Source organism: Glycine max, chromosome 6, assembly GCF_000004515.6.
Source record: "Glycine max cultivar Williams 82 chromosome 6, Glycine_max_v4.0, whole genome shotgun sequence".
In the NCBI taxonomy this organism is placed as follows: domain Eukaryota; kingdom Viridiplantae; phylum Streptophyta; class Magnoliopsida; order Fabales; family Fabaceae; genus Glycine; species Glycine max.
Genome location: NC_038242.2, coordinates 42,606,742 through 42,678,830, shown reverse-complemented (window position 1 = coordinate 42,678,830; position 72,089 = coordinate 42,606,742). Strand labels below are relative to the sequence as shown.

General features: G+C 33.5%; 5 protein-coding genes and 1 pseudogene across 7 annotated transcripts in view; 3 read left to right on the top strand and 3 right to left on the bottom strand.

Annotated features, from left to right (window-relative positions):
* LOC100801558 (putative disease resistance protein RGA4) overlaps positions 1-3,059 on the bottom strand; it is a 4,003-nt pseudogene extending 944 nt beyond the window's left edge. Inside the window, exon 1 of the transcript XR_001388786.3 lies at positions 1-3,059. This exon is cut by the window's left edge and continues 944 nt beyond it. The product of XR_001388786.3 is annotated as a putative disease resistance protein RGA4 (transcript).
* Positions 3,060-25,698: 22,639 nt separating this feature from the next.
* LOC121175010 (protein MAIN-LIKE 1-like) lies at positions 25,699-27,252 on the bottom strand. Its single transcript, XM_041016164.1, has 3 exons — positions 26,866-27,252; positions 26,171-26,752; positions 25,699-25,989 (listed from the first exon to the last, which is right to left on the bottom strand). Exons 1-3 carry the CDS (start codon positions 27,250-27,252, stop codon positions 25,699-25,701), a joined length of 1,260 nt encoding a protein of 419 aa, XP_040872098.1.
* A 2,300-nt stretch (positions 27,253-29,552) lies between these two features.
* On the top strand, positions 29,553-34,645 carry PAA1 (proteasome subunit alpha type-6). Its single transcript, NM_001251322.2, has 9 exons — positions 29,553-29,846; positions 30,454-30,548; positions 30,631-30,712; positions 31,141-31,237; positions 32,296-32,354; positions 32,529-32,611; positions 33,131-33,226; positions 33,717-33,776; positions 34,323-34,645. Exons 1-9 carry the CDS (start codon positions 29,771-29,773, stop codon positions 34,413-34,415), a joined length of 741 nt encoding a protein of 246 aa, NP_001238251.2. The 5' UTR covers positions 29,553-29,770; the 3' UTR covers positions 34,416-34,645.
* A 991-nt stretch (positions 34,646-35,636) lies between these two features.
* LOC100815609 (cytochrome c-type biogenesis ccda-like chloroplastic protein) lies at positions 35,637-40,411 on the top strand. Its single transcript, XM_003527232.5, has 13 exons — positions 35,637-35,707; positions 35,869-35,953; positions 36,517-36,633; positions 37,054-37,088; positions 37,549-37,679; positions 37,783-37,868; positions 37,946-37,977; positions 38,473-38,634; positions 39,198-39,270; positions 39,356-39,456; positions 39,817-39,909; positions 40,012-40,058; positions 40,222-40,411. Exons 2-13 carry the CDS (start codon positions 35,869-35,871, stop codon positions 40,292-40,294), a joined length of 1,035 nt encoding a protein of 344 aa, XP_003527280.1. The 5' UTR covers positions 35,637-35,707; the 3' UTR covers positions 40,295-40,411.
* A 725-nt stretch (positions 40,412-41,136) lies between these two features.
* On the bottom strand, positions 41,137-47,593 carry LOC100815076 (ADP-ribosylation factor GTPase-activating protein AGD5). Its single transcript, XM_003527231.5, has 11 exons — positions 47,256-47,593; positions 46,098-46,156; positions 45,827-45,917; positions 44,985-45,039; positions 44,783-44,873; positions 44,464-44,641; positions 43,094-43,307; positions 42,732-42,922; positions 42,168-42,476; positions 42,019-42,077; positions 41,137-41,519 (listed from the first exon to the last, which is right to left on the bottom strand). The coding sequence occupies exons 1-11, from the start codon at positions 47,304-47,306 to the stop codon at positions 41,363-41,365; spliced, it is 1,455 nt and encodes a 484-aa protein (XP_003527279.1). The 5' UTR covers positions 47,307-47,593; the 3' UTR covers positions 41,137-41,362.
* A 128-nt stretch (positions 47,594-47,721) lies between these two features.
* LOC102667311 (protein MAIN-LIKE 2-like) lies at positions 47,722-49,141 on the top strand. Of its 2 annotated transcripts, XR_001388938.2 has the most exons (3): positions 47,722-48,125; positions 48,210-48,800; positions 48,881-49,141. XR_001388938.2 is itself a non-coding variant. In XM_041016093.1 (2 exons), the coding sequence occupies exons 1-2, from the start codon at positions 48,093-48,095 to the stop codon at positions 48,513-48,515; spliced, it is 339 nt and encodes a 112-aa protein (XP_040872027.1). In that variant the 5' UTR covers positions 47,722-48,092; the 3' UTR covers positions 48,516-49,141. The 2 variants fall into 2 exon arrangements, 1 of the variants encoding a protein (XP_040872027.1); XM_041016093.1 differs by having other exon boundaries at positions 48,210-49,141.
* The last annotated feature ends 22,948 nt before the right edge of the window (positions 49,142-72,089 follow it).

Genomic DNA, 72,089 nt, shown 5'->3' with positions numbered 1-72,089 from the left:
TGATGCTTCCATGATGTATCCGCAGATGGTGAGCTTTTTCAAAGTAGTTGGATGAAAATCAAATTGCAGCTTTCCACACTCCTTTAAATTTAATTCACGAATTTCTGTAGCGATGGGAGAAGAAGCCACAAGTTGTTCACAGTGTTCAATATCTAGTCTCTTTAAATGAAGAAGTTACTCTGGCAGGTGCCCTTTCAGCTTGGGACATCTCTTAATAGAAAGACGTTGAAGACGAGGAAAAGCACCTGTAACGGCTTGACATTCCCATTTTTCCCATTCTTTCATGGCGGAGAACTTCAACGTTTCCAAAGATGTAAATGAAGAAGAGTTATTCCCATAAAAATCAGCATCAATACTCACTATCCCATCAAGCCTTTTAATCACCAGATCCTTCAGAAATGGCAAAAGTCCAAAGCGAGGCAAACACAGGCAATATTTACAGTCGGTCAACCTTAAAGACACCACATTTGATAATGAATTATCAGATAGCCAAGATGGAAATTTTGTACCACCATAGTGTCCAATTGACAACTTCTCCAAGTGTTTGGAAGGTTGTAGATTCTGAATTACAATTTCATCCCTTTCTTTAATTGAATCATCGGGGTTCTGGTCCCTAACCCATTTTAAGTCTATCTCCACAAGGTGTATTTTGTTTTTCAAATCCACTGCCAATGCATCCGAGGGATTCTCAATGTTCTGTAGCTCCCCAATTGATATCCTTCCATGAAGATTGAGTTCTCCTAGCTGATGAATACCAAACTCCCTACTTTTGCCAACATCAAATGAACTCATCAATACATGAAGATTCTTCAGTTTTCCCAACTGCTCGGGCACCTTTCTCACTTCAGTTTTTATTAATTCAAGGCGACGCAAATTGGTGAGTTTATGGAAATTTGTGGGAAATTCCTTCATATGTGAACAACCATTCAGCTTCAGTATTTGCAAGTTGTAGAGTGAACATGTTGATTCAGGTAGTTTTTTTATGTTTGTATTGGATAGGTCTAACGAATGTAGATGTTTTAGATTTCCTACTGAGTCAGGCACCTCTTTAAGTTCAGAACAACCAAGCAGAGATAAAACCCGTAAGAACTTAAATTTGGAGAACAATTGATGTATTGACATCTTGCAATACCAACTATAGTAAAGAAAATCCATACTCTTACTTGTTGGCATAAATGTACGAAACCTTTCAACATCATGTAAACTCCCAAGCTCCTCATCATAACAATAGATGTCGTTGGTTTCAAATGAAAAATGACGAGCTGTTTTTGGAATACTTTTTGCTTGATCATCTTCCAACCTGAAATAGATGTCCCCACCAACATACTTTGCCAAATCATTGAGAAGGTCATGCATGACAAAATAAGTCTTGTTTCTGATCCTAGAACTTGTTAAGAAAAATATTGGTGATAGATCATTGATGCTTGATTGTTGAAAGAAGGATCTTGATAATAGATCATTGAAGTACTGTTCACCAACTTCTTCTGGACTCTTACTCTGTTGATGACATTGTAGAAAATTTTCAGCCATCCACAACTGAATTAAACACTCCTTGTCAAACTCATAATCTTTGGGAAATAAGGCACAGTAAGCAAAACATCTCTTGAGATGGGAAGGGAGGTGGTGATAGCTCAGTGCTAAAGCAGGGACAATTTCACTGTCCTCTTCTGAAAATTCCCATATCTTGCTTTTTAATATGCTTTCCCATTCTAAAATAGATGTTTTTCTGTGCAATAGACTTCCAATTGTTTTCAAGGCTAGAGGCAGTCCCTTGCATTTTTCAACTATCTTCATGCCAATCTCCTTAAAGTCTGGATTTGATTGAGCATTATCATCTTGGAATGCATGTTTATTAAACAACCGCCAACAGTGATCTTTTTCTAATTGCTCTAGGTGATGTTCTTTTGACTGCATTGTAGAAGCAACTTTCTTACTGCGTGTTGTGACAAGGATCCTACTTCCTTGAGCCCCACAATCAAGAGGTCTCTGAACAGTTTCCCATTTATGTCGGTTTTCATTCCATACGTCATCCAAAACAAGAAGGAATTTGTTTCCTGTCAATTTTTCTTTCAGTCTTCCATGAACCATTTCTAGCTCTCTACTATCATCAACTGATTTAGTAATTGTGTCAAGAATTGTTCTTGTTACCTTGAAAACATCAAATTCATTTGAAACACAAACCCAAGCTTTGATATCGAATTTACCCTCTATCCTTGGGTCATTATATACATGTTGGGCAAGCGTGGTCTTACCCACACCGCCCATGCCTACAATAGAAAGTACTGAGAGCTGGTTACAGTCTTCAGTGTCAGATCTTAGCCAGTTAAGGATCATTTCTTTGTCATCATCTCTGCCATAAATAACACTTTCACTCAGCAAAGATGTAGATGGCAATTTTTGTGACACTTCACTACCCGATCCAGATCCATAATCAACACCACTAGCATTTTTCAAGCCTAGATCACCCTTTTGGCTTGAGAGAAATTCTAGGCTGTCAAGGACTTGTTCAATCCGTGATTTAATTTCCTTGTTAAAGGAACTGGCATGAGAAGTTTTGAAGAAATTTGGTACCTTGCAAGAACAGCCTGTAGAGGTTTGAGATTCAGATTCAGCTTCCACTTGGCATTTGGAGATTTCATATTGTATCTCATCCAAGACATCCTCGGCATCAAGCACAACATTTTTTACCTTAAGAAGCCAGTTTCTGACATGTGGATCTCTGAACTGCTTTTGTTCTGCATCATCAGCCAGAGCCTGGATGGAGTGCAGCTTGATTTCCATCTTGCTCAGCAGCTTCTCATCGAGTTTTCTTCCATGAAAGAAGTCCAGAACTTGAGGAGAAGTAAGCTTCTCAAACGCAACCTGAAGGAAAGCCGAAAGAAGAGCACCACCAACCAATTCTGCAGCCATAGGAGAAAGAAGAGTGGAGTGGATGAATGGAAATGAGTGATTTGAAGTGCGGCTTAACGCCAACTCAGTGCAGTGCAATGAAGGGTCAATATTCTGATGAAATGAGTAGCAATAACCTATTTTATGAATGATGGCTTTTCTTTATGGATGGAGAACATTTTTTTTTTAATGGTCAGTCTTGCCGACAAATGTTAATGATAGCAATAACCAATAACTTTTGAGTCTTGCCGACAACACACCATGATAAAAAAAAAAATTCTTACTTCTTAAATATCTGTCCTGTGGATTTTCAAAGAATAAATGAATAAATAAACCATTTGTTAATCTAAATGACTTAATTATCAATTTGATTTTTAAATTATTTTAAATGGTTTAATTAAGTTCTCAAATTTTTAAAAAATTTATTTTGATCATTCTTGAAAATGAATTAATTCGATCTTAAATTTTCAAGTACTTAGATGATTATATTAAACCAATTAAAATAATTTGAAAATTAAGTTGATTTATTTATAAAATTTGAGAATTAAATTCAATCTTTTAAAAATTTAAGAATTAAATTAAATCTTCTAAAAAAATTTGAGAATCAAATTAAACAATTTAAATTAACGTGATGATGAAATTGATAATTAAGCTTATGTAAATTGATATCTTTCTCACTGTTCAAACTGCTTGGATATCCTTTTATCTTCATTATTACCTGGCCTTATTTTTTTTTAATGCATTGCTATTAATCGCTTAACATTCTAATATGAGCATCTAATCTAACTAGTTTTTGGCATGGCTTATGCCTTCATCCATTATGGTAGCTATAGTAATTTCACTTTGTCGTGTTAGAATATCCACGTGTTAGAATATCCACAATAGAGATCTCATTTCTTGGATTTTAACAATTTTTTTTTGTGGATCCTACATGCTACATTTGCTCTTAAGATCTCTATAACTTTTTTTACTGCAACAATGATCTCACTGAGAATCTTAAATTGAGTCTCACATATATCCACATGTTTACAATTTTATATTTACATATTTTTCTTTTAAAATAATAATTCATTTGTATTTTTACTTTGAAATAATAAATATACCAAAAATATATATTTTTGAAGCATAACTTTTTTCCAAAAAATTATAAAAATAAAAATGAAAAAATAAATTACAATAATTTAATGTTGACAATAAATTTAAAATTAAGAAAAACATATAACTAAATTTAAAATTAAGAAAAATACATAACAATAACAATTTAAAATAAATTTTCATTTTCATATTTTTTCATGTCCGGAACAAGCCCAAATGTGTTCCACCAAATTTTCTTTTGATGCATATGTGTTTTCCTTTTCAGATATCTTTCAAAATTAGAATGATGTCCATTAGATACTAGAATGACAAACATGTCATTGTCTAGATGATCATAAGAATACTCAAAGTTACCATCATCATATGTGTGTCATTCATCCTCAACAATTATATTATGTAATATGATGCATGCTTACAATATTTCCATCTTCCAAGCACATGATGCGCCACATGTAATTGTGAATCAAGATTGGAGCACCCTAAAAGTCTGATCAACATCATTTCAAGCTGATTCTTGTTGTTGGGCGATAATTGCCTCTTATCTCCTAGCAGCATTGGGATAGTCTTCACAAGCATAGCTCACTCAGGATATATTTCATCTACTACATAGTAACTCATATTATGTTGGGTTCCATTAATCATATTGCATTACTAGGGCCTCTCCTTGCAAAATGTCATTAAACAAATGAGATTGGTTTAAGACACTAATGTCATTATTTGCACCTGGAACACCAAAAAATGCATGTCAAATCCATAAAGTCATGTGATGTAGTTGCTTCAAGCATAATTGTAGGCTTACCATGATCACCTCAAGTAAATTGACCTTTCCAAGCTACAAGACAATTTTTTCATTCTCAGTGCATACAATCAACTAAACCTAACATATCTAGAAAGCCATGTGCCTCCCCCATTTGTAGTAGGTATTGAGTGTTGTTGTTATTAGGTCTTCTCAAGTACTCAATCCCAAAATTTTGGTTCACACCTCTTACAAATGTCTCTAAGCATTCTCGTGCAGTAGTTTCACCAATTTGAACATAGTAATCTACATTGTTAGCAGGCGATTTGTATGCCAATACACAAATAGTGATAGTGCATTTCTGCAATGGTGAAAGACTCATTATATCAGCTACATCAAATCTTGTTTGGAAGTACTCATCATGATTTCCCAACGCATCTACAATCCAAAGGAACAAATGCCTTCACATTGGAAACCTTCACCAAAATTGAATGTCTATGTATATTGGATTTTTAGCTAATTAACTAGTCAATGAATAGTCATTGATGTCTTTCTTCATGACATCTATCGATCACTTTTTTTTACGTGTTTGTCTACTAGAATTTACATACTAGAATTTCCATATTCACATTGTTTTCGCCTCTCAATCATTTTCCTTATCCTCTTTTTCACTATTGTTCTTGCAAGGCAATGAATTCAACATCCTCGAAAGAAGTTTCCTACAACTTTTGCTTCACTCTTCCTTTTTGCTGTCTTTTTTCCAATGGGGCGGATTGATGGTGTTAAGTAGGGGTGAAAATAGGTCAAGCCAAACTAGGCTTTGGCAGGCCTAAGCCTGGCCCACATCACTATTACTAAGCCTGACTTGTTATCTGTTAAAAATAATTTATTAAGGCCTGAGCTTAGCCTGCATAAAGGTCTGGCCTAGCTTGAAAGCCTATATACAAGGCCTGATATAATTAAATACATAAAAGGCATAAAAGCCTATATATAAGGCATGATCAAACTAGAACAAATAAGTAAAAGTAAAAAAATCAGCATAATACAATGAATAAAAAGTGACTGAGTCACGTAATAGACCAAAAGTCCAAGATAGACCCACTATTGAAAGAAGAAAACCGAGAAAGTAGGAATGAAAGTGATGGATTGATTCTAAATTTACATACCATGTGACTCTTGTGGACCACGTGTATTCCAGCAGAAATGTCCTTGATGGACCATGTGAATTTTGTGGCTTGTATTATAGGTAAGTGAGGTAACTGATAAGTGAAAGTAGGAATGTATTTAGTTTAGACATGCCCACTATTTAGGCTTAGTGTGGTGTTTTTAAAGCATACGGCCGGGCCTTTTTAATTAAAAAGGATTTTTTAAAAACTCAAATTTGGCTCTTTTAATAAACAGGCCAGGCCAAGTCAGGCCTTAACCAGGCCAGGTCGTGGGCCCATGACAGGCTGTCTGGCCTATTTCCACCCCCAGTGTTGAGTCATGTTCATAACTTGTTGGCGTCTCAAGGTTGGAAGATGATGAGTACCCCCCCCCCCCTCTCTCAAAGAAGAAATCTTTGATCTTTTTGAGGAACTTTCATTAAGTGGTTCTTTCCATCGAGGTTGATCTTTCAATATACCTAATTCATGCTCATAATTGAATGTTTCCTTGGTGTCTTGCTCATAAATAGCATATACTTCAGTGAAGACAGACATCCTCATCTGAGCTTTCACTTTTCCTCCTTTGAACTACATATGCGTAACACCCAATAAACTTGCCAACGACATTATGAATCTAGTCCCCAAACCTTTTAGTTGTGTGAGTTCTCGAATCACATCTAATTGTTGTTCTTCACGGTTGTTATTGTAATATGAGGAAACTCTTAACCAAAAACATTTTCTCTTTGGTCCACACCTTCAATTGGATTGTTTGAGATGTTGAGCCATGATCTAATTAGAAGATTATCCTCTTTCATAGACCACTTGATTCGTTGTTTTTTCTTAATGTTACCCCCTCCTTCCTTGAGTGTGATATTTTCTAGACCAATTTGGATAAAAACAATTATGGAAATTGAGTAGAGATGGACTTAATGGGTGATTAGGGATTTTCATTAATGGGTTCATTACCACTAGTACCCATTGTAAGCCTAAAAAAATGGACGATTTTGAGACCTTTGAATCATATTGGATTGATAATAAGGCATATAATTCCTAAAATCATTGTTTGACTTGGATCCATCTCATAGGCAATATGAAATAGAAATAAAATAACAATAAATAAAACAAATAGCAAAATAGTAAAACAAAATTTGTAGAGTTTGTTGGTAACTAAGATCAAGAAAGCAATTAAATAGAAGAAATATTGTGCAAGTAACGAAACATGATAACCAAAATTATACCATATATTACAATGGTAAAAAAAAAATCCCAGCTTTTGAGAGTAGCAAACATTCAATTTTACCAACTTATGAGCATGAGTCATTTCACTTATTCTTTTGATTCATTTTTTTTCTTTTTAAAAAAAAAACTTCAATGTATCCAAATATTCTCTATTTCTCTCTCTCTCTCTCAAATTACCATTCATAACTCTTTACCTCTCACTCTTTCAAAGGGGAATATCAATCAAAGCTATATTTTGAAGGGGTAAGGCTAATCGATCAAAGCCTAGAAAGGTGTGCCTCTTTCTCTTCTCCATATGTCTCCTCCTTCAACTTCGACTGTGTAGCCTCCTCCTTTTCATCAACTGCACCCACATTGGCACCTACTGTGACTTCCTCTCTAACAACCAAACGTACCTCTTACAACAACCCTATGTCATCATGGATCATGAAGAAGAAGAAGAAGTGAAGAGGGAAAGGGAACAAATCGTTGTGAGAGTGATTGGTTACATTTTTTTTATTCTTTGGCTTGTTTGCTTCTTTGGTTGCTTTCAATCATTCAATTTGAGTCTTTGATTTTGTTTAATTTCATCTTTGTTCTTCAATTTATTTGTTCATTGTTGTTGAATTGGAATTTTTTTCATATCATTGTTATTGTTTTTCTCCCTCTTTTACTTGTTATTGGTAGTACACAAAAAAATTTATTGTGACGATCGCGTTCATAGGGATGATACATTCATCTATGTTGGTGATCCCTCCATAGCTTTGTGTTAGTCGTTATTTACGACTAACTTTTGTATTGAATAGTTACATGAAATTAGCTTCTTTCCCCCAATTTATGGTTCTTTTTGTAGGAATTGTACATATTTTCATGTTTAGTTTGATTTTATATAGTAGATACTCCCATTTTGTGAATTAATGTTGAAACCATTTCAATTTCAGGCTAATAGAAGAGAAGGTTCAAGCAGCTGGTGTCTCGCTAAGTGAGGCATATGCGCCTAGCGAGTGACATCTCGCTTAGCATGTTGGAAAACCCTAGAAGATGATCAGTTAGAGATGTGCTCACCCAGAGCGTCGCAAGCTCGCCCAGCGAGTTATTTATCTCTTCTCGCGCTCAACACACCCAGCTCGCTAAGCCAAAATTCACTTACTCTCGCTTAGCGAGCCAATCTCACTAAGCGAGCCTTCAGAATCTGAAATGTCAAGGAGCTTTTAAAACACTGAAGTTGGTGGAAACTAAGAGAGGAGTTGAAAAACAGAGCCAAGGGAGAAGCTAGAGCGACAAAAATGAAGCCACCAAGAGAGTCTAGGTTAAAGGAGTGAGATTAGGGTTGTAGAGGTTGAAGGAGACATCCTCAACCATTCTTAGCCATTTTCTTCCCTCAAAATCTGTCCTTTGTATTGAAAGCTCATTACTTGTAATGGAAGGCTAAACCTTTTGGTTGGGGAGTTCTGCTGAACCTTTGATGTAATATTCTTTCACTATCTATTTAATGTTGTTTTTATGTGTTCATTGCTTCTATCCATGCTTATTTTTACATGTTTTTGCCTTGATCACCCATTTGTATGTATAGTTGGGATTTTTAGCATTGGAAAATGCTTTAAAGCCTTAGAACTTGATAGAGCAAGGTAGAAAACTGTATGTCTAGGAATGGAGTGTAGTGATTTAGTTTTTATTATGTTGTAATCTTAATGCAACTTTTTTAGGCTGAGTTTGTTGAGGGATCAAGGACGAGGTTTAAAGAGAGTTAGGCTCATTCACTCGAGGGATCTTGGTTTGGGTAATTTCTCAGCATAAGAACACTAAGATAACATTAAATAGAGAAAAATATATAGCAACATCAAGGTAGATTCGGTAGAACAAAACAACGCTTTTTACTTGACTATTTTTACTTCTCAAACTGTAGATATTTAGTTTATAGTTAACTAGATTTTCACTCAAAAATTCAACTTGATATTTACTTTACTTTCAGTTTATACAAATGTTTGTTCACTGAATATACATTGTCTGAGTGAAACAAATTCCATGTGGATATGATACTCGGTTCTTACAATTTTTATATTACTTGTGCGACTCGGTGCACTTGCCGAATAGCATCACAGAGAGAGCGAAACACTTTGCAATGGACGAACATCAAGGCATGGAATCATCCTTGTTAAGATCCTATGAAGAACTATCATTGTGAATGCTCTTATAATACAACAACTCTCAATTTTCACATCTTGTATCTTATTATATAAAGAAATATATAATGCCAGACAAATCCCCCCCCCCCAACTAAGCTTATTTTTGTTGTAATTTTAAAATGATACAAACTACTCCATATGTTTTTATATATAAGACTCAATTGATAAGTCATCAAGATTAAGGAAAATGACTAATTTAGTTGATAATAATAAATTTGTCACAAATTTATTATTTTTTCCAAAATTGTTCTTGTCCTTAATAATTTTCTTTCTTCTAATGATTTGTCAATACATTCTCTTTTTTCTTTTAATGAGAAGTATTTCTAGTATAAAAATAATTTATGCAAGAAACATTATAAATTTAGTCTTATAAAAAGGAACAAGCACTATTTCAAGAAAACCTAATTAATGACACTTTAAAATATGATAGAAAATTCATTTGAAATTGGTTAAAGGGGTGTAATTAATGACACTAATTTGTGCAACTTGCACAAGATAGAAAAACTCAAATATGAAATAGATAATGAGATTATAATTTATAATTTATTTGTTTATTATAATTTTAAATGAAATAAAAAAGTTATTGTAAGTAATCTTTAAACTTTGTGAATATTAAATATTATGTTACGTAAAAAATGATAATTTTGTAATGATTAAATTTAAGTGCACCATTTAATATTTTTTATATTTATTTGCTTCCAAATTTGGATAAAATATGTTTTTCGTCCCTCTAAAATTACTCAAGTTCGTTTTGTATCTTTGCAAAAATAGTTGTCTGTTTTTTGTCTTTCTAAAGTTAAAATGTGTGACTTTTTTGCCTGAGCTAGGTTTAGATAAATTTGAACCTATCCAAACCATTTTTTTAATTTAAAATTTGAAATTTAATTTTTGCAAGTTAAAACCCCACCTAAAAAAAATTGCCACAAATTTTTTATCCCTCTTACCTCACTATTTTTTAAATTCTTATAAACAACTAAAACTTCCCAACTCCAACTTATTCTCCCATTTCCCACACCCAAAATCTAGAAAAGGCTAATCCAAACAAAACCATCCACCCTCCACTAAAATTCAAAAACCTCAATTTCTTCTCAACATTTATGGACCTCTCAAAGAATAACCTAATTTTGTTCTTTAATTTGTTTTCACAACCCTTTCTCAACTTTCTTTTTTTATGAGCGATTTTCTTTTTTCTTTTGTTACATCAGGTGGTGCTTGCAAGCGAGAACAAAAACATGTACAACCCTATTCAACAATGGCTTGAGTTGCGATGTGTGCTTCCAGATAAACTGCATTTGAAAATCGACAAAAATGAACTTAAATGCGACGAAGTGAGGGAAGAGGGGTACACAAATTTGTGGTAGTTTTTTTATTTTGTTGTATGGTTGGGGGGGGGGGGTAACCCCTAGAAATTATATTTTACAATATAATTTAAATTTAAAAAAAAATGTCACATAGACTCAAATAGATTCAGATTTGTTCAAACCTAGCTTTAGGCAAAAAGTCACATTTTAAATTTGGGAGAATGAAAAACTAACAATATATTTTGTAGGAACAAAAAACAAACTTAGGTAATTTTAGAGAGATGAAAAATATTTTTTAACCTCCAAATTTTGAAATGTATAGTAAAAATTTATTTTCATTTACATTTTCACGATAACTAACCACATTTTATGTTACAACTGAATCTTGAAGTAAGTGTAAGAGTAAGAAGACATTTTTATCATTCACACAAATAGACTATTAAATACATTTATATGACCATATCATGTCCTACGTTCTAAAGCAAATAAATTTTATTTCCAAAAAAATAAAAATAAAAACATTAATCATGAACACAAAATATCCAAATAAAGTAAATTTTTTCCATAATACTTTTAATATTAATCTTTGTTATTATAATAAATTCAAATATAAAGATATCAACTATTGTTAATGAACCAAAATTGTAACTTGTCTTCTTTCCTCAAATTTTTTTTGAAGAATTGATACCACTGTCCAACAAGATATCTCTCTTTATCCTTTCGATTTTTAGTGCTAATTTGATAGTCGTGTCTCTTTCTACCTTCATGATAAACATAAATTTCCTCTTGATCATCAGGAAGAAAATTTCAAGCACAAAAGAAGATTTGTAAACTTGAGTCACCAGATTTTGGTCTTCTTAAGAGTGTTCTGAAGCCATTTGACATCTATAATGATTTAACTTTGCTCTCTAAGTGTTTTCCATTACTTTCCAACATTAGGTTTTTAAATTATATAGTATATTGTCTGGTGAAAGAATAGAATGAAAACTTAACGAGCAGCTCAATTGGTTAGGAATCATGCATTTTACTCACAATTTTGTTTTTAAATTATATGCAAGGTAGTATTTTTAAAATTATATTGCATTTCTAATTGTTTGGTATATCCTTATTCTTTTTTTTATTAGTTTTGCTTCTCCATTTGCAATGCATTGATGAGGTTAACAACATTGATTGTGTATTTTTGTAAGTTGGAAGAGATGCATCTTGAGATGTTTAGCTTTGATTGTTTTTGTAGAAGGAAGTAAGCCAAATTTGCATTTTGTGGCCAAATATTTAATGTTTTATATAATTTTTTTTATTATAAATGGATATACTTCTAAATGTGTTTGGTTATTTTGCAATTTAGTAATTCAAAACTTGTTGTTAGTCCTACTAAAAGAGGCAATCTCTCTAGTAGCGATCATCTCATTAAATTGTTGTAGCAACAATAACAATGTGATGATATTGTCATTGGTATCCTTTTACATGCCAATGTTCTTTTTTACTCTAAAATCATAATAAACAATTGTGTTCTTTTCCCAATATGGGTTGTAGCAAAGTAGAAATATAGGCATTAATGAAATATTAATATAATAAGCATTATTACAGCTTTTAGCATCACATTGGTATTATTAATAGATAGATAGATAATTACATAAGTACATCCCTCATTATGAGTTAGAATTTGAAGGTTTACCAAGGAAAATTTTCATTCCTTCAAATAATTTCTTTAAACAAAATATATTTATTGTCAATAACTCAACATTAACAAAATGTTTCCATTGCATAATACTCAAAAAGAAATGCAATTAAGAAAAGATATCATGCATAGATTCTTGACCTAGGAAAGAAGAAAATAGAATACTTATTTATTTTTATCAATAATTATAATTTATTCTCATGTTTACTTGATTTAGTTATAACTTTAAAATTATTAAAGCATAAATTCTTTACAATTTTTAGCCCTTCTTTTAAAGAAACTTGGTAGCTAAGTTAACTTATCATAACACCTTTTCCTTCGTCACTTGAGCCCATTCAATCCTTTTAGGCCTTTGTCTTGAGCACTGGCTTCATTAACTCAATGCCAATTGTCTTGGTATCCTTAGTGCCATTGTTGCCAAGGCTGGTCACACCCCCTACCTCGTATACCTTGCTAGGTCAATGCTCTGCTTCAGATACCCCATCATGTCTAGGCCAATCAATTATTAAAAGCCAGACAACCATTTGATCAAATGTGTGAAAATTCAATCACTGATTAAAATGAAAGGTGAAAATAGACATTAAAAATTAATGAAAACACAACACGTCTCAACCATATTTTGGAAAATTTGGCAATTACATTTTCTCACTTTGTTTAAGCATGCTATTATCATTGGTCCTTATTATAAGCTCCAATTAACTGATTCATAATAGTTAAGAAATTTGGTTAATTTAGTTGAAAACATTAAATTTGTGCTAAATTAATATTTTTTTAAAAATTATTGATGTGAATAAAACTAACAAGTATTAATAAGTTATGTTTCTCTCAATATCACGCCATCCTAGAAGTGACTTTGATGAAGGATATTTTTGTAAAAAAAATAATTAATGCAAAAGACATTTTAGATTGGACATTGTAAAAAGGATTGAGTCACACTTTTAATTTAGAATATAATAAGGATTGAAGGTAATTGAATTGCATAAACCAATATAAATAACATAATAGGGTAAGCTTACCATAGGCAAACTTATTCAAAACAATTTAAAAACCTTAATAATAACATTTAAATAAGTTCTATCATCTTTAAATCATGACATTTAAGTGTAAATAAAATACTAACATCCATTTGACATAAAAAAGACATCTAATTTTCAATCATCATGAATCAAAATGAAGAATCAACATCAATCATCAAACATCATCTTAATGTGTCTATCAATCATCATCATCATATACATCAATCATAAATGCGACACCCTTTATCCCACAAATATATATACTAATAATAAAATAATTAGGGATGCATAATTAATTAAAAGTTTTAAAACACATTTAAATAAAAGCATTTCAAAATGATAAAAGTCTCAGATTCACTTTTCTAACATCATAATAGAATGTGTCCAAATAAATAATAAAATCATTCTCAACTCAAAACAAGGTCATCCAAGACTTCATGCAATTAATATAAAAACCTATACCCAATGTCACATTCTATCAGAGCATTGTATTCTAGAGTCCTCTAGCATGAGGTTCTCCATAGTCATTCACCTAACCATTTGCTTCCACGAACACAGAGTTCGATGTTATCATAGGATCCAAACACAAATAACACACGAGGAGTGAATTATCACATTCCTAACTAATAGAGAGAAACAAGACAACATGGATATACATATCATACAAATGAAATATAACTTACTTAAACATAATTCATGTCATTCCACCACCTGTCACATAGCACCACACCTCATTTATTTTCACATCATTCACGTACTCAAGGGTCAAACACAATATCACTCAACCAGTCAATCAATACATAAGTGTTATGCAACAAATATACTAAGACTCAATCCTATATGCAATGTGGTACCATGTCAGTGAAAAATCTAGTCGGGTACCTATGAGTACATGACAAGACAAACCACACACTAGTGAGTTAGGTCACTCTCATTAGGTAAAATCAAAGGGAGACTAGTCAGGGTCAATCTGTTTTGCAAGAACGCTTCAACCATAAGAGATCAACATAGGCTTCAAGGAACATTCAAACCGAGTGTATTTACCCCCAAGGCCTACACTCTGAAGAGTCCATTAGGGTCTCTCCCTCCTGATTGCAATCCAACCCAGAAAACATTTTAGCACGCAGACTCTATCTATGAACTATACAAAACACACGACTCCTCAATAGTTCTCAAAATAATTTTATTTCGTCGCGCTTATGATTAAACTCGTCGGATCCCCACAGTGGTTCCCATCACAATACTCGTCGCTTAAAAACTTGTCGCCCTTAAAAGGTCTTATAATTGTGTTATTGCACAGTTCATAGCTCACAACTCAATACATACAACATCTCAATACACATGTATCTTACCATTCATCATAGGTTCAATTTGTCACTTACAAACAATTTGAATCACCATTTCAGAATCTCAATATAACAATTTATATAATATACTTCTCACAATATGGGGAGTAAAACCCCTTAAACAATTGTACATAATCATATTAAAATCAACGAATCAAAATCATATGTCAAAAACACGAAAACACCAAGAGCACTCAAGTTTGTCAACCAATTCACATCAGAACATCAATTTGTTCGACAAACACAACAATATCGTATTTATAATCGTAAAGGAAAATTATAATTCAATAAACATCCCAAAATAAACTCAATTTAATCCTTTAAGGATCCCTACATATGTTCATTCTAACTCCAATTGCGATAAACTCATCCCTTAAATTTAAGCAGGCTCACGTGTGTATTCCGGTAGTGATAGCGGTATCTCTACTAGTTGTTTAAGATTCCTCAAGCTTTTTCTCTATTTGCTCTGTTAGGGTTTCCAAGCGTTAGAGAGGAGGGGAATAGATTATAGCCTCCATTTTATTGTCAAGGTGCAAGACTAATTTATCTTTGCATAACCATTATTTCACAAATCTCAATGATGAGACTATTCAAAAAAGGGTTATGAAGGTGGTGTCCACCTTACATGACAATCCAACGATTGTTAAGTTTAAGATCGTAGTTTTACTGGGATAGGTTTTGGGTGTCTATAAAAAAAGAGAAAGCTCAGTGCAAGAGATCTTTATTCCGCCACAGACATTATCTCATAAATCCCAATGGTGGATGTATGAAAAAATAAGTTCCAAACCTCGTGTTCAAATTTCTAGACAATCCAACGACTAAAAAGTCCAGGATCGTCATTTTACTAAGGCAGGTTCGAGTTTATGCGGGAAAAAGAGAGGAATTTGGGAGGGGATGAGGGAAAACGAATTTGAGAGCAACAAAAAGTGAGGGATGCATCGTCAGTCTGAAAATTGACCTAACGTGCCTCTTTTTATAGCTAGGGTACATCCAGCCTATTATTTACTCTATTTTTTTATTATTTTATAAACAATATCTCTATTTTATTTCCTATCAAATGAATAAATAAAATATCTTTTTTATTTTCCTTCAAACCATTATTTTAATAAAATTATTTTCCTTATTTATTTAATTATAAAAACCTCATCATTTTCTAAAACTCTATTTATGTTTAGATAAAATTCCTTTTTAATTTAGTTTACAAAAAAATGGGGTGTTGCAATAAACACCAAAGACCCTCCATGGAGATTCAACATCATATAAGTGATCCCCATAGGCCCATCCCTTAAAATAGTTGCCTCTTTGACCATTCGGGGTGTCCCTTGGGTTGACCTTATGGAGCATTGTGATTTTGTCAAAATAGAAGAGTGTGAGTAGTGACTTATCTTGATTGGTTCTTAACCTTTAGAGGAGTTTGTCCACCCATATAATTTATTGGCCCATTCGGTATTAGCCCCACAAAATCATCCAACACTAGGCCAAGGGCATACCAAACACCCTCAACTTAACGTGCCTACTCATATACAACAACATTTAAACTTGGATTCATTGATGTTTAATATACAATACCTTTATACCCACCATCTCAAGGAATTAAGCTTCACTAATGACCAATATACATCATATGATACTTAGGGTCCCTTGAGGTTTGAGATACAACACCTTCATACCCACCATTTCACTCATGGTCAATCTCAAAAATTCAATTTCAATGATCAACAATCTACTACAACATCTCATCGCATATACACTAAAAGAGTCAATCAAGCCTTTTGAGAAAACAATTTACAACATTCTAACATGTCCTTTGAAGTTAGAAACATAAGAGTGGATACTCAAGAAGATATCCAACCAAGCAAGACCCCTAGGTCACTTTAGTGGACTAGAGTCTTGGCTTGGAACTCACCTTCCCAAAGTAGCCATTTTTTATAAACTCTTCCCAAAAGAACATAACTAATTCCCTTTGAATACATAGGGACAATTCAAACACCAAACTCACATTCAAATCATTATTCCATGAAAGATATGATATTCTTACCAACAAATGATATTCTTCATAGTAGATATAGGCATCTCAATCAACAATATGACAATCGCAAAATAAATTAGTCATTTCTCATAATTAAAGGTAAATATAAACTTGTAAACAAATGATGCATCAACCTCAACTTTCTTTCAAAGCCATACAACATCAATAATCATTTCCAAGCTCTCACACATTCATTAACTACACTCCAAAGCACCATTAAGTCATTCATTCACACACTTTAATAAAAACATAGCATTTTTCCCCAACATAAATGTATTTTTGCGCTTAGCTTGAAACTTCATGTTTAGCATAGAAATTTCTTCTTCTTAGGACATAAAAATCCACTAGAAAAATGATGCTTAACACATAAATATTTCATGGCTAGGGAGGAGGTCCAGAGACTTCTTTTTAGTAAAAAAAATGTTTGTGCTTATTCACAAAAAGTTTTTGTACTTAGCACAAAATTTTGACAACAATGAATTCTTGTGATTTTTTTGCATAACTTTCGGTTTTCACTTCCCCAAATTGACCTAAACATCTACTACACAAACAAGGATGTCTAAGATTAATTCCATACATATTTCTAATAAATTTTAAACACATAATTTGATAATTTCAACACAAAATCATCAAATCTCAAATACTTAAATCCCTAAATTTTCAAGAACATAAAAAGGGGCAAAATTGAAGAGCAATCCAAACATCATAACTCAATCAAACAAAATCATGCGTTCAACTTTCAAAATCCTTAATTTCACCCAATACACATTTTCATCCCTTGAATAAATTGATAGCAACAAAACATAGAAAGAAGCAAAGCTTCCTTTACCTATGGGTCTCCAAGCCTAGGTCTTGAGAAAATGAGAGAAAGGGCCTCAACTCAAGAAAATGACTTCCTTCAACACCAATATCTCCTCACTAAAACCCATGAAACAACACCCAAAATAACATAAGATAAAAAATTGCACTAATGCCCAATAAGGTCAACCCAAGAAAAGAATAAAGAAGGGAGAAATAGATCTCACCATTCAAATAATGGGACCCCAAGCTCAAGAAAAAGGAAGAGAACATATATTCTTGAAGAGGAACCCAACCTCATCCTTAAGAGAGAGTGGGGAAACTCCTTGTGGGTGGAGGAGAAAATGAGATTATGGGTTTAAGAGAATACAGGAAAAGAGCACTTGGGAAATAAGAGAAAATGAGAGTACCTCTAGTATAAGGTTACGCATAAAAGAGCGAAGGAAAGAGAGAATGAACCCTTCTCACTAAAGTGGATGGTAGATCCCAAGATAGCTTAACCCATCACTCACAAACAACACAAAACATTATCCACTTGGTTTATATTTTACAACAACATACAATAAATTTAATTACTCTTGTGATTTAATTAAAACACTTAGCCATATAATTGTCTCGTTTGGGATGGATTTTTGTTTTAAGTTTTTTAAAATCAAAACCAAATTTTAGTTTTTAATTTTTATTTTTGAGTTTTTACAGTTTTTAGTTTTAATTAAAATATTATTATTAATTTTAGTTTCAAGTTATTGACTTTGAGTCCCTTCATCCAGTACTTACTTTCACCATATTTCATTTTCCATTTGTACACAATCTCTAAAGCTGTCCATGATTCTAAAATCAAACACGAGAAGGATTACTCTCAAAATTGTGTGCGTGGGTGTGCATGTGTGGGTGTGTGTGTGGAGTGCTTGTATTATGATATTAAATATCGTTGAAATAATTGAATAAAAAAATTATGTCAATTTTAATTACTTTATTTAAAATTGGTTGGGTTAAATAATTATTTTATCAATAAACAGATTAGGTCATTGATATAAGATTGTTGTAATTATTTTATAATTATATTAAAAAGTGTGACAACTCCATATCCTAATTAAAAGATTAAAAGGTTATTACTATTGTAAATATAATTATTATATTAATAATATAGCATTGCATATCTAGTTTGGATAACATATTTGTTATATTTGAATTTGTGATAATTTAGAATGATTTAAATCTTAATATATCTTGAAAGAAAATAAAATATTAGATTATGTTAATAATTAGATAAATCTAGACAATAGAATAGAAAAAGATAAAGAAAGATTTGGTTAGCCAAATCTATTGAGAAAATATATCATATGACTCAATCTTAAGTCATATACTCTTGTATTATATAAGAATAGACAATTCTCTTCTCCTAGAATTTTATAAATGGTCTCTCTCAGAAAATAAAAATTAGTAGATCATACAGGATTGAGAAGAAATAAGAAAAAGAAAATCTTGTTGACCCACTAAATGAGGAAGAAGAATAATAAGCGAATGAATTACTATGTGCTTCAAGATGTGAGTAAAATAATTTTATTCTAAACTTCCATGGTATAATTCTTTTAAATTGCTCCGATTGGAAACTTATGTGTATTATAGTTTTCCCTTAAAATCATGTGTTGCTTATATAACAATATAAATTTGGTTTCATTTGATCTAATGTTATAATAATTATAAGTTAAAGTGCCTAATAATAGTAAGGAAAAATTCGAGTACTAGTAATTATACACATGAACATATTCAAATTGAAATTACCTTGCAATATTTCTTTCCCATGTCTTACATTTGAAAGATTAAGTCATTAACATTTCTTAATCTTGCACCTTTAGGAAGCTAGTATTTGAACGACAATCTACACAGTTGAGAGAAGAAATACATATATTAATTGCATGTATAAATATGTGAATTAGTTATGAGCATGTTTTTGTAACTTTGCATGCGAATGATTACATTGATATATGTATATTTGTGTGTTTATTTAAGTATAATCATGAATGTTGTATTGTTCATATTATAAATTGATAATTTTGAATTATATGATAGATACCTCTATTTGAAATGAGAAAGAAATTTTAAATATCTCTATCTATGATGAGAAAGACAGTGTGACGTCATTACATGAAATATGAGCTCATAAACATTTTGAAGAATCTAAGATCCACATCGGTTCTAGGAACTAAACAGTTGAGTCTAGTGATTCTAGGAATCACTAAGTGAGGTTTGTGATAATTGTTTGTTTTAGAATTGAATGCAGTAAAGTGTTGGTGTTTATTTACTAGAATGTTCTTTTGTTGTGGGAATAAATTTTTGGTTGTGTTTATAAGTGCGTGGGTTTAATTTAATTTTGCGGATATCATGGTTGGATTTTTTGGTTACCATGCCGACTTAGAACAACCCCATTTGCAAACTCTTTTAAAACTTGTTTTATTTGGGATTATTATCTCATTAAAAATGTTGTTTTCAAAGTACTTAATTTATTGAAGACTTAGTTTATTGTTAGTTCAACTTTGTAGATACATATATTTGAGAATAAAATTGTTTGTTTATGTAAGGACTTATTTATTTATAATATTTGTAGTATTTTAAACCATTAAAATTTCTAAATTCTTATTTTATGGATATTTTAAAGTATATTTTTATTGAATTGTTATTGTAACAAAGGACATTACATAAGTAACCTCATCACCCTCTCCCTCTCCTTCCTCCTTTTCTTTTTCAATGACTTGGCTCCACGTCCTCCTTTATAGGTTCAGGTTTATACTTAACGATGTTCAGGGTTTCAAGTTGGTTATGAAGAATAGTTTCCCAATCTTGGTTCGCCATTGCAAGGATTTTCTTGGTCATGTGATGTGGTTCAAAACCATTGAGATGAAACACTTTTGGGCCTTTCATTTAGAGGTTTTGGATTGTGGGCTTTGCTATGTGCACCTGGCATATTACTTGTGCATCCAACATTAAAACAAAATTCCAAAAATGCCCTAAAGTGTTTTTTTTACGGATTACATAATCTGTATACCTCATACAGATTACGTGATCTGTAAGTATTTTTTTAATTTTTTTTTCAAAAATGTTTTTTTAGTTTATTAATAAATTAATTTTTTTTAATAGTAAATATTTTTTATTTATAAAAAATATACGAATTAAATAATTCATATGAGTTATATCAAAATTAATTATCACAAAATTTATTATTTAAATTTACGTGCACATTAAATATACATTAGAAATTTTAGTGTTATATATAATAATATTATTTATTTTATAATATAATTAGCTTATTAACGCAGTTGGTTAGAGCATCGTACTAATAACCTGAAAGTCACAAGTTTGACTCTTGTTTGGACCATTAATTTTAAATAAATTCGTAAAACATATTTTTTTAAAATTTTTTTAAAAACATTTACGAATCAGCTAATTCGTAAGCCTCATATGGATCGGTCCCTTTTATGGAAGTGCAAAATGAGAAAATCATAAAATTACTGGGTGTACCAACAATTTCGCTGGATGTACGTAGGAATGCCCTTGGATTATGGGTGTTCGACTATTCACCAAAAAGGAAATGGAGGAGCAAAATTCACGATAATGAAGGAGTAGTAATGGAGAAAAAGCACTATCGGGAATTGAAATGTTGAAGGCTTGGAGCAAAGAGCCCAATAGTAGTAATGGCTATAACAAAAGCCTAAACAAAGGGTCAAGAATAACGAAGCCCAAATTTGACAGCCCAATAGCTGGCCCATCTCAATAGTCACATTTTCCTGAAAATTGCTTTAGGAACTTCTTCTCTTGCTTGATGCACTCCCTAATTTTACAATATGGAAAATGATTTCTGTAATATAGAAGTTAGTTTTAATACATTATGGAAACTATAAATGATAAATACATTTAAAAAAAACTTCCAAAGTATAACACATTTTTTTAAAAAATAAATTCTAAAAATTGTTTTCTGGAAAAGTTTTTTTTTATTATAAAAATATACAAAAAACTAAAGAAAAATAGAGTGCAAGTAGATATATATATATATATATATATATATATATATATATATCTATATATATATTATTTTTTTGTTTTTTGTTTTCCAATACATTGGGGACAACCAAAAATCCCATGGGCCGAGAGGCTGGTCCATCTTGATTACATATTCGGGGCTATTCTTAAACGGTTACCCCATTTTTGTGATACGGATTGAGCAATCTGCAATAAAACATGTGGGAGTGTTGCTAGGTGCACACAACATTCTAAAAAAAATGATAAAATTGCCCTTGCTTGGTTTTTCTCTTACGGATCAAGTTGATCCATAAGTACTTGATTCGGAAGTTACGGATCAAGTTGATCCGGAAGTCACTTACGGGTCAACTTGATCCGTAAGAAGAAAAAATAATAATTTATTAACTATACAACATATTTAAAGACATTGTTTAAGGTTATTTTATACATATTAATAAAAATCAATAAATACATAAAAGATAATAATAATTTTATAAAATTAATATTATCATCATTAATTTATTTTTTATTTTTATAATTAATCATATCATTATTAATATTATAAAGAATATAAAAAAAATAATTAGTATTATATTAAAAATTAATACTAACTACTTTATAATACATTTTTTTACATGATCATTAGTATAAATGGGAAAATAGTAATTATAAGAGAATTTAAAAATATTAGTACGTTATATAAAATAAGGATCTTAGATAACGAATAATGTCCATTTTTTGTTTAATTTTTTTTACACCCTTTTCAACTTCTTTATTTCAATTATATTTAAAGTTATATTTCAAATTATTTTTTATTAGTTGGTAAACTAAGTTAACTAGACCATTTATAATAATTTACATATACTATAACTAAGTTAACTAGACCATTTTAATAACACGCGTGTATATAGACACAAATGGAATACACAATCAATGAAAATAAATAAAACTAACATTAGTAATGAAAATAAATAAAACCAACAATACTCATGAAATGAGTTCATGTACAATATTTGTATATACATGGAATATCAATATAAAATATGTACTTAAACTACGCTTGATCAGTGCGCCGCCTGCGTCTACACCTAATGTATACTAGATGGTCCTGTGTCACACTCCTGGTCAATCTGAGGCATTCTTCGATCACCTCATGTATCGATGAGCCAAGCGTGACCACCCATAGACTTAGATGGCGCTCTAACCTCTCAACAATGTCATCACAAACTTCTTGTTACATACAAAACAAACTGATTACACAAATGATTATGCAAATATTGAGGTAAATGACGTAAATTATTAGTATTACTTACCACTGCATGTCTAGGCTCCTCCGTAGATGTGGACGATGCTCCTGGCTCCAGAACGTGAGGGATATCCGTCTGCGGGGCTTGAGGGACGACTCGGGGCTGCGGGGCGTGACCATGAGGTAAAGGATCTAATGCGTGGCCTGTGGCGTCCCCAAATAATGACTGGTTTAATAGTAATGATTTAAATAACAAAATCCATGGGAGATTTTTTTTTCTTTTTCTTTTTCGTTTCTTTCTCTTTTTCACAGTAATTAAGTTCAGAAGGAAAATCATCACTATATAGTCCTGAATGGCCAGTTCACAACTCTATTTGGAGTCATTTCTTTCTGATCACGCATAACCTCTAAAATATATTGTTCTTTCAAAAAAATAAAAGTATATCATCCATCATTTTAGGTCGTCACGTGTAAAATAATAAAATAAAATACGGTCGGTGAACTCTCTTTCAAATAAAGTTTGTTAACACATTCTTTTCAAATAACAAGATTGAACATAAGTACATTCATCATCTAAAGCTGTCCAAAATATGAGAGTTTTGCAAAATACATAGTGACATCCAGAGCAAAGGTATCCACTATGGTGGCTTCAGCCATATGTATACAATCATCAAATTCCTATACAATAGGTCTATCCATACAAAAACCAAAAGAGTAAACCTAACAGTCTGTACTAGATACACCCACCCCAAAAAAGTATATAAACCTAGTCTAAGGAGCCGTCTACTATGATGAAGAACCTCCACTAGTCGCTATCCCTCCAGGACCGCTCTCCTCCGTAGAGTCTGCCTCAGATGCTGACATGACGTCCTCGGGAGAATCCACCTCAGGGAGTGGGTCCTCATCACCCTCTAGAAAGTCAAGAGCATCCACAGCAAGCTCAGGAGGTAGCTCCTCTGGGTCCTCCTCAGGGTCTTCCTCAGATGACGTCACCTCTATCACTAGGCAAAGGCAGAAAACTCTGCCCCAAAACACATTCCAATACCACAATTTTCCTCACTCAAATACCCCAGTAACATTCTCTTTGTTCTGATTCGTTAACCGTTGGATCGACTCGAAAATTTTAATGGAGGTCCCTAATACATAAATATACATTTTGACCGTTGGGATCTGCTGGAAAACGTCCAGAACCCAAAATGTACAACCCTTTCCACAACCAGCAATGCATAAGCATTTTCTGCACAAGCACAAAATTCTGTTGCACATTTCAACAGCAAAATTCTGCATAATAGTGCAGATTTTCGAAATCACTCTTGCCCTCATCCAATTTTGCCCAAATTGGATCCTACAAGTCCTAAATCAAGTATAAATCATATCTAAACCAAGGACAAGCTTCAGACCAAAGCAATTCAAAATCTAGGTATCTAAAACCCCTCAATTTAGTGGATTTTCAAGGTTTGAGAAGTGAAAATGAGAATAAGGTAATTTTGGAGCAAACTCTCATCTCACACAAGTCTATAACATTAATCTAAACTTTCTCAAACTGGTTTTACTACTAAAAATTCCACCGAATCAAAATTTGACCCCTCAACACCCAATTTACCCTAGAAATGACTCTTGTTTTCACTTTGGTCACTCATTTTTCTCATTTGCTCAGCCCAAGCTTTCCATAAGTCCTAAATGACATTTTAAACTAGGATTAACTCACTTTAACCTCCCATTACCACTAAATCCAGATTTAGCCTTTCAAACCCTCAAAGCATCACACTTTTCTACTCATATCACTACATTCTCACTTTTTAACCCTATGTTAACTCTACCCTTCATCTCTATCAGTTTTCCATCAGCAATTTCAGCACACAAAGATCACAAGCATCATCATAAAACCCTAAAACATAATGGGTAAGCTTGAATCACACCAAACATGACAAGTTTAGCATGCTTTCAACAAATTTCTTCACAAATAACTACCATAAGGCATAAACCTAGTAAAACTACCCATCATATCTCCCAAACACCCAATACCCACGAAATCATGTGAGAAAGAAGTCTACCCAAACCTGAAATTTGAAGTCCCACAACGTAGAGGTGCGCTTCACAACTCCGAAAATGACTTCCTTTTACGATTTTGAGCAGAAATGGTGAGCAAAGGTTGGAGCTTTGATGGAGCTTCAATGGTGGAGGAGAAAGGGAGAAAAAGCAACGTGAGGGAGAGGGAAAAGCTTATGAACTTTTGGCTGAGTGAGGAGAGAGAACGTGGCTTTTTAGTTTAAAAGGCTCCCTCTTTTTTTTTTTTTTAAAAAAAAGGGTATGCCACATGTCTCCTTTTGAGTGGAGCAAAAAGGGCCCACTTTTTCTCTTGATGTGACTCATACTCAGCCACATGAAAAGAAAAATCTGACCTTTTTAAATGCTAAAATCATGCCTCGGTTTGCGTGTCATTTCTCTGGTTCCAGTCCCTCGCGTTTCTCTGCACCCGTCGGGGCCAGTTTTTGAAGGTAGGCAATATATATATCAAAACGCTCAGAATGAAACCCCGAGCGTGGTTCAGAGGTTGGTTTTGTTAAATTTTAAGTTGCATGCAAAACGATAATTTTTAGACTAATTAATTGAGAATTAATCTATAACTATCCAGTTATGGATTTCTCTTCGTTAATTAGCCTAACCCGTGTATCTTTCCCCCAATATACCTACTTCTACCAGAAGTATATATATATATATACACACTGAATAATACTTATATATATAATCATTCAAAATGCATCGTTTACAAAATTTCGGGTAGAAATTTCTAGGATGTCACATGGCCTGGTGTCATGAAAGGATGGGAGATGCGGAAGAACCAGTCCATGTAGTCACTGGAACACGCCCCTAGCACAACGCACACCTCACCTGCTGGTACGATATGATCCTCGTAGTGCATCCACCTATCGTGTATATCACCATACGAGACCCATGAATCGACAGGAGGAGCAGGAATGGTCTGCGTGTAGCCAAACTACCGCACGACCCTCTCCGGTCGGTAATAAACAGCAACAGGCCCCCAGCGCAAGAGACCGGAATAGCTCGATCTGACGTGGAAGTCCCGGATCTCCCGGTGCTCCCCATAAGGGATCCAACAGACATCTGGAATCCGGAGTCGGTCCAGGCGCTCCCAGTACGCCGGCGTACGAATGCTCTTCACGGTCTTCTTGGTCGCAATCCACCTACACGCACGCAGAGAATCCTCGTCGTACTCCTGATCAACAGTGGAGTCCGCGACCGACGGAAAGTGCTCGTAAATCCAGCACTACAGATGTAACATCAAAATTATAAACATTAATAATGAAAGTGTAACAAAATTTAAAGTTGAACATTGTTGAGGCTGAACGAATAAAAAACATATTTGTTACCTGCAACAGTGTGATGTAACCGCCAAGCTGTCAGCTGTGGCTCATAGATGCATCGTTCAGCTGGTCGTACATATGCACCAAAGCAGCCACTCCCCAAGTGTACCTCTCTGTCATACTGAGGTCACGAAGGGCCTCCAAGTAGACAACATGGACAATGGTTGCACTCTTGTTAGCAAACAGAGTGCAACCCAGAAGGTGAAGAAGATATGCGCGAGCCGCAGCTGTCCAATGACCTGCCTGGCATCGGCACTCATATATATCACATACCCATTGCAGGCGTACGTACGGTCCGCGACACTGGGCTGTCTCAACCCTAGCAGACTCTGGAGAGACCATCAACAAGTCCACCAGCATCTGAACTGCATCGTCCACGTGCAAGGGCTCAAAAGCGTGTAAGTCACCAATCACGAGAAGATGGAGAAGCGAGGAGACGTCGTCCAACGTGATGGTGAGCTCTCCCACCGGGAGATGGAAACTAGACGTCTCCCGGTGCCACCGCTCCCCAAACGTGGACAAAAGTCCCTGATCGCCGGTGTCTATCGAACATGCGATCAGAGGACTTAGTCCTGTACCAGCAACAAGTCCCTCAATGGCAGGGACAAGCCTGCCTAAACTGTGGACCTTCCTCCCATGAAAGGATAGCTTCAATTCAGGATGCTCCTGAATTGAAGTATAAAGGAACGCAAAATTCGTTAAAATCATTATTTAAAGGAAAACTAATTTCAATCATAAAGTATAATTTACAAGTAATTAAAAATAAATAGTATACATACCTCTCCCGTCCATACGCTGTAAGCAACGTGATCCGCATATAGGGTCAACACGGATGGGTCGCTCGGATCACCCGAAAATCCCTCATGCTCATCCTCAGCAGCCTCTGCGCCTGTGTCTGCAGGAATGTCCTCTACAGCAGCTGGTGCCTCCATTGGGTCATCCTGAACATCTGGCGCAGGGATGACTGACTCATCAACGTGATCCGCAGTCACAGCGACTCGCTGCCTCCGTGCGGATGTAGTAGGCCGTCGGCGCTGCGGAGCATCATCAGAATCATCACGATCTCCTTTGCCCACACCTCTGCCAGTGACCTGACCTAAGGCACGACCTAATCCTTTAGTCCTAACCATGATCTGCAAATGAGTACCGCAAAATCCATCACTCATTTCATTTTCTCAAATTTCAAGCATTTGGTTGACTCAATTCAATTACTCTAATGGCCACTTGTTGTTTTATCATATGTTTTACTTATTAGAGAGAAACTTGCTGAGCTTTATGATTCAGGAAGGTGTTGTTTTGTGGTCAACAACATCTCAAATGTGTGTGGATAAACAAACTAAGCATAAACAGTGGTCAACAACATCTCAAATGCTTAGTGGTATTGACCTTGATTCAGGAAGGTGTTGTTTTGTGGTCAACAACATCTCAAATGTGTATGGATAAACAAACTAAGCATAAACAATGGTCAACAACATCTCAAATGCTTAGTGGTCAACAACATCTCAAATGCTTAGAGAGAAACTTGCTAAGCTTTATGAATCTGAGAAACAATGATTCATGAAGGAATGATGTGTGTGGATAAACGAAATATAATCAAAATTGTGTTTGATGTGTGTGGATAAACGAAAATTAGGAATTAATGCTAAGATAGTGTTTGATGTGTGTGGATAAACGAAATAGAATCAAAATATACCATTTCTCAACACAATATTGTGTTTTGTTCACTTTTTTTATAATTCACCAAAGCTAGAATAGAACCCATTGGTTATGTTCCATTTTGTAACTTATGTTCTAATATGTTTACCAAATGCTACCTAAGAGTGTAACACTTACCAAAAATATATGATTGGATTCCTAGGAATCAGCATTTAGGACTGTGGAAGGTGTTGGTGGGGGTGACATCTTTGTGCCCGTGCTTACTCTAGTTGTGATTTTTATCTTTTTAATAATGAGACTAGTTTTACTAGCAATATTTGGTTTGGAATATTTGGATAATTTCATACAAGCATTAGGTATCTCTTGGAATTTTTTAAATGATGTAATTCATGCTAATCATTCAACGCTACTATGCTGATGGATGATGGACTGTTTTTGCTATGGTCTTGGCTTCGAGCATTGGAGAAAGACTTTAATATGCACTCTAACTATTGGTCTACCAACCTAACAATATGTTTTTCAACAGATTATGAGGGTTCATTAGCTGTGGGGCATTAATTTAGGAGGGCTTTCAAGCCAAGGGGTATTGTTGATGTATTCTTTTTTGTAGGGTGGATCACATCAGTCCGAAAGTAGCATCACATGTGGATCCACTAGGATTTTTATAACACGTTGTAATTATAGTACCTCTGGTACTCTTTTATTAATATATATATATATATATCCTATTTTGCTGATAAAAAAATGCTAATCAATATATACTATTTGGATAATTCCCTAAAAGAGGATATATCTATATATATAGAAAAGTTTATCTAAATAGACCCATAAATGTAATCACTGATGTGTGTTTTATTCTATTCATCATATAAGGGGGAGCATCCTAACTAATATGTATGTCTACGAAAAAGGGATATTAGGTGCTAACCGAGACAAGATTTTTTTCTAATGTGTCCAAGAAACAACAAAAAAAAGCTAATTAAAGGGGGAGCATTGTCACTATTACAATGTTCAAGTTCAACAATATTGAAACAACCAAAAACAAAATAAGGCAAGCAAACCTAATTAAAGGGGGAGCTTTGATTTGCAGGCAATGATTGTACAATCTAAATTAAAATACCCTAATTTCAAAAAAAGCTCACAATGTATGAAATATTTGATATTTTTTCAATTAAAATGAAACTGTTACTTTTACGAATTAAGTGATCTGTAAATTGTTTGTTAGTAGTTTACGGATCCCCTGATCCGTAAGCCTCTTACGGATCAAGTTGATCTGTAAACTACTAACAAACAGTTTACGGATCACTTGATCCGTAAGCCTCTTCCGGATCAACTTGATCCGTAAGCCTCTTACGGATCAGGTGATTCGTAAACAGCCCAGCAACTTCCCGATAGCGGTTTCCGCCATCGCTGACAACAATGGTGGAAGAAGCAGAAACACGAAGGAGAAACGTACCTCGAGGAAGAAGTAGAAACGCGAAGAAGAAGCCTTCACTTGGGAAGAAGATGCAGAATCGCGACGCGAAGAAGAAGAAGAACGAAGAAGATGCATAATCTCGAAGAAGAAGCAGAAGAATGAAGAAGCAGAAGCAGAACCGTACGAGGAAGGAAGAAGTAGCAGGCGTGGGAGAGAGAGAGGCGAGAGTTATTTTTTAAAAAAATTCTTGAGGGGCTTTTAAGTCTTTTCCCAAATATTGCTGGGTGCACCAGCAAAACTGCTGGGTGCACCTAGCAGCACTCAACATTTGGTGCACCAGCCGAAATAGAGTGCGTTAAAAAATTACCCATATTCGGCCCATTTGAGGGTACTGGATCTCAAAATCATAACCTCCATGTTTTCTTGAGTAGGAAGTTGAGATCGATGCTTAAAGGAGTTAAAGAGTAAAAGCACCGTCTCCGTCTCCACTCTCGGCTTCTTCTTCGTTGCGCTTTTTCCCAAAACCAATTGCATCACTCTCGTCCGTTACCGCCGCTGCCCTAGACCACCGCAAGCGACGTCGCACACCGCCTTCATCCGTTAGGGCAAAAATGAGTCGAGGAAGTGGAGGTGGATACGATCGTCACATCACTATTTTCTCCCCTGAAGGACGTCTCTTTCAAGTGGGTACGTAGCTCAAATAAATTTCTTCTTCTTATTTTACTGTAACCTCTCGCAACGGCGTTGTTTTAATCGGAGACACACTGTCTAGATCTCTCACGCTCTCTGATGGACCTAACCTAACTTTTCTAGAATTTCAATGTGGAAAAGAAGTGTTATTAATTATTAATTATTGTTATAGTTTTGATGATTTGAGTTGAAATTAGTGGTGGTGGAGTAGTGAGCTAGGTTAGTGGATTGCACCTTTGAAAGGCTTAGGAACTAAGAAGGTCGAAATCAAAAGTTAAGAATTGTTCACATGAATCTGAAGTGATTGATTGCGTCACTTAATGATCGAAATATAGTATTTTGTTCTCGTTGCAAAATGTATCAGTTTCTCTTTCTCAATCTTATGTTCTGTTTTGCTTTTGTATTTTTTTTTTTTTGAATGATGTTGTGTTAAGCCCTAATTTAACCTCACCAAACGTGGCCTTATATCTGCAACTCCCGCACTCGATCAGCGTGGGTTTATGAAGATTTCCTTGCAGTTTGTTTGACTTGTTTGGAAACGAGTTGACGAGTTTGTTAGGCTGTCGTGTTCTGAGTGGTGGAATTTTTATGCATGATGAAACAGAGTATGCTTTCAAGGCTGTGAAGGCTGCAGGAATCACCTCGATTGGTGTCCGAGGAAAGGATTCAATTTGTGTCGTTACTCAGAAGAAGGTTCCGGTGAGTACTGAAAAAATGGTTCTTTGTTTTGCTTGTGTGAGTATTTGTATCCAGGATGCTTACTTTGGGATTCTCAATGCAGGATAAGCTTTTGGACAACACAAGTGTTACACACCTCTTTCCAATCACCAAGTACCTTGGATTATTGGCTACTGGCATGACAGGTATATTTTTTGTCGCACCTCTTCACTGATTCTTTGTTGTAGTCTTGTAGATATTTGTTTTCAAGACAAACCTTTTTGTTTTGGATGCACCTTTTTTTATTTTTATTCTTTTTTGTGTGATATTGGTCAATAACTTTGTGCTACCTTACGTAAAATGTGATTGATAATTTATGATGAGAAAATAGTTCTATTAGACCTGAATGTTACTGTCAAAGTTGTGCCTAGGGCTAATTTGACATATGATCAGATTCACTCTAGAGACGATGATAATATTATTTTTCTTTAAATAGAACTTCGATGTATGAGCACATGTTTAGATTTCAGCCAGAGATAAATAAATATTTTGTATAAAGATATATTTTGAGCTAAATTATTTTTACATTGAAAATTCAATTTTTGCTTCATAATATTGGAATACCTCTTTCCAGCTGATGCTAGGACACTGGTCCAACAAGCAAGAAATGAAGCAGCTGAGTTTCGCTTTACATATGGATATGAGATGCCTGTAGATGTATTAGCTAAATGGTAAGTGGTATTACTATTACTAGCTGCTTATTATCCTGTTTCATATGCTTTCAAGTTTTCATTATTTAGTGGAGAAGAATGTTACATGTACTTGCTTATTTAATGCACGGGAACAGTACAACAATTGGCAATAGCCACATTGCTGTAACATGCTTCTGCTATTTAGGTGTAACTGGAAGATTCTGTTATCTGTTGCCCCTCCTACTGTGTTGAATATGTAGATTGCACGCTTATCAGTAATTAGCATCTAATGTACTAAAACAGTAAAGAAACTATTAGTGCCTTCTCCTCCAAATAGGTGCTGTTAATAGATCCCACATTAGAAACCATTATAGCTATGAGTTTTAGCAAGTTATTGGACCCATCACCTACTTATTGTTGTCGTGTTTTAGATAGGGATGCTGGATGCTGATAAAGAATGAAAACTTATTTCAGTTTTAGAGATGATAATTTTATGTCAAGGTTTTATAAGGATTGAATTTATTGGGTGTGATTGTTCATTGCCATCTTTCATTTTGCCAGTTATATAAAGCACTTGATGCAAATCTGATTGTAAAGTAATTGGCAATTAGGTGGCTTTTACTTTCCTTATCCATCTACCTCATTCTAACTCTTGTTCTACACCATCTTTACAATAATTTTTTTAATGTAATAAGTAATAGTTATGTCCAGATTTTTATCCACTCTCTGGAAATGATACTGATTATGATTAAACATTTGTGATATAATGGTGTTTGGCAGGCGGTGTATAGCATACCATTTTTTTTTCTTGAGACACTTCTAGGGCTTGAAATTTCTATTGCTTCTTTAGTAATTGCAGTAACAGTTTTGTCTATGCTTGGGTTTTTATGGTTGAGAATCCCCAAACCCTGTGTGAAGTTACTTGTTAGAACATATTGCTCACAAGTCACAACTGAACACCTTGAATGTGCTTCGAGGCTGCAGCCACCAACACATACTAGTTTGCAATAACCTTGTTATATTTTACCATTTTAGGCTTTTATAATTTGTCAATAACATCTTTTGTGTCTGCTCTTTGTTTTCTTTCTCAATAACAGGATTGCAGATAAATCACAAGTCTATACTCAACATGCTTATATGAGACCACTCGGAGTAGGTATATTTTCTTCTTAGCCTTTTCACAGCTGAATAATTTTACCCTGTTTGAAAGATCACTCAATTTGTTTTGTATGATAACATTATTGATAATTTTTTTAATATTTCAATTACTTATTGTAATTATTGATGTCATATCCGCTTTCTATGATTTTGAATCTATTGTGTCGTGAAGTTGCTATGGTTTTGGGTATTGATGATGAATATGGACCTCAGCTATACAAATGTGATCCAGCTGGTCATTACTTTGGTCACAAGGTACATAGAAGATCTTCTCTCACTTTGATTGATGTTTAGATTTTTTGTTTTATTTAATGAGAAGATAAAACATGATGATGATAAATTCAATTCCATAAAAGTTTCTTTGTTGCATATTTCTTTGCCTATTTTAACAACTCAGACTCTTGCGCTGAAAACAATTACCTGTCATCATAAAATATTAAAATGGAGAGGGGGTTGGGGATGACTAAGCAAGATCGCCTGCTTTTACTTTGTGAAAAATTGTTATTCCCTTTTTTTTAATACTAGTGTAAGATTTAGGAACTAGGGAACCAAATAAAAAAATTGCCATGGCAATATAAATACAATTTATGCTTGAGCCAGAAAAGAAGGGATTATCATTAGTCAATGGTGGTGAAAAGGAGGGAGTATGCATATGAAATGTTAAGGAATCGTGTTTCTTCATCTGTCATCACTTCATGCATTGTAATCTGTTTGTAATTAATTGAATGCACTTTTAGACAGAAATTGAAGTGTAATATTTTATAATGTACTCAGGCAACAAGTGCTGGATTGAAGGACCAAGAGGCAATTAATTTCTTGGAAAAGAAGATGAAGAATGACCCTTCATTTACATATGAGGAGACGGTTCAGGTAGTGTTCTTGCATTGTTTTTTCCCTCACTCCAGTTCCCTCTGCCTAGTTTGTGAAATTGGCAATCTTTTGTTGGTATGGAAAGACTTCCATGTTGTCACTGAGAATTTGTGTGCTTTCAAGGATATGTATCAGTTTTTTAGGATGAACAATGAATTTTGTTGATTCTCATCAAAACTGTAACTTATTACCTTAGTTATGACACTAACACGTAATGGTTAGGTTTCATGTACATTACATATCAGCCCTTGACTTAGCTTAAACCTTCTCATATGCATTATATAATTTGTTGCCCTTTCTTCTTTCTTGTGAGTGATAATTTTTTATCTATGCTTCCTCATTAATGCAATTGGTTTTTGTTCGTTAGACTTTAAATTATGTGCTATTATAACTAAAGACATGAAAATGATTTTCAGCTATTACATTAACAGTTATCCCTTCATGCTTTTGATGTTCTAATTCTCTAAGATCTCCCTGTTTTGTTTATCAGACTGCCATTTCTGCCCTGCAATCAGTTCTTCAGGAGGATTTTAAGGCCACTGAGATTGAGGTAGAACTTTATTTTAAAGCTTACAGACCTTTATATGACCCCATGTTTATTGAAATTGGTAAAATGATCCATATTTTATTTTTAAAAAGTATTGCAGGATGTCATTCTTGATTTAGTTCTTGAAAGGCCAAAACATTTATTGTTCTTTCTCATTAACAAAAGTCATGCATTTTTGTCATGCTGCCTAGTTTGTTTTCTTTTTGAGTTTATGACACTCTTTCATTTGTCTTCAAGTTAGGCAACTCAGGTTACACCATTTTTTTTTCATCACTCACTACTCCATTAGCTTTCCTCGTAGGTTATGAATACACAAGAGTCTATAATTTTTTATTCTCATTGTTTTTGTGATTCTCTAATGTTTCAATTGATTGTTGATTCTAGTGCTTAGTAATATGGACTAGTAATAACTCAAATATGTAATGTTAGCTGTTCAATGGCATAGATTAGTATGTTGACAATGATTAAATTTTTTTATGACTATTCCCTTCCAACAAACATTTTCTTCTCTGATTTAGTGCAAATGATTGTGTTTCGCACATTTTCTAGGTTGGAGTGGTGCGGAAGGATAATCCAGAATTCAGAGTTTTAACCACCGACGAAATTGATGAGCACTTGACTGCAATAAGTGAGCGTGACTGAGTTCTTGATAAGGATGTAGTTGTTCAAACTTTCTGATGGTAGAGATTATATTATGTACTTGTTTCTGGAATCATCGAATTGATTTCCTTGTGATATTTGAGTGGTGAGTTACTCAAGAATGATGTTGAAGATGGTATTTGATTTCCTATTACAAGTTTACTTGGGAAAATATTTCATGTTTCTACCAATACTTTTTTTTTTATTATTAAAAAAATTGTTTACAAAACGAAGACGTGTGTATAGGCATAATACTGTTAAAATTTGTTGGGCCTTGCGTAGGGATTTGAGCTTCGGTGCCGGATGTTCTGTCTTTTTAAAAAAATGATATTTTATGAGAATTTCCTATTCAAATATCCCAAATAAAATTTGATATAGTGAGAAATTAATTTTATGTCAAGCAACTCTTTCTTTCGGTGAGCTTGATGAACACGTTTAGAACGAATTTTGGGACGCAATTTTACAGTCTCTTCACGTTAGTTTGATTTGTTTTTTTTTTTTTTTAATGGAATGAAATGAAATTTTAAAAAATTGGCTTATAGTCCCTAAAAAATTTGGAGTAAATTCAGTTTTAGTTATCTATTTTTATTTTATTTTTAAAAATAAGTTATTCTCTCGAATTATAAATAGTATGTTTTTAGTGTCTAAGTACTCATTTGAGAGCATCGAATTTAAGGGACTAAAATTCTTATTCTTTATATTTGAGGGGATAATTTTTTTTTTTATAAAAAAAATTTGGAGGATCAAATTTGGATTTTCTTCAAATGTCAGAAACTAAAAATATAACTAACTAAAAATATAATTTTACAAATTTTTATTTAAAATGTTAATAACACTATTTTCATTCCTAATTTCTTTTTATAAGACTTTTTTAAATGGTATTTTATATTTATTTTTTTATTAAAATATGCTTAATTAGTTTATAATTAATATTAAAAATTAATAAATTAAATTCATTCTCTACTATATGAGAAGTAAAGAAGTTTAGCACATTAATTAATTAATTAGATGTAAAATAATTAAATAGAATGAGTTTGAGGACGAGTTCCAATAATTTTAAAATAATTTCAGAAAAAGATATAGAAATTATTAATAAATTTGATGTTATAAGTTAAATTAACTGAGGATCTGAATTAGGTAAAATAATTTTTTTTAATCTTGTGTGAATTTAATTTGAAAAAAAATAAAATTAAACTTGTCAAATTAAGTATTTAAGAGAACATACTTAACCGCCACAACTCAACTTGTCGGGGTTTGGATTTTTTTCATTCCGCATAGGTTCCGTGTTCCAAACAGTAAGGAACCACTCTCTTCTCTCTAACTCTCTAAACGGTGACCCATTCAGTGCAAAACAAAATTGCAACAACAATTGAGCTTCCGTTGAAGAAATAATTGTTATTTTTTTTTTCTTCTTCCTGGATTTTGATTTTTTTTTATTATCTAATTGTACGTTCAGATGAGTTTGAGTATGAGCTTGTGCGGTAATTACAGTCTTCAGCTTCAAAATCGCAGAATCGTAAGCTGCAATCTTCACCAGGATGGTGAGTCTGCCAATTTCTCTGCGTCCATGCCATGCTTATCATAAATGTTTCTTTTTTCCTTCTAAAAAAGAATAATTTGCTGATTTTTTTTACTGTTAATGTTTTTGAAGACGTGTTAGGAAAAGGTCCTATGAATTTCTTTATTATTATTATTATTATTGGATGTGTAGACCATGTAGCGAGGGATTCAGTTCTTACTTGTTCCAGGTTAGTCAGTGCTCGAGTTTGAGCCCTGGGTATGCACTAGCATTAAATTCTCAGGGAGAGTTTTGCCGTCTCTGGTGGTCCTACCTGTCTCGAGCAGGATTGTCCCTGGTAGAGAATATCAATGATTTATATATAAATAAGTTATTGGATGTGTATGGTTTCATATTTTTGGTTAATTAAAGATGTGGTATGGAAGGGCACTTCATGTTTTTATCGTTGGGATTTGGAACAATGTTTGTTGCCAATTATTTCATCAGATGTTGCTATCCTTTGTTTGGTTCAACGTTCATGTCTTTGAACAAAATGTAAGACATGGTATCCTTTCTTTGTTTTTTACTTCCTTTTTTTGGTTATAGGCAGGCATATTGTTCCCATCAATACGCACCAAAAACCTTCCAAACCTGAAAAGTGTCTTCGGTCCAAATGGAAGATTAATGGCAATAACATTGGGACATGCATTGGAGTCATGACAGGTACTGTCTTTGAACATATGGATATTGTGGATTATATTACCCTCTCATGTATCCCTTGTTTCATTTCTTAAATTTGTCACAAGATAATGTGTTTTCCAAACAAACTTCTTGCCGTGTTAATCTCATTTTAGTGGTTCTTCTTCTATTGGGATAAGGCATGCTATTTTGTAAAACAAGCTTAACATTATGCTGCACAGGCCTCTTGTACACGCTTATTAATTTTTCTTTTTCTCTTTTCTTTTCCTTCTTTTGGGAACAAGGAACTTGCTAATATCAACTTTTTATGCCATATTTGCAACTTGGCTAGGGTGGCTTATAAATAATTCTCAAACTCTGCTCTGTACTGTGATACTGCTATGACATTGATGGATGGGATTGGTTGATTGTATTGGTGAATGCTTCTTGTTTCCATTTTTTCAGTGGCACACTTGGTTGCTCCAGTCGCTGCAAAAGCTGTAAGTATGAATAACTATGTTGGTGATTTGTTTCAATGTCTATTTGCAACCAAATAACTTATGGTGTTATCAACTCTTTTCAATGTTCCTTTGATGTGTATATTCTTGGAGTTATTTTTATTTTCTTTTTTAACAAGGTCACGTAAGAACCTAATGTATATATTGTTATTGGATGTAAACTCAATCAATACATATAATGGTCTAGTAAATCTTGGTTATTGCGAGGAGAGAATACATGACCGGCACTTTTTGTTTCCTTTTATTTGTGTATGAGATACTGTACTGAAGTTGCTAGCTTTTGTAAGCCAATGATGACTAGGAAAGGTTGTTGTCAATGCCTCTTTGATAGTTGAAATGACACAAATTGTTCCAAATCCTTATAAATACTATACATCCAAGTCATTGTGGCTGCCTCTTTTGTGTCATTTCTTGAGGAACTAGAATTATTTTACTGAATCAGGAAGTGGCTGCTTCTATTTATGCTTTGGCTGATGGAAGCCTCGGTGACTGGTTTGGAGGCTTTCTATTTTCAGCTGGACAGCAGGCCAATGAAGCTGTTCAGGGCCAATTAACCTCTCTCAGTTTCACTAGGTGCACTTTAAATTCCTAAACATTATTTTCTTAGTATTTTTTTCCCTGAAAATTCGAAACACATGTTAATAGTTTGTTGTTTGCTGTTTATTTATGTTCACAGTTTGGCTGTAATTTATGGGGCTGGGCTTGTTACCAGCCTTTCTCCCTGTACACTTAGTGTCTTACCACTGACCCTTGGTTACATTGGTGAGCATGCTACTGTTTGGAATTTTCAGTATTATTACCTTTTTAGTTGCCTAAATTTGTTGTTTGGAATATTTCAGGGGCATTTGGCTCTGGCAAAAGCAGAGCACAGGTAATAACTAGCTAACTGTGTTATTTGGGTGACATTATTCTTATCTATTTTTACGGCCATGTTTGAGGATTGAAGTTTACTGATTACTAATGCTAAATAATAATATAGCAAGTGATATGCCATTGTGTAATATTAGTTAATTAAATCTCTGTTTTTAATCTTTTAGGTTTCTACTAAGATGCAAAGATCTGATATGTAGCAGCATTTTACAACCACAATGCCTTGCATTTTATTAAAGCAGGCTTCATATGTAAAATGCTTGGACCTTTGGTCTTTTGAATTTGACTCCCTCTAATTTTTATTTAAACTGTATACATTGAGCTTAGTTTAGTAAGATGCATATTTGAGGAGGTCATTATGACCCATAGCATTGCATATATGAATTTTTCCGAAAGTGCATCATTTCCTCCTCTTGTCTTGTTTCTATAAATTCTTTTTGAGAGACTCACACACAGAGACAGAATTCTCACTAATATCATTCTCTTTTTCTGTCAGGTTGTAGGAGATTCCATTGCATTCTCCTTAGGCCTTGCAACCACGTTAGCACTGTTGGGTGTAGGAGCTTCATTTGCAGGAAAGGCTTATGGACAGATTGGCCAAGGATTACCTTTGGCAGCTTCTGGTTTGGCTATAATTATGGGTCTGAATCTTCTTGAGGTACTGAAACAGTTTCTCTTCCCCCTTCTTTGTGTTCTAAAGGTTACAGACTTTCAGGTTTTGAAAATCTGTGCTATTAGTTTTCTTGTCTTTTTTATTTTCATTTCCTTTTGCCTGCAACAACACCCGTAACTCACTCAGTCAGAAGGGTTATTCACTGCATTTTGGAACTAATTATACATAATGTTCTTTACAAAATCTTTAAATCTTATTAAGAATTACAGTGGATTAGGCCTGTCAAAGCTCAGCCTTGTAGTTTTCTACTGTTCAGGCTTGAGATAATTTCTGGTGCTCTAAGTTTTATGATTAAATTATGAATTGAAATGTTCATACAAGTTTTACATTAGTTACCTTAAGCTCTGTGCAGTTACATTTTGTGCATTTTCATTGGAGATAGTTTGATGCGTAACATGTGTGCTTACAAGACACTTTCCAAAGTTATAAGATTTTTAGAGTAGTGACACACTAACACAAGTTTTAAAATCTAATCCATTATAAAAGTTTTGTTGAATAGACATTTCGCCATATTTATGTTTGTAATTCACTTTGAAATTATTTTGCAGATCATTGAATTACGGCTCCCCTCATTCTTTGACAGTTTTGATCCACGTGCAGCAGCTGCCAATTTCCCATCCAGTAAGTTTATGCTCTTATGCTGACTTGAGTTCTTTCATTATAAGTTTGAAAGCAGCACATTTACACGAACAAATTCTACTCATAGGTGTGCAAGCATACCTCGCCGGGCTTACATTTGCCTTAGCTGCCTCACCTTGTAGTACACCTGTCTTGGCCACCCTTCTGGGATATGTTGCTGCATCCAAGGTACTTTGTAATTTGTATTAACAACCATTAGGTCTTCATTGTTCATGCAGGGTTGGCAAAAGAACTTGAGGCAAACCAGTGTTATTTGCTCTCCAGTTCTAGTTATTCAATTCAAAATCTCAGACAGATCTACTATGATAAATTTCATCTGTTTCTAAAATTTTGAACCTAATATGTAGGATAACATTTGTTTTTGTTGTTGTGCTTGTGCATCAATGCCCCCATGACAAATTGCTTTATGGAGCTCCAAAGTAGAAGGGATGCTTAATTATTATATGTACATCATTGCATAATAGTATAATGACTGTTTATTTTCTGGTCATTTGTAAGTTAACGAAGAAAATGATGATTTCTTGGCAGGACCCGGTGATTGGAGGCAGCTTACTTTTAACATACACAACTGGCTATGTTTCTCCTTTACTCTTGGCTGCTTCTTTTGCTGGAGCACTACAGGTCAGTACATGATTTTTTGGTTTTATAAAATAGTAACTTTCTAATTATAAGCAAAGATGTCTCGTGGAGAAAAATATTTCTGATTCAAATCTGTATTGGCAGAGCTTGCTCTCATTCCGCAAGTTCTCGGCATGGATCAATCCTATAAGGTAATTTTTATTTTTATTTTTTGATAAGCAATTAAGCACATAAAGGGTACACACTCATGTTCTCCCTACACAATTTATGGTCTGATTATTTTCTAGTTTCCTCTTGTTGAATTTCATAGCTTCCATGGTTTCTTATGCATGTTACAATTTTCTTGTCCCACAGCGGAGCAATGCTGTTAGGTGGTGGTGTATATACGTTCTTAGATAGGCTGTTCCCAGTCACAATGGTGATGTAGAAAATCTCTTGGCTCTTAACATGCTGTGATATTTTACATTAACAGTTCAATGTATATATGTCATACAAGTATTCAATTCAATTGGAATAGAAATCCAAATGAGACTATTGCATACCACAGCCGAATTCTTCTTCATCCAAATACATAATATATTTGTTTTGGCGTGCAAAATATTGCTATATTGGTAGGAAACTTACTGCATTGGACCATTTATTAACTTCAACGGAGCAAAATTTTGATAATGATAATCACAATGACCAAATCATGCTCTCCTTTAAGGGATGAGAATTGCAGTTTTCATGGTTTCAATCTTACACTGGGTCAGTCTCTTTAAACATAAAGCTGGGGTGGCACATTCATTACTATTACGAAAGATTAAAAAAGAATACCACATGCAGTTTAAGCTGAAACTTGTAAGATTCACTCAAAGTAGATATATTTAGCATTTTGCATGTTTAAATATAACAGATTTGCCTGTTAAATGAGTCGAGCTTAATTGATATGAATTGCTAATGTAACCGTCATGGGACTTGTTACTGAGTGAGATCTTTGTAATTATATTAAAAAAATATGCAATAAAATTCAAGAATCCTTTTCATACTTCAGTTGTATCCTCCATTATTAAAGCCATATTGAAGACATTCAAGTCATCTTAGCCTTAGTGTTCTTTTATTTTTCAAATAAGGTTTTGAATAATTTATCAATTACAACTTAAATATTTGAATAAAATAAAACGAAACACTTGCCCAAGTAACTATGACGTATTATGTTTTGTACATAATTATAAGGAGGGGTGACATGAAACGAACAGTTGCAGTACACAAGATATAGAAGAGAAAAAGAAAAGGAATAAATAATAAATATCACTAAATTTTATTGTGAATACACCTATGGATACAAATGAAGCAATCACCCGTAACAGGAAAACTGAACTGGCTCAGTAGCTCTAGATATGGTTTACAACCCAAGTATACGGGTCAAGGGAAAGAAGAAGAGTGCACTTTTCTGTAACTTTTAACTAATCTTCTGTGGTATATGACATAGCAGGGGATGTTAAGCAAAGGCCAATCAGTGTTTTGCAAACATTCCTTGTGTTAAGGAGGAAAAATCATAGTCGTTCCCTGTCTTTGAAGTGTTCGATGATGCTGGAGAGGCTGATTGAGGTTTGCTCGCTTCCGTTGGCGTGGAACCATTAGAGGGAGCAACTTGTCCCATAGCATAGTAGCTGCATCAAAAGGCACAACTTAGTTAACTAGAAAAGAGAAACATATATACGGAGTTATGTTTCCTACGATGACTTAAATGAATAGAAGCAATGTATAGATCCTGGACAAATAATGAGATATAGATGGCTTAAATGAATGAGATTTGTTGCAAGGATTAACAGCATATTTGAAACATAATCTTCAGCTAATAAAGCCATATCATAATACTGGTACATTTGTGAGAAATGTTTGAAACAAAAAATGTCTCATTGGCATGTGTTCAGGATAAGATAGTTGACACAGTGTAAACAGAACCCCCTAAATAGCCTTTTGGCAGCACAACCTACACTACACACATAACTAATTAATTTTGATTTAGGGAACCGTGAATCCTTCTGATTGGCACCAATATCAACCCAAGATAATTCAGAATCATATGAAGATAATAATTCAAGCAAAATCCCTAACAAGTTACCCAAACTGAAATTCAACAGACTTTTAATTAATAAATCAGTGTACCTAGATGGTGGATATTGAACTGAACTCCCAGCTGAATGGGCTGCATTCATGTTCACGGTCTAACACAGAAGGAAGAAGAAAAATAAATTGCAGAACAGATAAGAAAAAATCATTAATCAATTAACTTAATGCCTCCATGAATTATTTACCTGCATGAGTTTCTGTAACTCTTCCTGACTACCCATGGGCATTGCACCAGGCATTGGGTAGCCAGCACCCAGCCAACTTTGGAGAGGAATGTTGGACCCAGGTTCTTGTATGCTGGCCAGGTACTTGGAATCCGTGCCACCAGATTTAGCAGCAGCAGCAGCCATTAGAAGAGACTGTTGTTGTTGTAAGCTGGCCAGGTACTTGGGATCCCCACCAGCAGATTTAGCGGCAGCCATTAGAAGAGACTGTTGCTGTGCCAGCATGGCCAGCTGCTGTTGATGCATTGCAAATGGAGATACCACATTGGACTGCAGATGTCCAATTTACTGGGTCAGGTAAAATCTTATTCACATACCAAAACATAAAAACCCATCTAAGGATAGAGATCAACGACTAAATTCACTTGTTTTGGTGTCTTGGATAATAACTCACATCGGGCAAGGAGGAAATGTCAACAATATAGAATGTGTATATTTTAAAAAGCATTTCTAACCATATATATATATATAAACTCAAAGAAGTAACTCAGCCTTAAACAAACCTATTGAAGCACTGGCACATACCTTCTCAAAGAGGCTCATGATATCATTTTTTAGATCTTTTTGTGGTTTTTCTGGAGTTAAACTTGGTGTAACTGAAGGTGAGTCTTTAAATAAATCCTCAATTCCAGAAGTGGACTGGCGTGTCGACTGGGGTGTACTCTCAATTGCTTTTGGGGCATCAGTCTTCTCAGCTTCCGATGCCTCTGCAGCAGCTGAAACAATTATAGATACAAAATTAAAAACTAAGGCAAACACAGCATAATCACCAAGAAGCTTCTTCAAAGCTTCAAAATCAATGCCTGGAAACACTTTCATTGGTGCTTTCATGATGTTTTGTTTTTTTTGTTTTTTTGTTTTATAGAAAAAGGAAGCCTATATCATACACTGAAAACCTGCCCAGTTATTATCATTAGCTGCCCCTGAGCCCTTTTCATTTGGATCATCCATAGACAACATGTCAAAAAGGTCCGTAGCATAGTCAACTTTTGGAGGGGAATTTTGTGTTGTTTCAGTGGTCTGTTTTGAAGTTTCAGCTTGTGGTGGTGGTGCAACAGGTTCCACTTTCTCAACATGTTGAGGTTTTGCCATAGGAGTTACCTGTTCAGAAATTGATTGTTTTTACATGTCTAAAAAGAGCAAGGAAAAAAATTACTTTTTACAGAAAGGAGAAAGAAAATGACAAGGTAGAATTATCTATGTTAATTTCTCAGTGTCATAGTTTATCATAAAAGTAGTTGAAAATGCATACAGCTATAAATTATTTTATATAATAATTGTCAAAATTAATATTTCTCTCACTGATAATTCCAAACATCCATCACTACCAATATTTATCTCAATCGTAAAATTTCCCTAGAAGGGATCAGCATATTGGTTTTATTATGGCATAACTTGGACTAAAGTCCAAAAATCTTTTCAAATAAAGAGAGGCACACGAGAAAAGAAATACAGACTGTATTTCCTTGTAAACAAAAGAATTTATACATATTTTAACACAACCACAAGTAACATACATGGCAACATTAAGCTTATGTGTCAACATATCATAAACACAAAGTTAATAGTCTAGTCTTGTCTTGTCACACCATATTATTCTTTTTTTTTTCAATAAAAATATATTTGGTGACTATTTTTTATCTGACTGTTTTGAAAATCGTTCTCGATAAACAGATTTTAGAGTAGAAAATTGAGAATACATTTTAGTTTATGTTTTGCTGTATCATGGATACTTAACTGACGATTTGAGAAACATTTTGATAACTACCACAGCTGCCACCACCATAACAATACTTGAAAACTTGATTATCATTCAGAAAAGTGCATTTCAATTTCAGCAATCAAGCCAACTAAATTTTGAAAAATGCAACGATTGCTGCTTTTATTCATTTTTGTTTCAATAGAGGCATTCAAGAATCATACATAGCACCTATTGGGGCCTTTTTTTCTTAAACATAAGAGGGTGACATCCTAAATTTAAAGTTAATAGCTTATTTATTTTATCTCCAAGGCTTATGGGGGAGCTCCGCGCATTTTCCCTTCTTTTATTAGTTTTTATAGCTCACATAGCTCATGAGTCAAAACACTGATAGCAGAACAGACTCTGCAACCACAATGTCACATACTCACATATAATTCAGCACATGAATACAAGAAATGTTAAATAATCGTTATAGCACTGCCATAACGCAACAACATGACATTTTTCAACCCCTCTGCCATAGGCAAGAGAGAGAGAGAGAGAGAGAGAATTTACCAGCTCAGGCCCTTTGGGAGGAGCAGGAACACTAATTCTTGTAGCAGGAATTGCATTTGATGGTTGGATTTTCTTCGTTTCCTCAGGCTTTTGCCAATGTGAAGGACTTTTCTCTTCTCGGAAACTAGAAGGTGATTTTGGTTTCTCATTCCTTGCAGCCCATCTCTTCTCTTCGTACCTTTAAATATATGCAATGATTAAAAGCAAAGAATCATCTTCACTAGGTGCACATAATAAGAAACATACACTTCTAACTATACAAAGATTAAAAGGAAAAAAGAAAATTGAGTCTGGTAGAAATGTTCATCAACAGACATACTTTGCACGAATGAAATTTTCAATTCCAACTCTATCATAATGTTGGGGTAATTCTGCTTCCCAGTAACTATTTGCCTTCTCATTTCCCATCGCTATATAGGACCAAAAGGAGAAATTCAAATATAATGAGAAGACTATATGACTAATGCATAATAACAGAACTAAAAATAACCACAAGGTCATGACCATTTAGATTCCCTTACATTGAATGAATGCAACCTGCTCTGGGAGCCAGGTGTCCAAAGTTGCAGAGCGAACCTGCAGATAAGTTACCAAAGTAAGCATATAAATAATAATTGCACTAGCAAGTTGTGTAAGAACTACTTACTGTTGCGTGTTATCTTATCAGACTACATGAAATACTTTTATTTATAATGAAGGAGGCTTACAAAATAAGGAAACAGTAATAAGGGAAATAATCCCATACTAAACTGTTGTAATTAAAACATCAAACCAAATATTTCACAAGTTGAATTTAGAATCAGCCTTTAGTTAATATAAATATTTAGAGACTAAGGTGTAAAATGCCAATTGTCAGGACCTAGGACTAGGAGCCATGTTTCAGGTGTTCCCATATCAAATTGAGTCAGCATTGATATTTGATTTTAAATTGAAAATGAACGAAGTCATATTGAAACATTTTGTGAACCAAATAGATTATCAGCTTGGCATTCTTCAAGGCCACAGTAAAAAGAATGACAGTCTAACCATATATTAAAAAAAGGATGCAGTACCTCAGTGCTACTTTCTTATAACAACCAAGATGCAAATTACCAGGTAAAGAAGGCATGTATACTTTTACTACTGCTACTAATTTAGAATCCTTTTTATCAGGAAAATAAAAAAAATAATATAGTTTAGACTATTAAATTAACTTTTCCTAATTGAATTCACAAAGATTTTATTTCCACACATGACAGTCATAATACATAATTTCCCCCACATGATTTGGTTTCTGACAGATCAAACTGAAACCTTGTTAAAGAAACAGTAAGAGACCCACAGACCTCAATCACTTTTACAATACCAAGGAACATAACATTACCTTCGATATGTGTACCCCAAGACTTCTATGTATTCCAGAACACTGCATGCATATAAAGATGCCAAGATTGACACTAGCCCATCTTGGACCTCTGCAAATAAATTTTTATAGAAAATTGTGAAAAAACAATCAGAAAAAAAATCCCAGAAGATGCTTATCCAATAACAATCCAAGTTTTATGGACAGATTAGTATCTCTCTTTTCTTCTATTCCTATTGAGACGAAAAAGTGAGATAAAGATTGGATCATCTAGATCCAGCCAAATACATACTTAGCTTTGCAGTCAGCACATTCCTTGTTCTCTGGTAGTTTAAGAAGTCCCTCCAGTATCTGCATAATTAATTTAAAGTAAATAAATAAAATATTAAATTAAAAAAGGGAAAAAAAAGTGTAGTGAATGTAAATGAAGGAAAAAGCCTGTTAGAATATAAAATTAGCTTATATTCTAATGCTAAAGTTCATTTGTTGAAAAATAAAGGATTTAAAATATATAGCAAAATATAAGTTAGACACTCTTGACTGAAAACTTTCTTCAAATAAATTGAAATTGATCGACATTCTAATAGAGAAAAAAATAACCAACCACCCAAAATAAACAAACGAAGTATTGGCCTTTTCAGCTCAAAATATACACAAAATAAATAAACATTTATTCCATTTTCAAATCATATAAGATCCCCCACAAAGCCCAACCAACTTGACAGATCAAATTCTCCTCAATTAGACACTTAACAAATACCAAACAACTGGAAAATCAAGGAAAAACAACCAAAGGAAAAATCAAAACGATCCAATCAATAAATTGAGAAACAACCTAAGGAAAAACCGAAGTTTGAAATATTCTCCAGATCAACCACAAAGATTTTGAGTAATTCCAAATTTCCAACCGATAATGCTTTCTAATAACTCCATAGTATATCCACTATACAAGCAAATGGCTTCAAAACATCTCCAAAAACAAAACCAGAAAATCAAGTAACAATTACCAATGGATTATAGAAAAATGGATCCAAACCACCAAGTACAATAACCTCGATTGATTAATTCAATCCAGAACATAATCAAACATAAAAAATACATCACAATACGCAGATCAAATTATGCTATAACCATTCATCCATTATCACCAATCAGCGATCCATTTCTTCACATCAAATTTTCGTTTTCCTTTTCATTTTATCCAAGAATACATAACAGCTGATCATGCCATATAAGCAATTACAAAAACTCGTCGCAACATCGAAGTTCAATTTCTCAGTAGGCGAATCGAACAGCGATTGAATCGAATCAAATCCGACAATTCAGAATCCTCATTACCACTATTTCATCGCCAAATCGAAATTCGCGAAATTCGGAAATGGCGTATCAACAACATATTATTTAACACCCATTATCGAAATTAAAGAAAAACTTGCAGAGAAGTGAAAACCTTTTTGTGTTTAGCGTTGAGCTCTTTGGAGACGTTGGCCTTCTCGTTCATGGTGCGAGAGAGAGGAAGACGAAGAAGAAGAAGATCGAAGGGCAAATTGGTCTTTTAATGCAATTTCTCTCTCCTCTCTCTCTCTCTCTTCCTAGGTTGTGATGATAAGAAGAAGAAGAAGAAGAATGCCACCAGAACAAAACACACGATGATGAAGAAAAAAGAAAGAGATATCGCAGTTGCTTCCTTGACTTCTATTATTATTTGCGACTTCCCTATATTTTCAAGCTTTGCTCTCTTATTTTGGCTTTTCGCGCATAGTAACGTCTTTGTGCGGATCGGTTACGTTCAAATTTGACATTGAGTTTAATAATGAATGTAATTAAAATACGTTGAAATTAGTTTGATACTTATCAATTATAGACCCACTTTTTTTTTTTTTTCTGAGCAGAAATACCTCTTGGAGAGGATGCTTATGGTTTGGCTAAATTACCCCACGGACTCTTAACTTTGTTTTAAGTTACAATTTCATCATCAACAAATTAAAAGTTGTAAAATAGTCTCTTAAATAATTATTTTAGAGCATGTTAGTCAATTTTGAAATAGTCTCTTAAATATTGATGGCTTTCATTTTCAGTTTTAAGATATGATTTTAACAAGAGTAGCTCGTGCTTATCTCCTGCACCTTGTCTGTTGCACTCTTTTTTCTAACAAGAGTGTAACAAATGTTCATGTGGTGCATCTGGAGGCTTTTCGCGACCTGGGTCAGAGTGGGGGCTATGCCTGGGGAGCTGCCGCGCTGGTTCATATGTATGAGCAGTTAGATGAAGCTTCTAGGACCACAACATGACAAATTGGGGGTACCTCACTTTATTACAGGTAAATTTTGTGTTCGTAATATGTTACATTGGATTATGATGTAAACATATTTTTATCTTATGTTAACCTCTTTTTTTTTTGTAGTGTTGGATCTATGAGCACTTTCTGAGTGTGCATCAGTGCATCACCGATGATGCGTACGAGGAGATGTCCCCATGTGCCTCCCGGTGGCTAACGACGAAGGCTCATATGAAGGGAATTACAGGAGCGCCCTACCGGGCACATTGTGATGCTTTGACGGTCACAGACGTGTGTTGGTTGCCTTATAGTGACCATCGAGGGGTTAGGGGGTTTGAGCTAATTTCATCGTTCCAAGGTCAGTTGAGATGGGGTCCTATTGTGGTCACAGTTCGACCGGAGAGGGTGGTGCGCCAGTTTGGGTACATTTAGACCATCCCTCTGCCGTCTGTTAGCGCTTTGTTGTCATATGATGATATAGATGACATGTGAATGCATTTCTCGGACCACTTAGCAACTGCGGGTGACATTTGTGTAGTGCCTGGGCAGGTATCTGCGGATTACATCGAGTGGTTTTTCCAGATATCTCACCCATTCATCATACCGACCCAGGCAGGTGATGAGCCCAGACATCCACCTGCCCCAGAGCATGATGACTACATCCAGCTGGATATCCCAGAGGTTCCAATGGCATTTAACCCCCCTGGACATGCATTGGTAAGATAAGTTGGTTTAATGTTTTATGAATTGTTATTTATTTTAAATTTTATAATAAATGTTTTTTATGACTGTCACAGGATGATTACGAAGGCTATGAAGCGATCACAGAAAGGTTGGAGCATGTGCTTAACCTTAGGATGGTCACTACAGACACAGAGTTACATGATATCATGCAAGATTGCCTCAGGATCGCCAGGGGGGTGCCAACGCAGATGGAAGTGTTAGGGCTAGATAAAGATGGCGCACAAAGCATTGATGATGTTTTTTATGTTTTGTACTTGACAACATTTTTTGTATTTGTTACACTTTTTTGTTTAATATAGTTTACTTTTTGTGCACTCTATATGACACACCTTCCAGGATTGCGATGTATATTATTTTATCATATTAACTGACGTACCGATTTCGATTCCGATCCCGGTCCTTAAGCCAAGTTTTGGACTCTTATGAAGTTTGGATTAAAAATGTGAAGCTAAAATCATTACTTTCCTTCATAAGAATGAGATTAAAATTATAAATTTATAAAAATAAGATAACTAAATGTTTATGTTTTAAAGTAAAAAGGTCAAAATTATATTTAAGCCGAAAAGAAATTTAATGTTTTTTTTTATTATTATTGGAAGTTAGGTCCAACTAAATGTAAATGATATCTTGTATTTATTTAATTTTTCATCTTATTTTTTATTTATTTGTTATACTTTTAAGTACCCTTGTTCCATCGAATCAGACCTAAAAAAAGCACAATTAAAAAAAAAAAAGGATTTGGACCCTTAAAACATGTTTAAGTATCCCTGTTCGGCGTTTTTTTTATAATTTATGTGCGAGTCGCCTAACACACTCGAGGGGTGTCATTTGTCATATTTGGATGTCAAAGAAATAAAAAAATAATAATATCGTGAACCAGTTCCATCGAATAACACCTCAAAAAACAAGCACAAAATTAAAAAAATAGGATTTGGACCCTTAAAACATGTTTAAGTACCCCTGTTCGGCGTTTTTTTTTTAATTTATGTGCAAGTCGCCTAACACACTCGAGGGGCACTATTTCTCATGCTTGGACGTCAAAGAACTCAAAAAAAATAATATCGTGAACTGGTTTCATTGAATAACACCTAAAAAAACATGCACAAAATTTTAAAAAAATAGGATTTGGACCCTTCAAACATGTTTAAGTACCCCTGTTCGGCGTTTTTTTATAAATTATGTGCAAGTTGCCTAACACACTTGAGGGGCACTATTTCTCATGTTTGGACATCAAAGAACTAAAAAAAATAATATCGTGAACCAGTTCCATCGAATAAAACCTCAGAAAATAAGCAGAAAATTAAAAAAAAAATACGATTTGGACCCTTAAAACATGTTTAAGTACCCCTGTTTGGTGTTTTTTTTTAAATTATGTGCGAGTCGCCTAACATATTCGAGGGGTGATATTTCTCATGTTTGGACGTCAAAGAACTAAAAAAGAATAATATCGTGAACCGGTTCCATCGAATAATACTTCAAAAAACAAGCACAAAATAAAAAAAAGGATTTGGACCCTTCAAAGTATGCCTAAGGTCTGAAGGTCAAACAATTAAAATAAATTAGATTTGGACCATTCAAACAACACATTCAATTTTATTATGGAATTCAAACATGCTGTAAACTGATAAAACTTACATGAAAAACAAAAAAATAAACCTTGCATTCAGTCGTTTAGCGACGTGGCAGCCATGTCGTCTTCCATTTTCATAATATTTTTAGTAAAAACAGCTAAAATTTCTATTGGCACATATTTTTTTCTAGTAGTTAGACTGTACTAACACCTTCAGCACTTCATCGTTGGTTTTCAGCTCATTAATTTCATATTTTATAACTTTATCTGAATACTCAAAATGACCTGGTTGCCGAAAAAAAATCATCTTACCGTTTGTGATTCGTGAATTCCATGAGGGGGAATCCCTTTAGGTGTAACTTGCTTTATCAAATCCTTCAGTTCATCGATGGTACATCCTGAAGGAATTTCCAATTTCTTTGGATTTTTTCCTATGAACGCACAACCTACAAATTTATTTTGGGGTGGCATGTTTCACGTCTCGTTGTAATACAGAAGCGCGTCATGAGTAGGGGTCATAGTGCGTTCAAGTAAGTTTATTACTTCATCTGGTGTTCTTCCAATGGTGCATAATAACTCAATCAGACCAACACACGAAAATTGATCATTACACATTAACATTGTGTTGACATCGTCATCATTTATCAATTGCATACATTGAAAGCGAATTTGGTTACCTGTATGGGTGAATGGCTACCGGTAGTGAATTTCATCAAAAAATTGTTTGTCGGTTAGCTGAAGTGTATTGTGTATTCCGGTTTTTAGGCTTGCAAAATCACAGCTGTTTGGTACTCGAATGGGCATCGGAGTGGAAGTTTGGAAGTAAACCTCACTATCATTGTGAATAATCGATCCATATGGAAAAATGAAACCCAACCTTGAGTTGACAATCGTCTGACTGCTAGTTTCTCCTAAAAATCCCATACTTTGTGTATCAATTGGGACAGTATGTGAAAGCAAGATAATGTGTGATTTATTAGCGTTTGTCGTATCTCATATATATACATGGTTCTCACCGACAGATTGCTTCACTTTTTTTTTAAAAAAAAAAAATACACACGCGTGAACATATTTTGTGTTTATGTTTCCTACTAAACCAATGTCGTGCATCAGAATGTGTTATCAAGTTAGTCAATGTCATGTCACGCTCAAACTTTAATACGCATGCATATCATTATGTGTTGTCAATTATGACAATGATGTATCGTACATGCATAATTGATTTTGGTTGCACCAACTAATTTTTTTCTTAACGCAACGAGTACTTAATAATTATTGATTAATGGCTTACAATAAATTATATCGCATAATGAATCCAATTAGATATACAATGCATGTTCATTCTTTATTTAGGTCGACATAGTCTCTTTTGAATGACATCAAGCTTGTGTACTGCTGCATTCTACTAATATATGGAGTTGGCCACTGCTTAGCCTGAGAATAACAATTGGTTGACCACAACAACACTAGAGGCGGTAAAGGACAACAGTCTTTCAAATAAACCTGTTGTGCGTGAACAAACATTATTAACTCAAATGAATCAGGGAAGTGATTGCATAATTCTTAGACTAACTACCTTCAATGTACCTAAACAAAATTATTTCCAAACACGTGACCGACACATATCATGACTAACTTGAAAAATTGATTGCATTGCGTAGGTGGGAAGGGCTTGGATGACTAACCTGGCAAGAGTAATCCTCCCCGCAAAGGAGAGTTGTTGACGTGCCTTCTAAGTGAATAGGCGATGATCCACTCTAGAAATAATATATTGGATGGTACTAGTGGATACTCTATTATAAAGAATAAGAATGTCGAGGTACTTTCCAAGATTTTCTGTATGTCAGAACCCTAAATATTTGGCTCATTAGTCGTCTCCTTTGTTGCCCCACATTCTTAGAAAAGAAGATGCAAGTTTTATCAAGACCCTCTCTTTTCCCCAAGCTCTTACAGAATAACTCGAGAATATTCTTAATACTTTCAGCTTGGTCCTTTGAAGCTTCAGCAAAGATGAGAAGGTCATCAACAAAGGCTAAGTGGGTGAGCTTAGGTGCATTCCGAGCTGGCTGAATTGGCTTCTGGTAACCAATATCTACTGCCACCTAAATCAGATGAAAAAGTCTTTCCATGCACCAAACAAATAAGAGGGGAGAAATCCTTTAAAAAGGAAAGAAAAATATAAACAAGGACTTACACTTTCATTTGTAAATATGTTAATTTTTTTTCGGAGTGCATAGACTTTTTAAAAGGATAAATAGTCATTTTTGTTCTTAAATGAGTAGAGTGCTGACAAATTCGTTCCCAAAAGATGAAAAATTCAAATTTTAGTCTCTGGAAGTGAAAAAGCGCAACAAATCTATTTGTTTGCTATCATTAACGAAAGAGCCTATGTGACACATTTAAGGACACATTTGTTAGTGCTCTATAAATTCTGGGAAGAAAGTGACTATTTACCCAAAATATAATTTAATCTTCATCTTCTCTCCATTTTTAATCGTTGCAAGCATAACATTACAATAAATAGTTAAAAAAAATAGGAAAACAAGCATAAGTTAGAATAAACATAATAATAAGCATAATTTGTCTATTGCATTGAAATTTCTAATGTGACAATACCTTACCCAAAATATGAGACCCAGACAAAATTGCACAATCATTAAGTTAATTCTTACAAAAAAAATGAGACTCAACTTGATTTTGTCACTACCTAATGTTGTCACAATAGAAATTTTAGAGCAACGGACATATTATGCTTATTAATCAATATTATGCTTATTATTATATTTGTTGTAACTTATGTTTGTTTTCCTATTCCTTTTTAATTGTTTATTGTAATATTATGCTTGGAACGATTAAAAAAGGAGGAACGATGAAGATTAAATTATATTTTGGGTATAAATAGTCATTTTTGTCCTTGAATATATAGAGTGCTGACAAATTCATCCCTGAATGGGTCACGTAGACCCTTTCATTAACGGTAACAGATGAGTGAATTTGTCACACTTTTTTCACTTTCGGGGACTAAAATTTAAATTTTCATCTTTTAGGGATGAATTTGTCAACGCTCTACAAATTCAAGGATGAAAATGACTATTTATCCCTTTTTAAAGTGGACTAATTTCTATTTAGTTTTGACTAATGATCTTACCTAACTTGAGCTTCATAGATGATATGTGGGGTCTTATACCAAAAATAAATTAAATATATAATTTTATTATAGCATGTGATAAAATTTTTGTTAATGCTTTGCTTGAGACAAAACAAAAAACAAGGAAAGCTGGAAAAGGTAATTGCTCTATTTCAACCACCATTTGAAATCTCTTAAAAAAGAAATGCTTAATTGCAAAAATAGTCCCCTTATTTTTCCCATTTCACTAAATCGATCCCCTTATTTTTTAATTCACTATCGGAGTTTCCTTATTTTTCAAAATTTACTATCTGAGTTCTCATAGGAAAAGTTGAACGTTGACAGTTAGATTATTTGACATTGACCATTATCAGTGGTTAATTAAACTAAATTAATTACATTAGGTTAATTTTTTAATTGTATTAAAAATTGCTAGTAAGTAAAAAAAAGGAAAATTCCCCAAATCATACCCTAATTCTCAAATTCCCTACCCTTCCTCTTTTTCACGTCCTCTTCCCAACCCTTCCTTCGTCTCACATCCCCTTCCCAAACCCTTCCTTTGTCACGGTTCTGTTTCCACACCTCGTCGGGTCTCCCTTCCTAAGCCTTCCCGTGGCAGTTCCCTTCCCACACCTCATTGTGCCTGTATTCCTAACCTCTCATTGTGTTTCCTTTCTCCAAAACTTTGACACATCTCCTATTTCCTAACACCGTCATCGCGTTTGCCACCTTCTTGTCGACGTCGTTCCACACCTCCCCTCGTTCAACCACCAAGTGACGACGACTTCCACTAAATCAGAAGCCCAAAAACTCGACAAACACCAACAAGAAGGAGGAGACTAATCACCTCACACGTCTCACGTTCTTGTTGCTTAGTTTGGTTTCGTGTTGCTGATTTTGGGAATTAGAGATTTTTGGTAATATGAAGGTTAGGGATTTTGGGTAGATGAAGTTTACATTTTGGGGTTGGGATAATTGTTTCTGAGATAATTATTAGTTGCCTAATTACTGATAAGGGTAAATTGAAAATAACGTAAATAATTATTCACTTTAATTATCAATAATGATATTTCCTAAACACATAAATACCTTTTAAATGATCAATTATATGCAGACACGTGGCAGTAAACATTTTAAGCTAACAATCAACGTTCAATTTTTCCTCTGGGGACTCAGATGATGAATTTTGAAAAATAGAGAGTCTCCAATAGTAAATTAAAAAATAGGGGACCAATTTAGTAAAATATGAAAAATATGGGGGGCACTTTTTTGCAATTAAGCCAAAAGGAAATGAAAGGATAGTAAAACAAAACACGAGATTTGTAAATTTTCTTAAGTAGGATTGTCTTTACTAGGAGAATGTGTGTGGTTTCATACTAAAAATAAATTGGCTTAGATATAATTTTGATCTTTCTATTTTGCTTAATTTGTAATTTTGGTTCATTTATTTTAAAAGAGATATATTTGATCCTTCTATATTAAAAATTCACATTTTTAGCGTAATTCTTAATTTTGCCTATATTTTATTTTCATTTAAGGCACCGTTAATAAATGATTTGATTATCCACTTCATCCGTCCATTATAATTATCATCCTATGTTGTTTTTAACAAATAAAGAAAAATCAATAAATAGATCAAATAGAATAAAATTTTTATAAAATTAACTTTATTGTCATTAATTAATTTTTTTGTTTTTGTAGCTCATATAACTAATATTAGGAATATAAGTAAAAATAAACCATTAACGTTACTTTGAAAATGTGAAATGACAGTTATTTCAGATTTTTTTTCTTTTATGCAATGATTATTATGGGACATAAGGAGTAAAATGTAAGAAATAAAAGTAGAAAAAATTGAGAACTAAACAAAAACAAATTGTGAATTTTTTAAAATAAAGATGTTAAATGTCTCAATTTTAAGATAGAATGGCTAAAATTACATATTTCACAACATAAAATAACTAAAGCTAGTTATATTTAAACCAAATAAATTTTATATATAATTTTACTGTAACCATGGCTCAATATCTTTTTCATCTTAACCTTTTATGAAACAAAAGGAAATAAGGATGAAAGGCGGAAAAAAATTCTTTTCAAGGAGCGTTTGTTTCACGGATTGAATTATATCATTGGGAATGCTATTCCCATTAAAGATGTTTGATACATATTTTTAATTTTTGGGAAAGTTTCTAAATTTATTGTAATTTAAAAATACAAATATTACATAATTAAATAAATAAATGAGGTTGAATAAGTTATTTCTAAACATTCCCATGAGATAGTAAGATTTCAACCCAGGGATAAGAAGGTGAAAAAACATGTAAAATATGAATTATTGGGAATGATTTATGTTTGAGAATATTTTTTATTACCTTCTTATTGGGATCCCTCCTTAATTTGAGAGGTTCTAGAAAATTCTGGAACTTCCTAGAAAAGTGTAGAATTTTCTAGAACGTCCTGGAGAACTCTAGAGTAGTGTAAAACTCTCTAGAAGTTTGTGGAAGAATGAAGAAACCTCTGGAATATTCTAGAGATGTGTGAAACCTTCTGGAACCTTATGGAAGAGTATGGAAGGATATGAAAGGGAGTAAAAGAGTGCAGAGCCTCCTAGAATGTGTGGAGCATTCTAGAGAATTAATCTCCACCCTAGGATACAAGTAATCTCCTCCATTCATTATGGAGGTGGAGTAGTATAAATAAGGGTAGGAGCCTTCATTCCTAACCGATCCAAGACAAGAGTGAATCCACTTCTTAGAGTGAGAAAACTAGAAAGTTAGAGAGTCTCTTTGAGAGAGAAGATAAATAGCTTGGGAAGTCTCTATCCTCAAGCTTGAGTGAGCCACCACTACTATTATTTTGTATAGTGGAAGAATCTCCATATTGGAGAATTAGAATCGTATGCTCCCATTACTACCTTCCTTTAATTACTAAGTGTCTATCTTAAACTTCACGAAGTGGAAAAGTTTGAGTTTTCCCAACACTTCTAACAAACATTAGAATAAATATTTACATCTTCACATTCCTAAAAATCCAGATTTTGTAAAATAAATGGTTCCTAACATTTTTCTACTATTAATTAAATTTATTTGAAATAATAAATTTTGGTGGGTGTTACTTTAAAATTTGGAGAGTGATCGACAAATTACTAAATGAAAAAGTGAAACTTAATAAATATGTTGTTTTCAATAAATTTTATTCGATAATATACCCTGTTAAGAAGAGTGTTAGAGAGTGCCCGTCAATATTTGTCTTATTTTGTTTCATCTACCATTTGAATTCTCTTAAAAAAGAAAGGAAAATGTGTGACTCACGCTTTTTTTATTCTCAATCATCTATACCGGCCTATATAGCTATTTTTAATTATGTAATGCATTTTATAAGAATTTAATAAATTTGTTTTTTTTATTGAAAATCATAATCAAGTGTATTAGAAAATAGAAATCATGATATAATATCACTAACCATATGAATTAATTGAAGTTAAATTATTTCAACTTAATAAATAATTTTTAGTATGAATTATAATTACATTGAATATTTAGAAGAAATTTTTTATCGTTTAATTAGGGACTTTTATTTTCATAAAAGATACATATAGTCTTAGTCTTATACTAGAAATCACAGTATGATCGAATTACAAATATTTTTTAATGAAATTTTTTTACATTAAGATTTACCCTAAATAAATTATGTGAATTGCACTACATGCAACTTTCATTAACTAACATGATATATAATATATGAAGGTCAATTCAATATTTATTATATAAGGTAATTTTGGTGGATATCTTGCAAGCTTTGGTGTGAAGGCAAAGAAAAAACTGGTGGCCAGAACTTATTTTATGGGCAAATGCTCTTTGCTGAATGATGAAATACAATACGCCAAAGAAAAGATAGGAATCTAAATATTAATCAATTTATTAAGTATTAGTAAAGGTGCAGTGGGACAACATAAAAGTCATTGGTATATGGGTGGGCCTCTTTTGCCTTGTTATGCGTTACATTTGGATAAAGTTTGAGAGTAATTTTAGTGTGAAATGTTGAGCTCAAGATCTTTTGTGGATCTTCCAATAAAGGGAGATTAGAGATCTCCAGGGTAGAGAATGAGTTCTTCTACAAGAACCCTGAAAATCTTTGACTACCTGAAACAAAACAAAAAAAATATTGAAAAAAAAAACAAAAATCAGCGAGAGGCCGTTGAAGAAAAAAAATCAAGAGAGCAAGGAAAAAAAAAGAATTTACTTGGAGGTGGCTGCAGGCAGTCATTGCGGAGGGGGAAGGAGAAAGGGAGAGGGAGGAGCCATGAGACTATGGAGGGGAGGGAAGAGAGGGGACGTGAGCGAATGAGGGGAGGGGAGGGGGAGGGAGGAAGGAGAAAGAAGATGAAGGTGGAGGGGAGGGGGAGTGGCAAGGAAGAAAAAGAAATAAAAAAGGGAGAAGATGAAAGGTTAGGAGAGAGGGAGGAGAAGAAAAAGAAAGAAAAAAAAAGTGAGGGTGAACCTTGGGGGGAAACCAGAAAAAGGAAGTGTGAGGGGGTGAGCGTTGAGGGAAGAAGAATATTTAATTTAATAAATAATTAAATAAAATATTTAAAAATAAAATCTTTGTGAAACTTACAAAAAATTATTTAAGATCTTAAAATGAGATTTGTTACTAAAGAAAAAAAATAAAAGACATCTTAAAAGATTTGTCATCTATGTGGCGCTATAGAATCTACCAAAAAGTAATCTAAGATTTCAATTTGAAATCCTTTTAGACTATACTACTAATTAATTCACTTCTATTAGTTAATTAATCTTAATCATTGGACTATTTGTGGATTGTTTTCCATAGAGATTGTGAGAGAGAAAGGAAGAAACCAATGCCTACCTATTGCTAATCAAGTTTATATCATTGATTGCTTTCAACCCCTTCTCTAATCATTTAAGTAAATTATTTAATCATAGCTAGTAGAAGAAGCTGAATCCCTTTGAGATCTCTCCTTTATTTTTTTTCCTTTTACACTTGTAATTATAATAAATATTTACGAATATTCACCTAAATTAATTTTCAGGTAAATACCTATTTTGCTACCTAAAAGTATGAGGCGATAACCAATTAGTTCATGAAAAATAAAAAAAATTTAAATTTAGTCTCCGAATGTATAAAAAGTATGACTAATTGGTCCTACGCTTAAATTTATGAGATTATTTTGTCGTTGAGTTATAATGTTAAATGACCAATTTTATTATAAGTTATATTTTTTGAGGACTAAATTAACATTAAGTTGCAAAATTTAGATATTAATTTTTAACATTAAATTATCAAGTGATTGTTCTATCACACTTTTTATATATTCAAGGACTAAATTTTATTTTTCATCTTTCAAGAATTAATTTATGGTAACTTTACATTTTTAGAGGCCAAAATAGTTGTTTACCTTAATTTTCTTCTATAAATTGTGCTAATCAGTTGTTTATATATATATATATATATAAAGTTAGGATTTGAATCCCTAGCTTCTTTTTTTAAAAGAATTGAACTCATCACCACCAAAACAAACTACCACTACTGCTCAAAGCGCTTTCTACATTGGTTGAAAGACACATTCGATACCGGTTATTAACCGTCGTCGTAGCCAACGTCATAGAAAGTTTTCACTTTGTACGATGGTTCCATAAAAATAGTCTTAGAAAAAGAGACATTTCTAAGATGGTTCTTAGCCAAAAATCGTCTTAGAAAGATATTTTTCTAAGACGGTTCTTGTTAAAAACCGTCTTAGAATGATAGACTTTTTAAGACGATTTTTCAAATAACCGTCTTAGAATGTATTTTTCTTTTAAAAAATTAAATATTTTGATGATTCTAAGACGATTTTTTGATCATCTTAGAATGTAGTTCTAAGACGGTTTTTCAGAAAACCATCTTAGAATGTGTTTTTTTTTTAAAAAAAAATTAATCACAATAATGAATATAACAAGTTGAACCCGCAAGCCATCCCTCACATGCTCCTGCAATAACATCAAGTAAGAAATCAATTTAGGCAAAAGGACAAGCTATAAATCAATAATGAATATGTTGTATGTTGTACATCAGTCATTCTCTTAACTACAGCTTGCATGATATCACAGTGAAACCAAGCAAAAGATGTTGTGATAATCAACCATGCCATCAGTTAGTATTGTGAAATTTGGGTGCAAAGCAAGTTGTCTAGAAGCAAATTAATTAAATGCCCTATAATTAAAACTAACAAGATTTTATTACTATATGTGATTTCCGGTTACAAAGTATATACCTACTACCCATCTCTGAAGGTGAAGTATCTGATAATTACCTTTGAGGCTAGTACCATATAACCATATTATCATTATCTACCAATACTAGCAATCAATAAGATACTCACAACTTTGGCAACAGAAATTAACCAAAAGATAAGTTCAAACAATACCTTGATTAATTAGAGCTACATGTATACGACCCAATATTTGTGACTCGCCAACTCCATGGTGGTATACTTTCCCAAATGAAACGACCGAACTCCATGTCACACCATATTTCATACAAGTTACAATGTCTTGAGCAATTCACAAATAAGATACTAAAATGGAGTAAGATGAAAAGGCCAATTTAAAAGAAAATAAGAAATTACCTTAATTAGAACCTTGCTGAAATAGAAAGCTGGTTTGGTACATGAAGTTGGCCTCTAGTAGCATAAAACAATGTAGGAACAAGTAGCTGGATAATTTTCTGTAAACAGTTTGTCCCAAAAGAAAAAAAAGAATTTCGTTTGATTAAAATATATTTTAGTTTATGAATGATATTATATATTTATTAGTGTTTTTATTTCTCATACTAAATAAATGTATTATTAAAAGCATAAATAATTTATCCAAAATAAAGAAAAAAAAGAGAGTGAAGAAAAAAAGAATTTCATTTGATTAAAATATATTTTAGTTTATGAATGATATTATATATTTATTAGTGTTTTTATTTCTCATACTAAATAAATGTATTATTAAAAGCATAAATAATTTTGGATAGATAAATATTTTAAAAATGACACATAAAATGAAAAGAAGACAGTAACAAATAAAGGAAAAAAATAGTTCTTTGTAAATAAAGAAAACACAACACGCTAGATTCACCTTGAAAACAAAGTAAATGTGGAACTAAATACACTAATAATTTCCAACATATGAATTCAACAAAAAGTTTATACAAATATTGACAATAAAAACAAGGATGCACAAATCATTCCCGACATGTCAATGAGTTGAATTAATAACTTAAAAAATTGGACCTTACATTTTTTGCAGTTGTACTAAAAGCTTCCTTGTGGGCCATTTCAGGATTTTCAGCCTTTAGCCTTTTAATATCCTCCCTGTAGTAAACTAATACTCTTATTAAAATTCAAAAAAGTTTAACCAGTTCTATACAACCTGTTTATTGAATCATTACTTGATGAAGCAGTTATAAGTTGATGGTGTTCGTTGTCTCTTCTCTGGGGCTGTATACAATCCATGCATAAAAAAATTATGAGGAAGTTGTATGAGTGGACGAAACTTGCTTCAAACTCAATAATAACTCATCTCATTCTTAAAGTGACTATTGCCTTACATACAATATGTATTTTGTGCATACTGACTTAATTGATGTCACGTTATTGATTGATAAAAAAAATAAAATCAAATTGCAACATAAACCATTATTTAATGTGTAAGTGAAGATGAGATAACAAATCTATCTACTTTCTAAATGCATACACCATTGATATTGCAAACAACATAAACTACTTATTCTCACTTTTTTCCCCCAGACTCAATCCCAAACAAGAGGGATTGATAAACAAACCTTAATTAAAATTTCCAAAACTCATCACACATTGGTAGTGATTGCATATTATTTACATATATGATGTTGCATATCATACCTTCAGGTGTTATATATATATAAAGAGAGAGAGAGAGACTAAGACTAAACTTCAGTAAATGCATGTTTGGTATCACATCCTACATCTCCAAACAGGTTGTAAGAAATCTGAAGCAAAATCATGTGAAGGATGGCAACAATCCATTCACAGTTTCATCTAGGGAAACAATGCTTGGTGAGTCCAATAAAGTAGGCTTCCTTATCCAGTATTGCTGAAACCTTTTCCTTCCATACTCCTTATAGTCAAAGTCAATTTTGTTCACATAACTCTGCATGTACATGCATAAAATATTAGTATACCTTATGCTTAGTATAACCAAGGAATTGGAAAATAAATAAATAAACCTTACGCTGCTAAAAAATAAATTTTTTACGACGCACATTCTAAGGCGGTTCCCTAGAACCGTCTTAGAATGTGCTTTGGTGGCATTTTTGTAATTAAGGTGTAACTAACTACGACGGTCTTCACCACCCGTCTTCATAGTTACAGCGTGATGGTGTTTTCGTAATTTTATAGTTCCTTCTACGACGCCTTTGTTAATTTTAAAAACAATAAATTAAAAAATTATAAGGATTCTGTATCGTCGCAAACCTTAGAATCCATACCATACCACACTCCTTCCTCCACCTTAAGCTGCACAGCTTCTTCACTCTCTCTCTCTCATTCTCTACGACGCCGTTTCGAAGCCACACATGGCGACACAGACGATATCGTGCAGAAGCCATGGAACCTGCACCCTCGCAAGCCCGTGCTTCTCCCCAAGGCCCACTCGAGATCGGCACCAAACCTTCCCGAAACCACCACCACGCCACCATCAACAGAGAATTCCACGACGGCGGCGGCGACGACAACAACAACCCCGCACCGAAGTCACTGCGGCTCCGCGGGTTATTGGACACGCCGTGCAGTGTGAAGAAAGAGAAGAGGAAATTCTGGATCGCTCTCTCTCGTGAAGAGATTGAAGAAGACATCTTCGTCATGACGGGCTCGAGGCCCACTCGCCGGCCCAGGAAGCGACTACCTCTCTTCCATCTTCCTTCATCATTTGTTTCTAATTTATTTTTTTCATTTTTTTTATTCTAGAGTGTGTTCCCTGGCTTATGGTTAGTAGGGATAATTGTGGATGCTTACAGAGTCGCTGATACACCCGCCAAGGTTTTTTTTTTCTTTCCCTTTTTTAAGAAAGTTATGCAGTATCAAACATGAAGTTAAACAAACTTTGCCTGTGAAATGATGACTGATTTTGTTTTGGCAGTGATTGTATGTTTCTAGTATGTGTTCACAAGTTTATGGCGATTACTTCTATGTAGTCTCTTTCTGCAGTGAATGTCCATGATCTAAAATTCCAAAGGCCATGTAGAGTTATCGCCACCTCCTTTTTGTAAGCTTACTTCAAAATGTTTCTTTGTTAATTTGACTTGGTCATTTAATTTAGGATATTTGAAAATGGTGATAATTTGGTTTTCTCTCATTTCTTTTGAGGACAACTTATCCTTGATTTGTAATTTTTCCTTTTCTGTTCAACTTGAAATGGTTTTCTTTTCATGGCTATTTCTCATTGCATATAAGGCACAGTGCCACAATGTTTATGTTCTTTAGATGTTAATTACTCTTTTAAATTGCTTTTAACTGGCATAACCTTTTATGCATGATTGCTTGGCTCACCTTTTGCTAATTAGGCATTTCCTTATCAGGCAATATATGTTTTTGGAGTTGGGGTCCCATTGTTCAATCACAATGTTGGAAGAACTCATACGATCAAGTGGAGTTTGTGGATAATACATAAATTATTGCTTGCTACAGCATATGGCTTCATTTTATTTGCAAATTTCTCCAAATGGAGAGAGAAGCTGCCTCGTGAGTGTCACTTCTAATTCTGTTGGAAGTTGTGTTCTAAATGGATTCATATTCGGACTTTAAATTTTCTTTCATCTTTGCAGCAAGGCCATCTTTTCACACATATGTTGTTGTAATGTTTGTCTTCAGTGTGATTACCCTGTTTGCTTGTGGACTAGCAACAATTGACACTGGACTCAGCAATTGGTAATCTTATATACCTTCTTTGTAATTAGAACTTAGAAAAGGTACTCAATTATCATCTCCATATCTTCAGCATGAATGACATATAATCCGTCTCATTTGCAGGTTGTATGATCTCACTGTGCTTTGTTATCACTCTTTGTCATCAACATGAATCCCATCTCGCTTGTGGACAACACATATTACTCCGCTCTTGGAATTCTAAGGTAATTAATTCCTTATTAGCATTTCCATTTTTAGTTAAACTATATACATAGTCTCTATAGTTAAACTATATACTTAGCATTTCCATTTTTTGTCTGTGCACTGTAAATATTAGACTTTCTAACTAAATCAAGTTGAACTTTGCTCCGTCAACATCTCAATGATATGTTGGATTTGTATGACCCTATCTGCCTGTGAAATGCAGCTATAGGAATAGTGCTTTTGAAATTTATCATATTTTTATCAACCAAGGACATACTTACTAACCAAGAAAAAAAGCTCAAAAATCCACACAGCATTAAGATATCTTTCTGAAGAATGTTGGTTTGCAATGAAGGGATCTGTTGGAGAGTTCTTTTTTTACTTTTATTCTTCTTCTTTTCTTTATAATAAATGAATCTTTCATAAAGAATGTGAACTTGCTCTAGGTTGAGTTTCGCAGTCTTTTTAAACTAGTTGCATTCCAGAAACTATTTTTTTAACAAGACTATTCTACTGGTGTGTCCAAACTTTTTTAACAAGACTATTTTACTGTTTATGTATTTTGCTAACTTTGTCCAATATACCAATTAGAGTGATAACATGGACGCTACTACTAACTAAACACAAGGGAGGTTAGTTATAATTATTATTTGTTTTTAAAATATTACTACAACGTTATCTAGTTGCTTATAAATTCACTCCACTCTATTTTTTTTTAACAATTATTAGTTGTTTTTAAAATATTACTACCAGTAACTGACGCAAGGGCTCCTTGTTCTCAATTCAAAATTAATAATTATTTATATAAATAATAAATAATGTATTATATTTATTAAATAAAATATTTATTTAAATAATTATATTTTGTATTTCCCATGAATGGCATTTTGTTTCCAGCGTTAAAATGATCGATCTTAGATTTTGACAACAACAAAAATTGATCTTAAATAATATCTCAATTTTTTTTTTTTACGTATAGATTCAAAAATCTCACTTCTTGACACATTAATATAGGATTAATTAGTGGTAGCAGTTTGGAGAAACACATGGCGTATTCATTTTAGTACTAAAGAATATAATAATTGACACATTAAAGGTCTAATTATTTGTAGAGTGTTGATTACTTGGAAAAAATAATTTTAATTGTTTTAATGATTAATGTGTCAAAATCAATTTAAGATATTTGCACGTGTTCCTTAATATGCATAATTATTGGGAGTGTCTTCTTATTTTTTATACGATTTGGACATGGTCTGGAGTTTTCTCTCACTCTATGTTTAGCAAAAAATACTAGTCTTTTACTTGATGAACATTGCTTCTATTTGTTTTCTTAAATTCTATTTTTATCATATTTATTTCTTAAAAAATGTGATTGTTTTCTTCTAAGTTAATATAGGATACAATGAATTTTCTTTTAAATAAATATGATTTTCTTTTTTGCAATTATGATTTGAGCTAGTCTCCAAAGCAAGCAGTATAAATTTTCATTCATTAAAGCCTCACTTTTGAATTGAGTCTCTTTGTAGTGAATGATGCCTTTAATGTTTGAGAGATGGCTTTGAATTTGATCCTTAGTTTACTGTTGCAGTATTTTGGACCAACATTTGTCCATGATGCAAGCAAGATGGCTATATCACCTCCATAATATTTGGACCCTTACACACTCCTAGAAGATGAAAGGATATCTCAGATAGCACCACGACTAAACTAAAGGCAAGACCACACATACTCAGCTCTTAGGAATCTAGTTGCATATATCAAATTTCTGTTTACTTGGCCTTTGTTTATTTAATTCCATTGTAAAATATCATCCAGATGAACTTGTTATCTATTTTGCATTCATCATTGACTCAATTGTTACATTATAGTTTGACAGAAACATGAAAATTCAAATATTTCTCTATATTTTATTCAATTCATTTTGCATGACAACCTTAACTACCAGATGATTTGAATTCTAAAGTTGGCTTCCTTTGGGAGAAAACTGGAAAATTATGGATGGAAGGCATCAATAATGTATCTTGTTTAACCTTTTAAATTTTCTTGGAAATAAATGAATTGTTAATATTAAGCTATTATTATGTTAAATTTATTTGCCTAGTAACCTGTATCTAATTATCTAACCTGTTTGTGTGTGCAAGTTTCATATTTTCCTAATGTAATATTCTATTTAAGAAAATATTTTTGTTGGTTTCTCTTGTATTATCAGTTTGTGCATCTATAATTCTATTTAAAAAAATGCATTCTACATCGGATCTTAGATGACCAATGTAGAATGCTAATGATTCTAAGACAGTCACGTGTCAAAGATCGTCTTAGAATGTTGAACATTCTACATCAGTTCTCGGACGACTGATGTAGAATGCTAATCATTCTAAGGCGGTCCTAGCCAAATGACCGTCTTAGAATGATTATCATTCTACATCGATTCTCTCAAAATCGATGTAGATTGTTCAACATTCTAAGACGGTCGTTTACAACTGTTGTAGAAAAGATTTCCCCTTTTTACGACATCTCCTACAACGACAGCTGAAAACCGATGTAGAATGGCTCAAATAAGCAATGTAGAAAGCCTTTTTTGTAGTAGTGTTATCGAAATAAATCCCCACAAACCCCAAAATAGATGGTTTGCAAGAGTGTATTTTTCTGCAGCTTTCACTAATTGGTTCACTTTAGCATTGCTTGGTTTATTGCCTGTGTGCAAGGAGTTGCTAGTTGCCACAATAAATTTGAGACATGAATGAGATTCAGAAGAGTTGCATTTCATAACATGATTTCGACTTCTCATATTCATAACATACGACATGTGAGTGACATAATTTTGACAGACTGAACGTGACACCAATTAAGTCATACAATTTAACTAAAAAATGAATGTATTTTGTGCTTACAATTTCCTGGCGTGTAGCCATACCAAATTTGATCCCAACAACAGTCCCATCAAAAAAAGTTGAAGGGGGATTATCCTCCATTACTTTCGCGGTCAATTATAGTGTCTATTGAATGATAACTCAATGTTATGTTGGATCAAGTGGCCTCGGAATAATTAAGAAGGAGGGTTGAATTAATTATTAATGAATCTTTACTAATTAAAAAACTATCCTTCTTAATGTTACTAAATGCAATTAGGCTTTTACTATAATGTTAAGAAAGTAAAGAACAGAAATAGAAACTTAACCAAAAGTAAAAGCGATAATTAAAGTGCACAGCGGAAATTAAAGAGTGTAGGGAAGAAAAAGACAAATACAAGAGTTTTATACTGGTTCGGCAACAACCCATGAATTCTTTGAAAAAAGAGAAGGGAGACACAAAAGAATTCAGGTGGTTAGTCCTTTGTTCTTTTGGAAAAGGGAGAAGAGAGACACAAAAAGAATTCAGGCGGTTAGTCCTTGGCGAATTCTTTTTGGCAAAGGGAGAAGAGAGACACAAAAGAATTCAGGCGATTAGTCCTTCGTTCTTTTGGAAAAGGGAGAAGAGAGACACTAAAAGAATTCAGGCGATTAGTCCTTCGTTCTTTTGGAAAAGGGAGAAGAGAGACACAAAAAGAATTCAGGCGGTTAGTCCTTGACGAATTCTTTTTGGTAAAGGGAGAAGAGAGACACAAAAAGAATTCAGGCGTTTAGTCCTTGGCGAATTCTTTTTGGCAAAGGGAGAAGAGAATGAAAAAGATGAATAACACACTTTTGTTTTCTGTGAAAGAACAAGGTTTGGAAACCAGAAAACTTTGAAAGCTTTTGGCAAAGGAAGAAGAAGAAGAAGAAGAAGAAAATATTCAAAAGTATATTGGGAAAGTTATTAAAATGCAAGTCAAGGTCTTGCTTTTATAGACTCTACTTGTCTGGTCAAGAAAACCATTGGAAGAGTTATAACCTTGAGAAAAACTTGAAAACCATTGGAAGAGTTACATCTCTTGACTTTTTATTCATAACTTGACATTGGTAATCGATTACCAAACTCATGTAATCGATTGCACAAAGCTTTTTATGAAAAGATGTGACTCTTCACAATTGAATTTGAATTTCAATGTTCAGATACTCTGGTAATCGATTACCAATATATTATAATCGATTACACCATTTAAAAATCAATTGGAACGTTGCAAATTCAGTTAAAAGCTTTTTTAAATCAAACTTTGCCACTAGTAATCAATTACAGTAAACTGGTAATCGATTACCAGAGAGTAAAAACTCTAGTAACTTAGAAAATTTGAGAAAAAACTCTTTTGAAAAACAAAACTGTGCTATGTTTGTTTTTTGAAAAATCTTTTCAATACTTCCCTTGTGAAGTCTTCTTGATTTCTTCTCTTGAATCTTGAATTCATCTTTTCTTGAATCTTGAAATCAAAATTCTCTTGATTCTTGAATCTTCTTGATTTCTTCTCTTGAAGCTTGAAATTAAACTTGATCTTGAACTTGTTGACTCAATCTTGAAATCATTCTTTGGGATTTTTGTCATCATCTTTTTCATCATCAAAACTACTTGAATCAACTTGATTCATCATCATGAAGCTTGCTTCTACAAGTTATAGTGATTACTTGTAAACCTTACGAAACTTCAACAGAATTACAATAGAGTTACTGTCAATTATAGTGCCTGCTGAAACATTATAGCATTTTTTACCTTTATGGGCACTTTCACAAAATCAAGCAAATAAAACAAGTCTGTAGAATGAATACATCTGATATGTCCAATACCAACTGACCACCATGAATGTCTAAAGGGATTACTAGATATCACAAATGTTTAGCACAATTAGAACTTTCAAAAATCAACTTATCAAGCACCTAATAAAAAGGTGATGCTTCCATTGTTGCTAGAAAGTACTATTTCCTTAAAATCACTCCTCACACAAACAACCAATTATGCCAAAGTCAATCCTCAACCAATTCCCAATCAAGGCATTTGAAAAACAGAGACATCATGCTGAAATGGTTGATTACTCATAAGTTACAACCACAACTACAATAGTAATTGTAATCATTATTATACTCTAAAAAATTTATTCCTTAGTTATGGCATTAAATGGCTTTACACGTATAAACTCTACCAATACCCCATTCAAAGTTATGCAAGCTTATAATCACTCAAACCAACTCCTTAAGCAGGTAAAAAAACAAAAAAAAATGCTCACTACTTCATCCAAAGCTACCTTTTCAAACTATGGCATTAAATGGCTTTACACGCAAACTCTACCAATGCCCCAACCAAAATCATGCAAGCTCTTAAAGCAGGTAAAAAACAAAATGCTCTCAGTACTTCATCCAAAGCTACCTTTTCAAATCCTGTTTGACCAAAAAAAACACTCAACTCAAAACTTTTTTAAAGAAAAAGTGGTTGGTGACATGTTCAACAAAACCAAAACCAACACAAACATAAAATAATAAAAGGACAAAGACAAAGAGAAATAAAATGAACAATGGCATGAATATTTTCCCTAAAATGAGTACATTCTAAGAAACAGAGCAAGTCAAACTAAAACCCATCTATCATAGCAAAAACAAACTCAAAAACCAAAAAAGCGAGAATGTAAAAAAAACATGATTCTTCTTCTTCAATTTGACCTGATTCTTACCTTAGGAGCGAAACAAAAGTTTTTCATGTTGGATCAAGTGGCCTTGGAATAATTAAGAAGGGGGGGTTGAATTAATTATTACTAGATCTTTACTAATTAAAAATCTACCCTTCTAAATATTACCAAAAGTAAAAACAATAATTAAAGTGCACCACGGAAATTGAAAGAGTAGGGAAGAAGAAGACAAACACAAGAGATTTATACTGGTTCGGCAACAACCTGTGCCTACATCCAGTCCCCAAGCAACCTGCGGTCCTTGAGATTTCTTTTCAACCTTGTAAAAATCCTTTCACAAGCAAAGATCCACAAGGGATGTACCCTCCCTTGTTCTCTTTGAACAACCTAGTGGATGTACCCTCCACTAGAACTGATCCACAAGAGATGTACCCTCTCTTGTTCTTAGTCACAACAACCCAAGTAGATGTACCCTCTACTTGTACCACAAAGGATGTACCCTCCAATGTGTTAAGACAAAGTTCTCAGGCGGTTAGTCCTTCGAAACTTTGCGAATGGGGAAACAAAAGAATTCTCAGGTGGTTAGTCCTTTGAAATCTTTTGTTTTAGGGAAAGGGAAGAATCAAAAGAATTCTCAGACTGTGCTGTTTTGAATTCTTTGACAAGGGAGAAGGGAGACACAAAAGAATTCAGGCGGTTAGTCCTTCATTCTTTTGGAAAAGGAAGAAGAGAGACACAAAAAGAATTCAGGCAGTTAGTCCTTGGCGAATTCTTTTTGGCAAAGGGAGAAGTGAATAAAAAAGATGAATAACACACTTTTGTTTTCAAGGTTTGGAAAACAAGAAAACTTTAGAGAGCTTTTGGCAAAGGAAGAAGAAGAAGAAATTCTAGAAGATGTTCAAAGAGATTCAAAGGATGTAAAAGATTGTGATCAATTGTCTTAATATATTGTGAAATGCAAGTTATGGTCTTGCTTTTATAGACTCTTCATGTCTGGTCAAGAAAACCATTAGAAGAGTTATAACCTTTAGAAAAACTTGAAAACTATTGGAAGAGTTACATCTTTTGATTTTTATTCAAAACTTATCACTGGTAATCGATTACCAAATCATTGTAATCGATTACACAAAGCATTCTTGTGAAAGGATGTGACTCTTTACATTTGAATTTGAATTTCAATGTTCAAACACACTGGTAATCGATTACCAATATATTGTAATCGATTACACCATTTTGAAATCAATTGGAACATTGTAAATTCAGTTGAAAGCTTTTTGAAAACACTCTTTACTACTGGTAATCGATTACAGTAAACTGGTAATCGATTACCAGAAAGTAAAAACTCTTTGGTAAAAGGTTTTGTGAAAAATTCATGTGCTACTCAATGTTTTGAAAAACTTTTCAGTACTTATCTTAATTGAGTCTTTTCTTGATTATTGAATCTTGAGTCTTGATTCTTGTTCTTGATTATTCTTGATTCTTGATTCTTGAAAACTTGAAATTTGAAATGAGTCTTGAATCTTGATGTTGATTATTCTTGAATCTTGATTCTTGAAACTTCATTCTTGAAAACTTCATTCTTGAATCTTTGAAATTTGCTTGACTCTTGATACTTTGGCATCATAAAAATAACCTTGGAAGGCATTGCTTCCACAGTTCAATTCGAGCGTCTCACTCAACTCACCACAAAACCCTAGAAAATGCAAAGAACCTACATTAAAAAAAGAAGAAGGAGCAAGCCACAAAATCAGTACTTGTTAGTCGTCTTATATGACTAACTTTTGTATAGAAAACATTTTCCAAAACTTGTATAGTTACAGTAATTTATGGTTATTTTGTAGTGATTTTGTAAATAAATCTTGTTTTATTGTTAAAGTTGTATCTAGAATATGTCCATTGGATTTAATAATGAAATATGTGCAATTTTAGGTGAAAAAGAGGCTAAGTCATGAAGTGCTAAAAGTGATAGTTGAGCTCAGCTCATCAATGGGCTAAGCACGCATCCACCGCTAAGTGCAGCTTCAGCGTGCTTAGCGTGACAGAAGAATCTTGTAGAGCATCAATATCAAGGTCGTGCGCTAAGTGCGAGATCAGTGCGCTAAGCATAGCAGTTGTCTTCAGCCAGGCTCAACGCACGACTAGCGCTAAGCTCAAATCCATTTACTCGTGCTAAGTGCAACGTCGTGAATTCAGAGCCTATTTAAAGTTTGTCTTGTGCAGAACCAGGGTACAAATTTTTACACAACCTGAAGGAAGAAGATTTGCACAAAATTCCAGAGCACACCACAGTGCCTATTTCGGGAAAAGAGCTCTGAAGGCAGCAAGAGGAGCAACTTTTGCAGAGATACCTAGGTTTTGTAATCTCATTATTGTTAGGGGTTTTTTTGTAATGGCTGGCTAAACACCCTTGTTGGGGATTTCTAAAGTAATGTTGTTTAGTCTAAGTCTAGTCCAACAAGAGGGATTTGAGGATGAAGCTCAGTTCAAGTTAGTCTAAACCTAGGAGGGTTGTCTAAATTAAGCCTAGTCCAACAAGAGGGATCTGAGGATGAAGTTTGGATTGATTCAGTCTAACTAGGGATCGAGGTTTAGTAATTTAGGCTACATCATAGAACACAAAACATGATTGATTAGAGAAACATCTTTATATACATCAGCTGGTTTGTTAGAAAGACCCAACATCTTTACCTACTGTTGTCAATCTTACTTGCATTTTTACTGTTTTTAGCCTAGACTTAGTTTAATTCTGTTCTAAATCATCAATTATCAATGTTTCTTTCAACAATGCCTTATTTCTGAATTTAACCCTGTCTAAGACTAGTTCCCTGAGTTCGATACTCGAATTCATCCATTTTAATTTTAAATACTTGACGATCTGGTGCGCTTTCCGGAAAATTGGATTT

Excerpts from the sequence above, each read along its gene's own strand:
- LOC121175010 (XM_041016164.1), bottom strand. The coding sequence starts at position 27,252 with ATGAGTGATGGATTTTGCGGTACTCATTTGCAGATCATGGTTAGGACT. Across the intron at positions 26,753-26,865 it reads ACAGCGTATGGACGGGAGAG|GAGCATCCTGAATTGAAGCT; the intron begins GTATGTATACTA and ends ACTTCAATTCAG. Across the intron at positions 25,990-26,170 it reads CTTGGGGAGTGGCTGCTTTG|TGCTGGATTTACGAGCACTT; the intron begins GTGCATATGTAC and ends TTACATCTGTAG.
- PAA1 (NM_001251322.2), top strand. The coding sequence starts at position 29,771 with ATGAGTCGAGGAAGTGGAGGTGGATACGATCGTCACATCACTATTTTC. Across the intron at positions 32,612-33,130 it reads GTCATTACTTTGGTCACAAG|GCAACAAGTGCTGGATTGAA; the intron begins GTACATAGAAGA and ends TAATGTACTCAG. Across the intron at positions 33,777-34,322 it reads TTAAGGCCACTGAGATTGAG|GTTGGAGTGGTGCGGAAGGA; the intron begins GTAGAACTTTAT and ends CACATTTTCTAG.
- LOC100815609 (XM_003527232.5), top strand. The coding sequence starts at position 35,869 with ATGAGTTTGAGTATGAGCTTGTGCGGTAATTACAGTCTTCAGCTTCAA. Across the intron at positions 36,634-37,053 it reads ATGCATTGGAGTCATGACAG|TGGCACACTTGGTTGCTCCA; the intron begins GTACTGTCTTTG and ends CCATTTTTTCAG. Across the intron at positions 39,457-39,816 it reads GATATGTTGCTGCATCCAAG|GACCCGGTGATTGGAGGCAG; the intron begins GTACTTTGTAAT and ends ATTTCTTGGCAG.
- LOC100815076 (XM_003527231.5), bottom strand. The coding sequence starts at position 47,306 with ATGAACGAGAAGGCCAACGTCTCCAAAGAGCTCAACGCTAAACACAAA. Across the intron at positions 44,874-44,984 it reads GCAGGTTGCATTCATTCAAT|CGATGGGAAATGAGAAGGCA; the intron begins GTAAGGGAATCT and ends GGTCCTATATAG. Across the intron at positions 44,642-44,782 it reads GAAAATTTCATTCGTGCAAA|GTACGAAGAGAAGAGATGGG; the intron begins GTATGTCTGTTG and ends ATATATTTAAAG.
- LOC102667311 (XM_041016093.1), top strand. The coding sequence starts at position 48,093 with ATGACAAATTGGGGGTACCTCACTTTATTACAG. Across the intron at positions 48,126-48,209 it reads GGTACCTCACTTTATTACAG|TGTTGGATCTATGAGCACTT; the intron begins GTAAATTTTGTG and ends TTTTTTTTGTAG.